Source organism: Perca flavescens, chromosome 6 (genome assembly GCF_004354835.1).
Source record: "Perca flavescens isolate YP-PL-M2 chromosome 6, PFLA_1.0, whole genome shotgun sequence".
NCBI classification, from domain to species: domain Eukaryota; kingdom Metazoa; phylum Chordata; class Actinopteri; order Perciformes; family Percidae; genus Perca; species Perca flavescens.
In genome coordinates this window covers 7,993,212-8,057,870 of record NC_041336.1, presented here as the reverse complement: position 1 = coordinate 8,057,870, position 64,659 = coordinate 7,993,212, and the positions used below count along the sequence as shown (strand labels likewise).

Genomic DNA, 64,659 nt, shown 5'->3' with positions numbered 1-64,659 from the left:
GGCAACTTGTTTTGTTTCTGGTTAGCAACCTCTACTTCTTCTACTCTACTAGCTTAAAGCGCCAACTTCTGACCAAACTAAGTAAGCTGCAGCAAGGTTTATTTACTCCAAACCAGATAGAAACACACCGACACGTCTTTTTTGCGACGTTTCAAAGGTTTGCTTAAAATTCGGTTGAGAATTAAATGGAAACACGGCTTAGGAGAGGCCTATGCTAACCAATAATGTTAATTATGCAACAAGCTGGTATCATAAGGTTCTTCACCGTGTCCCAAGTCCATACTATGTCCCTAGTACATACTATATACCTGTAGAGAACAGAAATATGACAGCATTTGTTCAAACGCTAAAAACAACCTACTGTGTATTTATATTACCAAAGGTAGAAGTAGCATGTGATAAGATAAATAGATAAGATAAAATGGTTGTATTTGGTAGTTGGTGGATGATGTACAAAGCGTGTGACTTTAAGATGGGAGACCATGCTTCACATCCCATCTTCTACCATCAGTGTGTTTTTAAAAAAATGCACTGACACGGGTCCCCCCTAACCCTAACCCTAACCACACTAAGGCTGTGCTCTTTCCTCAACCTTAACCAAGTAGTTTTAGTTGCCTAAACGTAACCAAACTTTCAGGATAGAGGTGACTCTTTTCCAAATACATTCACATTTATATGTATTCTTTTGGCAGATGCATGTTGTACAAAGGAGCATGTCTATCTTATAGTTTGGATTTGGGACACATAGTTTGTATTCTCGCCAGGCGAAATCGCCTTGTGTTACAGTGTTAAACGTGGTCAGATAGTTGTTGCTGTGCAGAGCAGATTGTATTTCCCCTCTTCATGACGAGCTGCTCCTTAGACAGGTGAAATCAGGCTTTCATCATTCTCCACAGTACGCAGTCATCATCCTCAACTCCACAAGGTTTTGCTTCAATATCAACACTTTTCCAGCCAACGCGTGGAATTAAGATTAATAGCATTTACCAATAATTGCCGTCTTCAAATCTCCGTTATGTTCAAGTTCTTTGCTTTGATATGGATATTCACACAGCCGCTTTATCGAAATTCAGTTATCACTCACTCACATCCGTCAACGTCAGCGAGTCCGTGAAAGGCTAATCCCCTTCAAAGCAAGCTCTTGATTTGCCTTCAGGAAACCAATTTAATGTATCACGCTATCTGCTGTAAACGAACTGACGTCGAGTGTAGCGGGGTTGCTGTCTTGTTTGCTCTGGGGTTTTTGAGTTCAAGTACTGTACATGATGACGTGTGCCCACGATTCTGTGTCTTGATATATCTAATTTTCGAAGTAACATGCCAAACTCTATTATTATTAAAGAGATTTATATTGGTGCCATGCCGGTCTAATGCCATCTCATAACATGTATTTTTAAAACAACAGATATCTATAGATATTCATGTAACAAACCCATATTGACATGTGTTTCCCTGAACATGTGCGTTGAATATTAATAAAATACAAGTATAAAAGAAAGGATTTACTGTGATCATTTAAAAGCATTATGGAACTTAATCCCTTAATTTACCTTTAAATTCAAATATTTTTAATTTAATAATGTTATCAAGGTATTTATTGGGATTTTAAGAGGATAATGACAGTTTTGAAGTATGAGGTATCATGATACAGGTTAGGGGCTTTTAAAAGGGGGATTAACCCATTAACGCCATCAACTTGTTCCATACAAGGACCTTCATTGATTCTACAAAATAAAAAGGTACTTTTAATGTTATGTATTCAATGGCATTCTACATTTTAGAAACCAATTAATGCATGCAGAAAACCCTTCCAAGAACCTTTGTTACATTGCAATCGATAATTTGATCAATTAATCCATCCCATACAACCCCTAAAACCAATTAGATACTTAAATATTGAACCAGCCATTAACATATCATGAAAGCATTTTGGATGTTAACCAAATCCCAAGCGTAATTACAGTACACCTCAAATTAACAATTAATGGATTTGTCAAATGTTTCAAATTAATGTGTACATTAATTTGGTTAATTAAGGGCTTTTGACATTTAATGGTTTCTGAAGCGTTTAGTTTCATATTATAGTTATGTCATATTCATATTAAAGATGTGATAAGAAGGTGCATGTAGACTTCACACAAGCAGAATATTGTGGAAATCTGCACACGGATCACAAAATGGTTGACATTCAGTTGGAGGTTTCTGTCAAGACAAGCAGGTTGCATCACCATCTGCTGGCCAATATTCCGTGTATTGACACGTCTATGTAACATTTTATACAACACAACCTCTTCCGTATTTAAAATCCTCTTACATGAGTCATAAATCTAGTCTCTACTGGTTATTCTTTAAATCTTAGGCTGACTCCAGTGTTTTTGGCTGCTTGCATGTTGTTGCAGCCATGTTGTTTCTGTAGCCTCCTCCTCCGTGAATTTTATTTAGAGTCCAGAACCGGCAATCAGCACCACCAATCAGTACATTGTGTCAACACCCCTCCAATAGTAAGAGATGATGTAACACTAACCAGCCATTATAGGACCGGAAAATGTCAAAACCAGCACTCTCAGAATGATGTATGTTTATAGCTGAGAAATCAATTTATAGCTTTGTGAAGAGTATTTAGTGGGACTGATGCTATACCTCTTAATTCTATTTTGAAATGAACAAGAAGCACCAATTGTTATGCTACAACTGTTGTTTCTAACCTAAACCATGGATGGAAATGCTTCTAATTCACATTTTCTTTTCTTTTTTTGTGACATTTTAAAAGTTTGCTTAAAATTCGATTGACAATTGGATGGAAACATGTCTAGTGCTGAATTAACCACTGTTGCTAGGTAGATTAACATTTTGTGAAATATGCTTATTTTTTACTTTCCGAGAGTGAGACGAAAACAAACTTGAGGAAGGAAAAAGCAGCCTGTTGCACAAGTCAATCAATTCCTGAGCTTTCTACACAAGAACAAAGAGGGGATCTTAGCAAAGATCCTGAGTATGAGTCTCTATCTCACTCTGCAAGCTCACTGTATCCCAACACATTTCTGCCAATCAACTCTATTCATACATATATTGAAATTCGCAGAAGCAGCTATTGAATATCAATCATCCGGATTAGACACACACACCCACCCACCCACACACACACACACACACATACACACACACACACACACACACACACACACACAAACACTTCCAGCGAAGAAGTTGCTCGATGGTGTTTTAAGCCCCCAACTTCTCCTTCCAGGCAGTGCTGCGACCGTTGATTTCAAGGCACCTAACCCTAACCCTAATCCTAACCCTAATCCTAACCATATCCATTGCCTAATCCTAGTAGAGACATTGGGGGTTTAAAACACTGATAAACAAGGAAATTCACAAGTAAATCTGCTCAGCGATTGTACTGGCAGAAACACAGATGAAGATAAAGAAAAAGATTTTAAAACCATGCCCCGAAAATATATCAAAGCATATTCAATTTTAATGGTTTCCCGATTTTGTTTTCTTAATGGGGTCATCTGAGCATGACTAAAAGTAAAACTGCTCGTATTTACCATAAGGGTTCACCCAAATCACACCATATCCTCACCACCAATGGAGTGCGTTTTTATTGGAAATGCTCTCTGCCAGAGAAAGGCCAACATCATGGAAACTGCTCAAAGAATGTTCTGGGTTAAGGTTAGGTAAAGGTTAAGCAAACAGGTTATGTTCACTTGAGTCTCGGCCATCTTTCCAAAACAATGCATATTCTTTCAGCTATTGCAACACAGGATTTAAACAACAGACCTTCTTTGTAAGTCATTCCAAAAGATTCCTAGTTACAGTGATATCTTTTGGAGAATAGCTGCAGACTTTTATATGTAGGGAAATCCTCAAACCCCCAATGTTAAGAGGACAGTTAGGATTGAAGGTTTAAAAATGAAAGAAATGAAAATAAACAGGCGGCAACACTGGATATCATTGTCAATTATTTATTTCTGTTCTTTTCCTTTCTCCATCCACAACTGTTTTTCATCTATGTTTCAGTCACACTCAGTACAGTCCATACAACAGCGTCAACAACAGCTCATAAGTAGCAGTAGTGTAGAAGTAGTTTTTTTCCTCTCTTATGTTTGCCTAGAAGTAGTTTTTCAGTCAAAGAACAATTTGGAGCTTCTGAGCCAGAAGAAATGCTCCCCTGGCACATTCCTGAGCAACACACACATATACATGTGCATGCATGCATGTATGTATGCACGCACGCACACACACACACACACGCACACGCACACACACACACACACACACACACACACACACACACACACACAGATTAAAGAGAAAGGGGGCGGGAGAGAGAGGCAGCGTGAGAGAAAATACCAGCTCAGACAGAGTTGCCAGAGGCTAACTCATCCAGTGTTGACTCACTTCTCACTGAGCACCTTACACACGGCAGCACATAAGATGTGCTGTGAAAAAGTCAAACTGACGAAGAAGTCCAATCTGACCGCTCGGCATTTCAAGGTGAGTTCAAGATTTTTTTCAGGTCATGTTTGTCACAGTTTAAATCTGCTGTATTCATAACTTGTATGACCATCTTCAGTGGATTATCACACATTACTGTAATTTTAGGCATGCTTCTGTTCACTATGACATGACTAAAGTGGATCGTTAGGCTATGAAGGTTTTCATATTTAGCGACGGTAAAGCACTGGCACTGTGCAAACGGAGGTATCGGACTGATTGAAGAAAAATAAATCTGTCAGTCTTATAGATATAAATGTTTTTTTATCCCGGCATTTTTATAGCCTCTTGGCTGATGAGTCTGGTTATTACTTAGGCTGTGATACTCCAGCCAAAATAACCCGAGGACAGTTCCACTTCCCAGACATGTCTGACAAGAACAGGAAATGGGAAAATGGAAGTGAAGAAGTTTTGAGAGGATGATTATAACAATGTGTAGATTCCTGATTTCACACATTTTCAGGCTTAGCTAGTTATTTAGTTATTTAGTCCCCCCCAACACACACACACACACACACACACACACACACACACTCAGACAGACATAAAGGAATGGTTAGTAACTATTTCCAATATACACTTTTTTATATATTGTGTGAAATGGTCTTTACTACTCAACAGCAATAAATAATTCATGGACGCTGAAAACGGAAATGAAAAAGATCCGGCTTCTGTAGTTCCTGCAATCCTGTAAAAATGCCAATCAATCACATAGCAGAAATGTTGGGTGTCCCTGGTCAGTAATGGTTGACGACTTTCCTCTGTATGTAAAATATCTTAACAAATAATGGATAGATTGCCAGGAAATGTGGCACAGACATTCTTGTTCCCTGCAGAATACATCGCAATAATTAATATTCCCTCTGAGGTCACATTTTCTATGTTTTATTTTATGACCAAATGTCATAAAAAACTGACACTCCTGTCACCTTCAACTAGCAGTAGCTCAGTCCGTAGGGCGTTGAGGTGGGAACCGGAGGGTCGTTGGTACAAGTGCCTGTACGGACTGAAGTACGGAGTGTGGACTGGTAGCTGAAGAGATGCCAGTTCACCAAGGTGCTCTTGAGCAAGGCACCAAATCCCCCCCCAACTGCTCTGTCCAGCAGTCACAGCCCACTCACTCTGACATCTCTCCATTTGTGCATGTAAAAGGACCTGAGCATGTGTGTGTGTTTCGGGCCTGTGTAGTGTGTAATAACAAGTGAGTGTAAATTGTAATTTCCCCAATGGGGATTATGTATAAATTGTTGGTTTTGGTCTTATAATGAGATTTGTAGATAATAATAAAGAGGTAAACTAACATAGTCTTATCTTTTAAGACAGCCGTCTCCTCAGGCAATCAGCCTGTTTAATTGTTGGCATCGTTGAAGTTCCAAAGGCAAATAAGCTAATTTTGCACAGCTGTTCCTGCCTGGGTGATAATGTCTGTGGAGTTCCCTCCGAAACACTGGGAGCTATAGATACTGTACAAGTTGTTGGTACAGCAAGTCCTCCAAACCATATAACAATATACCTTTTTAATTCCTGCCCTCTAAGTCGACCTATCTGAGTATGTCATAAATTAGCACCCCTAGCGGCCAGGAAATGCGACCCACAGGAACAATTTACATGAACAGTCACAGTAAGGTTAGGTTTAGGCACACAAATTCCTTGGTTATGTTTAGAAAATGATCGTGGTTTGGGTTCAAATGATAAACAGTTATGTTACTTAACTTCAGATTAGGCATGTGACGCAGAACGTGATTTAGTTCCGTTTGTTCCGTAACCTTAAACAAAAAACTTACTTTTATTTTCAAAATGGACAACCTGGGTGAAGGTCTTGTTTGTTTGACCCATGCACCACCCCAACCTTTCTGCATCCACCTTGGCGCTCTTATGCTCCGTCACCTTCCTACCTCCTTTGCTTCCGTCATATTTACTATGGCCACTAGACGGTGCCGCCACGATAAATGTAAATACCCAGGGTCCTTTGGTAGGATAAAACCATTTTAGAGGTTAAAAAACTGTGTTTTTTTTTAGAAAGAGCAGAAATCCAGTGAATCCCTTTTCTCAGACCTCTGCCAGGACTAGACTATCTTTCCAATCTAAGTTTTTACTTAGTACTTAGTGTAGTTTAACTGTACTTTTCAACGTACACGTTCCACCAAAACAAGTTCCTTCCCGAGGCTTTTTTGCAGAGGCGCCGTTGCTCCATACAGCGCTTAGCGCCGCCCAAGACGATTGTGATTGGTTTAAAGAAATGCCAATAAACCAGAACACATATTTCTTTCATCCCGGACTGCCGTGTGTACTAGCCAGACCCTCCTCCGCAGTGCTGTTGTGGTGTCTTTAGTAGCGATGCTGTGATGTTGTATGAAGAGGAATCCACTGACACTGTTCTTGATTATAAAAGTTTATTTACATCAAAGAATTCAGCATCAATTTACAAGCTTCTGCAGGAGCTCAGAGAGCGACAGTTTCCCAATTCTCAAAATGGTCACTCTGTCTTTCTTTGTTTGAAGACCGTATACATCTACAATTTTGTATCTTAGATGGAGGTGGGAACAATAGTTTGACCAATAGTATTTGGCGCATGTCCAACAAAGCCTTCTCTGTTTTAGGGGCCCCACTGATAATGCTTTCCAGATGTTTCCTGTGGAAGTGTCCTGTGGAAGTGTCCTGTGGAAGTGGGGTAAAGTTCATTTCGATCTTTGTTACCAAAAGCTTTAGTACAAGTTATATAGATAGTTCAGATAAAGCTTAGGTACAAGTTATAGAATGTTCAGAATAAAATAAGATGTTAAGATACTACACTGTGGAGGAAGGTCTGGCAAAGCGATACTACAATGTCAGTAGTAACTGAAGTGAAAAGGAAGTAATGCCTATTGTGACTAAAAGCAAAAATGTTATTACTCATTCCTGCGTTTTTTGTGCTATGACAAATCAAAGTATCGTCTGTAACAAAGATCTATCACGTATGAAAGACTGGTGCTGTGACATCAATTGTTTCTTTTGGTAGCTCCAACGATGGGACAATGTTTTTGACAGAAATTATTATATTTCACCTTTGGGGTTTGACTTACTGCCCTCTCTGTTCCCATCACCAACAGTTAAATGATGGATGGACATTGCTGACACATTTTGAATTAAAACAATGCATGGTCACTTCCTTCATTTGTTTTTCACGTTTCCATTGTAGCATCTACATGCAGATAGTCTTGGTTTCATTTGTCCAGTTGTTAGACACCTGTCTCTGTTGCTGTGGACATTTTTAATTGAATCTACTAAATAATAGTTCCAATAAAAACTGTTGACAGAATGCCCTGCTGTTTATCCAGAGTAATGGGGGAAGAAAAAGCAGCTGCTTTTTTTGTTTTTTTTGTAAATTGCGTAACATAAATGCTTTGAGCAGCAGAATGTAAACTCATTGCATCCTAAGGGGGTGGCAGCATAAATCTCAGAGATGGTCATATCCTGTGTATCCTGTATGGTTAAATACAACCAGGTGCTAGTGGGAAAATGGTTTTGGAAATAAAACGATCACTTCATGTATGACATTAACAACCCCAGCACATAAACATGTTGAGTGTCTGTCGCTGTGGACGATGAGGATGATGACCTGGGAGCAAAATGTTCAAGTACAAGTGTGTTTGTGCCTAGCACATAAACATGGAGCGTCATCAAACATCATTATCATCATTAAACAGAGTAAAGACTTATCAGTGAAACCAGTCTGCTGCCAGATGAATGTGTCGTATAGAGGCAGTGGACACAGTGCTGCCAGCACATGTCAATGAAAGAGCTGTTTGCCACCGACTATTGACTGTTGGGTAAATATCACACAGTAATAGAGATTTTGAGTACATTGGATGATGCCATTCATGGAATAATAAAGAGATATCGTAGTTTGATCAATGATTGAGCCATTTAGTGTTTCTTTCATAGCCTTGTTGCTAATTTAGTGCAGGACAATCAAGCCTAAAGTGCAGCATGTACGTTGCATTGGGTTGCTATGGACCGCACAGTACCACAATACATTACTAGAGTACAACTTTGCTCCTTTATTAGTAAACACGTTTAATTAGACAGGATAATTATCAATTATTTTAGAGTTTTTTACAGTTAATTTAAACCAGACATCACAATTACGTTTCAATATCCAAAACTTCAAGATGAATGTAAAAGTTTTGAACACAACCCAACCCATTACTGCAGCAGTTTTAGAATATCTCAGATTCACTTAAAGTTGTACTCCAATTTTACATGGCTGCGTGAAGTCTGTTCAATTGTCTCTAGTGACGTCACTTGATTCAGCATTGGTTGGGGCTGAATACTACAAGTTTAGAAATAAAAATCGGGAGGTCTGACGTCAGAAACGAGCTAACTCACCAGACCTCCTCATCCCTGCTTGAGGCTAGCGGCTCAAGGCTACAATAAAGACTACTATTGTAACCCACCCAACTCATGGATGTATAATAAGAACTGGATACAGCGTTTGAGGCAGAGCCTTTTTCCTTTCTATTAGAGTTGGTTTAAGCCATCATGGAGCCAAAAATGTCCTAGATTTTCGCGCTGCTTCCGTAATGTGTGGCCCAAACAGCAGGCGCAGTTGAGACCTCTGGGGGCCGAGCCAGTTACTTCCAGTTTAGCACTCTGCCAAGTTGAATGCGGACGAAATAATTTAATTGTGCAGCTCTTCTAGACTTTCTAAATGTCATCGTCCCCAATGGATCCACCTCTGATAGTGAAACAAATCATTTTGCAGGGGGTTGTGGACGCTCAAAAAAATTTAGCCACTGACTTACAGACATCTCTTTTGCCATGTCTATGGGAAAAAGTCATTTTTGGGCCAGACGGCATCACGTGAAGGGTTGGGAGTTGCAATTCCACTGTTTGGCTGCTATTTTAAATTTTCTTAAAAGCCTGGTGCAATAATTTTACTGAACAAAATTATAAAAAAAAATGTTTATCTGGTGTTAGAGTTAGGGTTAGGGTTAGGGTTCATCCGTGAAGAGAAAGAACGCCTCTCCAAAGTGCCAGAAGCCATGGAATGTAAGCATTTGCTCGAGAGAGAGAGAGAGAGAGAGAGAGAGAGAGAGAGAGAGAGATTAACCCCTAACCCTAACACTAGATACTGGATACTGGATTTTGTTCAGTGTACATTGTGGGTAATATAGCTGCCAGATTTTGACAAGGAATCAGAATGAATTGAATAAAAAGGCTTATCTCTGGATATCTCTCTTCTGCATTCATTTTGATCCTTTATTATTAATAAGACTATCTAACTTGAGTCCAAATACAGCTGGCTGTTTGCTCTAGGGAATGGCTTGCAACATTAATGATTTTGTTTGAGAGATTGAAGATTGTTCTTTCACAACATCTTTACAAGTTGTCACTTTTCATGGTTCGTCTGTCATTGAGTTTATTATAGAGGACAAGCAGTGTACCTTTTAAACAATGAGACTTGCCATCGCACTGAAACATTTCCAGTTGTGTTAGTTATTCTTTCTTACCACAACACTGACTCAGGAAGATTAAGTATTCATTTGCATCCTTGTGTTGCAACACCTATTCAACTGGGTAGATGAACAATGCCATTGTTTCCAAGCAGTGTCAGTCTGTAGATCTTAAACATGACTGGATTTGCGAAAGCTATCTCTATGGTGCAGAGAAAACAAATATTTTCCCTCCTGTCGTGCTCTCGGGAGATTTCCCAGCTGTCCATTCAGCTTGTACTATATGAACCTGGCAATGGGCCAACCAGCATTAGCAAAATATTGACCATGAAAGGGGCCATATGTCTTGTGTGTATTCCCAATGAGTAGTGTAGATGTTTTGGATTGCATGACCTAGATGTCTTAAAACTTGCAAACTTCAATGTGTTACAACGGTGAAGTGATTGCAAAACACCTCACCTCTGAAGCTAGAGTGAACCTGATAATTAAATAAAGAATGGCCTGGCATATTTGGGAACATTCTTTTAACACATAAGGCTGCACGCATCAAAGAATAGGAAACTGCATAAACATCTAAATTTTCTCTGTGAGAACCCCATACAGAAACTCCTGCCAGGCAAGTTAAACCAGCTGGAATCATGAGTTTAAAACTCTTGATATCGTAGGTTAGGAACACACAGCTTTGGTTGACCTCCTTTGCCTTGTAAAACAGAGGAATTCACCTAAGGCAGCCTTTATTTTGTTCACTTGAGTAAAGACCAGATGCTTTGTAAACAGAGAAAAGAAAGAATGGATGGTGTTTGCCTGAGTTTAATGCTTTCAGAGCTTGAAGCACTGACCCATGGTTGAAGGGTGGCTTATGGGAAATATAATAGTCAAACAGACTTGCTAGAAATATAAAGTCCCCAGTTTGGTACTAAATCACAAAGACATAGACTGTGAATACTATGACCCATGTCTAGCGGAAAAGACTTGTGATATCCTCAATGTTACTCAATGTGTTGGAAACACGGAACTCTCCTTGATCATGTCACCATCCTATAGAATTGTTACAGGCAGGGGTGTAACACAAAATTTTGGGCCCTGAAGAAAGGCATTTTCTATGGGCCCCTCCCCGCATCCACAGGTATTCATTCTAGCATATTTTTGGGCCCTCCTCACAAGGGCCCTGGGTACTCAGTCCGCTTTTCCCCCCCCAGTCCGACGCCCCTGGTTACAGCTACCAGTTCTTTGATTATTTCAACTTTGTTTCTGAGAAATCATGTTTTTTCAATCAATTTGGCATAGGTGGAAAATGCTGCAATACTCATGAGCCTCTTGGAAATGTCCCTTATCATTTAAAAACAGCAACTGACATGCTAAAAACATGTAAATGTTTTTGTTATTATCAAACGTGAACGCATTTGAAATAGTCTGAGACCAAATTGTATCGATTTCCAAAGCTTTGTTATTGCCAAGTGATATTACAACATCATTTTAAAACAGTGCCTTTTGTTTTACTAAATCTATATTACTGATGGTCATATAATCTGACGCCAATTTCCTGGAACGGCCGTCCGCTGTTGACCAGATTAGATAACCAGAGTGTTTCTTCATCACAGTAAACACGTGGTAAATTCATTCAAATAATAAAATCTTTCATTTGCTGTCTTGTGTTTACAATGAGTCATTCAGATAAGCGTTGATCTGAGAGGAACGAGGAGTGAACGGCTGAATATCAAAAACACCTGTTAGGGGAAGAATACACCTGGAATTGAACATGATAAAAATAGTCTAATTCCTTATTGCTCACATGGCTGAAAATTCCTGAAACAGATATATATCTAATGTGGGGTTTATCATATGATAAATGTTACGAAATAATACAGTACACATCAATTTATCTTTCGTGATTCATCAACTCTGGAAAAGCTAAAAACAACATTCACCATGTTTACCTCAATGTCGTTGTTTCTGCAGCTTCTGTAAAGGGATTTTAATTTAGTTCCTGTTCTGAAGCAAACCAAAATTAAATGTACTGAATTCTGGTTTATTCTGATGGTTGTCCAAGCTGTCACAGAGTACTTAAAATAAATAGGGACACGATTTATTTCTACACCACCCGTATCCGCGCAGACATAAATGTTTATTCAAGTCACTTCTCGACTACATAAAACCAACACTGTTTGTTAAAGGGGGTTATAAAGCTTGATTGCTCCTCCATGTCAGGGCCGGAACAGTATAAATAAAGCTTTAGGAAAGGGAATTTGAAAGAGTCTGCGTGGCAGGAAAGCAGTCTTAGGAGGGTAAGTACTGCACAGTGTATAATGTGAGTGCTGCTGTATAAGAAGGGGACAATAGGGACCAATGAAAATGTCTATTCAATATGGACAAGTCTCTCTTTTTCACTGCAGAATTGCTGCCTGGGAGCTCAATATGATGTAGATGTAGGTAGAGCAATGTGTGCAGCCTGTTGCCTGTTGTGTGTCTTGCAAGGTTCACTTAACCTGCAGAACAAACTGTTTTTTTTTTCTGCAGATGCACGATTATGATTTAATGTGATATGATGGAAAATGTATCAAAGATCTTGTAGAGGTAAAGATTAAGATATGACATCATGCTGGAGCTGCTCCCCCCGCAACCCGACACCGGATAAGTGGACGAAGATGGATGGATGGATCATGCCTCTATCATTTTGATTTCTCTTTGCTTTTTGGGGTTTCTTTGAAAGAATGAACATGCAGAATATTAATTCATTAGTTTTCGCAGGAAAATATGCCAGTTTATTTGTGGTCCCAATTTACTTGAACATGAACTTTTATTTGATACAATGTACTGTTTAATGCAATGAAGAGCAGTGTTGTGTTTCACTGTGAGGTGACAACCTTTTATTTTGAGAATGTTAATGCTTAAGATAAGTTATTAATGGTAAGGAAGAAAAAGAAAAGAGAACAAAAAAGAAAGAAGGGAGAAAAGAAAGAAAGAAAGAAAACTAAATGTACTGGAAGAAAAGTGGAGACTATCACAGAACAAAAGTGTGGAAACAAAGTATCAGTATTTCAAACTTGTACTTGAGCAAATGTACCTCCTGCATCTCTGGAGCGAGGCCTATGTAGGTTTATGTGAAAAACAAAAAGTAAACCACGGCTACAAAAAAACATTGGGGTCAATGTTCTGTGTTCATTAGATCAATGAATAAAATACCAATGTTTAATCTCTCCTTTTCTTGTTTCTCTACAAGACTGTCACCATGATTTGGAAATGGATTCATTTCAGTGCTCTTCTTCTTGGAGCACTCACATCTCCGACTCCATCTTTGCCCACCACCGCCAACACTGATGGAGGACCCTGTCGCATTTACAACTCTGGCCGCTCTGCACACTGTGTGGGAAAACAGCTCGACAGTGTCCCTTGGAGACATTTTCCATCCACACTGGAAGTCATAGATCTCTCCTACAATGAACTTCGAGCTGTTCGTGCTGACGACTTCCTCCGCCTCCCTCAGCTTCGCATCCTAAAGCTGCTGTACAATAACATTTCACACATTGACAATGATGCCTTTAAAAACAACATGCTCCTGGAACATCTCAACATCTTCAATAACTCCCTACAGGAAATTCCTGCCACAGCCCTGAAACCTCTTTTGAATCTCACAGAGCTCTACATGTCTAATAACCTTTACAGACATGCCACTTTGGCCGATAGCTTCTCCAAATTTGTCAAACTCCAAGCTCTGTCTATGGGAGGCCCTATGGTGATGGGACTAAAGAAAACAGACTTTCAGCCCCTGAAGAACATTGGCTTACAAGTTTTTGCTATCAAATGTTCCTCCAATCTAAGTTACTACGAGCCTGGAAGTTTAGAAGTCATCCAGACAAAGCAGATTAGCTTTGACATGGCCATAGATCAACGGCCAAGTGCTCTCCCTCACATGCTACGTGACCTTGCCAACAAGACCTTCAGCGTCATCCAGTTCCGCAACCTCTTTGAGTTCATGTACTACATGGGAGAGGAAGACATTTTCCAGGGTTTAAAATTAATCACAGTCAATCAGCTCATCTTTCACAGAGGTAAATTCAATGAGAATCTCCTCAGGATGGCTTTAATGAACTTACAAGTCACCCCTATCAAACGTTTGAGACTTCAGTACATCGACTTTGCCCGTTCACCCACATTTGTTGATAGCGGAGCAAGTTCCAGCATCACAGACCTGGCACTGGATAAGTTGGATCTTTGGTGAGTATCTTCTCATTTTGGGCAGTGGTGGAAGAAGTATTCAGATCATTTTACTTAAGTAAAAGTACTAATACCACACTGTAAAAATACTCTGTTACAAGTAAAAGTCCTGCATTGAAGTAAAAGTATGTAAATATCAGTACTTAAAGTATTAAAAGTAAAAGTACTCAATGCAGAAACATCTTCACATTTTAGAAACTGAGAAAAAAAGCATTTTAAGTGCCAAAACAAAGCTTTACAAAAAGCATCAAAAAGCAGCAGGACTTGTAGGCTGTAATATTGCTGGGTAGTAGATTGCATTTTTTGTTTTGTGTGCAATAATCTTAATTTGTAAAGTAACTAGTAACTAAAGCTGTCAAATTAATGTAGTGGAGTAAAATGTACCATATTTCTCTCTGAAATGTAGCGGAGTAGAAGTAGAATGTGGCATGAAAAGAAAAGACACAAGGAAAGTACAAGTACCTCAAATTTGTACTTAAAGGAACACGCCGACTTATTGGGAATTTAGCTTATTCACAGTAACCCCCAGAGTAAGACAAGTCGATACATACCCTTCTCATCTCCGTGCGTGCTGTAACGCTGTCTGACGGTTCCAGCATTAGCTTAGCCTAGCACAGATCCTGCAGGTAACTGGTTCCAACTAGCCTACTGCTCCAAATTGTGACAAAAGTGACAAAATAACTCCAACATGTTCCTATTAACATGTTATGATTTGTAGAGTCACAGCGTGTACAAAAAACAACGTAACATGAGACACAGCCATCTTCTAACAGTAAACAAACCGGGAACTATATTCTCAGACAGGCTTGCTGCGAGCATATCACTCCGCCCAAGTACTATATTCTTCCACCTGAGAATATAGTTCTCGGTTTGTTTACAGTTAGAAGACGGCTGTGTCTCATGTTACGTTGTTTTTTGTACACTCTGTGACTCTATAAATCACAACATGTAAATAGGAACATGTTGGCGTTATTTTGTCACTTATTCGGAGCAGTAGGATTGCTGGAACCATTCACCTGCATGTTCTGTGCTGGCCTGATGCCGCTGGAGCCGTCAGACAGCGTTACAGCACGCACGGAGATGAGAAGGGTATGTATCGACTTGTCTAACTCTGGGGGTTACGGTGAATAAGCTAAATTCCCAATAAGTCGGCGTGTTCCTTTAAGTACAGTTCTTGAGTAAATGTACTTAGTTGCTTTCCACCACTGATTTTGGGGCAACATGTGCCAATGTGAACATCAATGGATTTGGTGGGAAATTTTACTCATGCTTGTTATTATGTCATATGTTGCTAGACACTGCCCCATGATGTATCACAGTGCAGTTTACAAGAAGTCTAACTCTCAATTGTAGTGTTGTTTGTAGACGATAAGATTTCATACACGTTTAATTTCATTCCTAGTAGTCACATAGTGGAGACTAAGTATTTAGTCCCTCTAGGAATTTGCCTAGGACCCCTAAAACCCTGCCTTTTTCTGTCCACAGACAAATGGTGGAACTGGAAGAATGCTTGCCAATGTAACCAACTGCATGAAAAAATTCTGTTAAAAAAAACCTTTTAGTTGCCAATTTCAAATAGAAGTCAAACTGCACACTATATAACCTCCTTGTTACTATAGTGCTAAGGACCATAAATAGTTTTTTCCCTTGAACTAAACTTCTCATACAGTCCTTGCCCCCAAGCTATACTGTATATCACTCAGACCAAGCTCCTTGAGGAACAGTTTTTTTGATTTTTATTATAACATTCATTACAGAACACTAGAAATCTCTTTTTCTTGTAGGTATATAAGCAATCCTGATGTGCTGCGATTTGACTGGCGCTTTACCTGGTTCAACAAAATTAAGGAACTGTCTATTCAGCATGTGTACTTCAACTCTGTGCCTTGTGACGCCTGGGTTGAGATGGAAGGTGTTGAGGTTCTGGATGTCTCCAATAATCGACTACAGAATGAGTTCATCTTCAACCAGCGGTGTGATTACAAGGGCGTCATGCCACATCTTCACACCTTCAACATTAGCACCAATGACGTGACCAGTTTAAAGGACTTGTCCTTGCTAACAAGGGAGTTCCAGCAGCTACAGGTATTGGATTTTAGCAACAACAAACTGGGCTCTGCTGAAAACAGTCAGGACTGCGTTTGGCAAAATAATATCACTCGGGTTATCGCTCACCACAATCAATTCGTAAGGGAAGCACTCAGTTGTCTGCCCACCACAGTGCACTACTTGGACTTGTCCGACTGCAACCTGGATCAGCTGGACATGACGTACTTTGAGAAAACCACCAACCTGAAAGAGCTCCTGCTGACTGGAAATAAAATCAAGTTCATCCCATCAAAGTGGAAAAGTCTGTCACTGCAGTCCCTTGCTTTAGATGGGAATTCGTTTGGTCTCATTAGCAAGGCAACTTTCCAGGACATGCCTCAACTGTCTCAACTGAGGGCAGGGAATAATCCTTACCATTGCACGTGTGAGCTCCATGCTTTTGTCCAGGACACAATGTCAAAGGGAAAGGTTAACCTCACAGACTGGCCTTTGAACTACAGGTGTTACCACCCAGAGGCCTTGCTCGACACAGTCATATCCACATTCCTGCCAGGTCAAGTGGCATGTGACATCAGACTAGTTATTATCATCTGTGTTGTGACAACGGCAGCGGTGATCTTGATATTAATGCTAATTTGCTATATTTTTGACCTCCCGTGGTACACTAAAGCCACATATCAGATCATCAGGGCCAAATACAGAGCTCATAAGGAAAAAGCGGCCGGGGAAACAGGGACTTTTACTTATCATGCCTTCATATCCTACAGCCACTCTGATGCCGACTGGGTGAGGGACCAGCTCTTGCCCTGTTTGGAGAGCAACAAGAACTCCTATCGTTTGTGTATTCATGAGAGGGACTTCACGCCAGGAAGGTGGATCATCGATAACATAATTGACAACATTGAAAGCAGTCGTAAGGTATCAAAATGTAGTTTTGTAATAGACTTGTTATGCCAGAATACAACAATACCAAATACAACACAACCCCATAGCAAATGATATCATATGTGGACTTAAAATATTTTACTTTCTTTTTCTCTGTCTCCATACTCAGGTAATATTTATCCTCTCCCGGCACTTTGTTAACAGCGAGTGGTGCAACTATGAGCTGTACTTCGCTCAGCAGAGAACAGTGGGCAAGACCTTCAATGATGTCATACTAGTGGTGAAGGAGCCCATCGATCCCAGCTCCTTGCCCAGCAAGTACTGCAAGCTGAAGAAGATGCTGAGTACTAAGACCTACCTGGAGTGGCCCCAGCAGGTCAGCCAGCAGTCGTTTTTCTGGGCACAGCTCATAAGTGTCCTGGGCAAGCCCACAATGACTCGAGAGGGGGCGCACAGTGTTAAGAGCAGAACCTCATCCGTGGGAGGTGTTTCTGTAATTGGGCCCCGCTTGGATGATAGGATGCCAGAAGCAACAATACTGAATGCGGACAAGGGAACAGAACCTGAAAATGAAATTATTAACAGCAATAATGATCAGCTATCAAATCGGAGACAAATTCCTATGGTGGCATTTTGACCCAAAGCTTAGAAAATAACATTTCAATTTCATCAGTATTGTCTCAGTGAAGGCCTGAACTCAGGTAACCTTTTGTGTGCAGGTTATGCCAAAGCAAAAGCCATTGTCTCATTATGATGATGATAAAATGATCCCCTGTCCTGCCTGCCCATGGCATTCTGTCATGTTATCCACGAGGGCCAGGCTGACACCCTCTGCTCTGCTCTGCTCTCCCTCTGAGCGTCCGTGGCCGGGTGCCCAGCTGACAGGCGCTGAAAGGCCATGAACTCAACGGCTCAAATGAGATCTCCCATGTCGCACTCTGGATAACAAGCAAGGTGCCAGGAAGATGTGGTGACAGGAGCTACACTGTGAAAGGACCTTGGTCTGTTACATGCTTGGCCCTCAGCGGATATGAAATCATTTGTGTTCCATCTCCAGATGTTCCACAATCAAAGGCCACACAGGACATACTCTACCAACCACTTCCAGGAATACAATGTGTTTTGGGGAAATTGCTGACCTACCTGGGAACATAAAAATTGAAATGTGAGTCTTGGTGGATCGTTGGATTCATTACTCCATGCTAGATCTTAAGGATTCACAATGCTTAGTGATAGATAGATATTGGTTCTATGGCAAAAAGTGAGCATACAAGTGAATTCCAGCACTTTCTATGAGCTCCTTGAATAATAATTTCAAAGTGGCTCTCTACAGGTCTTCTAATGTTTCAAGTTGATTGCTCCTGGACTAATTAAATATGTATGGTCAGATAATCATTTGATTGCTGCCAAATATCTTTTTTAACTTGATCCGATTGTGCTGTTTGTCTAAGAGTCCCTGTTTTCAATAGTTGGTCAGCAGCAGCTTTGTTGTGTTTTTATTGATGGATTTGAGTTGAGTTGAGCTCACACATGATGATGATTGTTTCTTAAAAAACATTAAAATTTGTTATTTTAAAGTAATATTTATTTTCCAAATTAATTCTTTCCTCTCACTTTCAGTGTTGAATCAGTAGCCTATTGTGTAACAATTAAATACAGTCACTTTTCATTTTTTACAAGTTCATGTGGCCATTCTTAGAGTTTGCAAATGGCCAGTAGATGACGCCCTTGAACTTATTACTTACTGGTTGATGTCCCACAGAGAGACAGAAAAGAGAGAGAGAGAGAGAGAGAGAGAGAGATGTGAAATGTATTATGTATTAAATGCATTGTTGAATAGAAGGCATGTTGGCATGTAACACAAAATTACTTCTTTAAAGTATTACAATTATTGTGTGCAGAACCATATATGCACAGCAAACGTGTTTATATTTTATGAAGACCATATTATTTTTGTATTCTTTGCCCTGTTAAAATACAGTATGTGTCTCATTTGTATTACTTGTTAAATGCTGAACATTAATAATTCTTAATAAATTAATAAATACAATTCTTGTATTTATATATTATTTTGCAACTGAATAATAGTCATGACTATAAACGTGTGATTATGTTAGATGATTGTCACTTATCCACTACTTGTGGATCTCTGCAGCTGGTTTTAGACCAACTCTGATCAGTAATCAGAGATGGTTGCTTTGGTTTCACACACAAAAGAGTCGAGAAGCTCCAGTTGGTCTCAATTAATCAAGTCAACGAAAGGGTTTCATCTTTACTTTTCCTCAAATCAAGAATAGAAAATCTAGCTCAGGTTTCCATTAATAATGTAGCAAAAATGTTGAATTTGGAAACATTACTTTGTTTCAAGATAATGCCAGACCATTAAAGAAATGTTTTATTCTCAAAGTTTGCACTGCCACAGGAAATAACTTCACAGTAAAATAATGTGCTGTGTAGGTTGGACCCAAAAGCAGGACACTAACACAGAGTTAGGTGACGTTTAAGGTCTATTGCAGGTCAACGGAGAATGGAGAGGATAAGATGCCTGGCTGAGGCAGAAAAAGTCTATATAAAGTCTATACAAAGAGGAACAATAAAGCGCTGTCAGTGATAGATTTACTAAACAACACCCTTGTAACTGAAAAAAAAATTTAAATGCTGATGAGAAAAGGAGACAAAAACTGTAAAAGGAGACAAATACTGTAAAAAAGACAATACCTTGGAAAAAGATGGTTGAAAGGAAAGGAAGTAAGGCAAGAATAGGTCGAAAATAGTATCAAGTGAAAAAGTAGGACAGTAGAAGGAAGGAAGGCAAGATTAGGTTCAAAGAAGGCAACACGAATGTCACATTTTTGGTTGGAATAAAAAGAGTCTACATAAAAAGAAACAATGTTCTGGACAACAGCCTTGTAACTATTAAACATTTTGTTAAATATCACACGTACCATTTGAGAAACAGTGCTCTAGAGGGAGAGAGAGAGAGTGAGAGAGAGAGAGAGGAGATGGAGGGAGAGAGAGAGAGGGAGAGGGGGAGGGAGGGAGAGAGAGAGGTATTCCCATCCAGGGCTGCATCCCCGACTCCTCCACTTGCCTTTTTTTTAACAATCTTTATTATCAGCAAAGTATTATTACATTACAAAAAACATAACAGTACAGGGAGTATTTTCACAATATGCACATAAATATACAGCTTACAGTTTCAGTTCATAAAATATAAATAACCAATCATCTGGCAATATTGTCTTTAGTGTTCCTCAGGAGATGAGAAGTCTTTTGTTTTAAGTACTTTACATACATAGTCAAAGAATGTCTGAAGTTCACAATAAAACATTTTGTTGCTGGAAAGAAACTGAAGAAATCTGGCCTTCTGAATATGATATTAGCCCAAAAGACACAACAATTTTATCACGTTGTCAACGTCCTTGTTCGACTATACATTCAAAAATGAGACCATACATTATATTATAGGGTTATTATTATTATTATTATTATTATTATTATTATTATGTTATAGGGACCAAGACCTTATGATTCTCTAGCCTGGAAATCCAGACCCAAATCCGACAGATTAAGGGTCTGGCATTGAGTAATGAAAAAGGCCCAACTCGAGAGGCGTCACCAAGCATGCATTTGAAAATCTCACTGCACGCAATTGGATAACACTACGACCAATCACAACAATACACAGGGTGACGTATCCAGAGCCCCATACGCTTAGCTACCACCGGAGCTAACTGGTAGATTAAACTCTTGCGGTCGGCAAAACAGCAAAAACGTCCTTCCTGCAAAGGACTGATTCGAGCGCCGTCTTGTGTTCCTCTTTTAGATAAAAAGCCAAGTCTAACTTGATCATTGTAGCGGTCAAAGCCGTTTCAAACAACTGCTGTTCATCCGTAGCCATCTTGCAATGTGCAATGTTTACTAATGACTTCGACATCGCAGCGCTGTCGTCAGTTTAGCTCGCCTCTGGCCCGCCTATATCAGATATACCGATGTGATTGTTGCCGCTCGGCCAAAAGGGCATAGTTAATGAGCATTGTTACTGAATGCCAGAGTGACTCACTGAGGAAATTCAAATTGTGCTCTTGCGAGATCTCTGGATTTCCAGGGTAATGTCGCCCAAATAAATAAAGCAGGCTGTTCCACAGACGGGGGCCGTAGTACTGAAACGAGGCTTCTCCGTGAGTGTGTGTCCTGATCTTGGGAATAATCAAAAGGCCAGTACCAGAGGACCTCAGGGTTCATATGGTAAAAGCAGTTCCAAAAGATAAGAAGGCCCAACACCATTAAGACATTTAAAAACTAGCAAAAGAACCTTAAAGTCGATCCTGAAACACACAGGGAGTCAATGCAGTGATCTTAAAACCGGCGTAATATGTGCCCGCCTTCTGGTCCTCGTCAGCACACGAGCGGCTGAGTTCTGTAACAGTTGTGTTGTGTTCCTATCTTAATACTGAATTAGATAGTGTATTCCGAATTTAATCATCACATGGAGCTTCTTCGTTTACTGGTTTTTATTGTCTGAACACTCCCATTACAGCCACATGCCGTCCGGCTATTCCCGTACGTTACTCTCCCGTTACTTCCTGTTTATAAGACATGTGACCTCTCTAATCCAATACATGACAAGTTGGAGTGGAAAGATACTCTTTTTGAAGAGTATCTTCAGAATAAAGAAATTTGCGTCCAAAAGTTACAGTACATGGATGAGTACAGTAACCTGAAAAATTCCCTTTGGTCCTACAGCCCACTAGTCCGACGTCTCTTTGGTGGCAAGACTACGAGACCCGCAAGCATTTGACCTTGAGTGGTTAAGGTAAGGATAGCCGATTGATCAGGAGATAGGACCTGCACAAATGGGGTTACGTTAACTTGTGTAAGCATGGACGCCTGGCCAATAAATGCTATTGAAGGGCGGGTCTTGGCGTGGCCATAGTGGGATTCGTAATATCTTTTGGTGGACTAGTGGGCTGTTTTTCGGGTTATTGAGAGGTCGGAACAATGGAGCGTCGGAGAAATGACACGGCACCATTTAACTCTTGTGTTGTCTTCCCGTCAACATTGAAAAAATAAAATGGAATGGATGCAGCGAAGGACTCAATCTCCTCCTCCATTTGCCTCCCTTCCTCGCGTCTTGCTATCGCCCCGAAAATGTGAAAAGAGCTCCCTTTGTGTGAGGACGGCCCCCACACTGCCTTTTTTTTAATCACGTCAAATACTCATTTACACTCATTGACTTTTGAGATTTTTCCTTTTGTTTTATTGTAGCTATGTTTCCATCCACACGTTTTATCTGAATTAAGTGATATCGAATGAAAAATGCCTCATGGAAACAGTAAAATTCGATTGAATTTCATGAATATCGACTCAAAGGAAATACGTTCGGTCTCATCGGATTTTATCTTGATCGATATACGGCTTATGCGATAAACGCTGATGGAAAACGTAATCGCAATTCATTCATTTATTTGGCAAATAAATGAATGAATTGCGATTACGTTTTAGGTTATTTGGTTGCAACCAGCCACAAAACGAAGAAGAAGTTCTAGTTAATTTCCGCCCAGTATTTCCGCTCTGTTTGCACAGGACAGGTGTCAAAAAAGACAGATGTAAGTGGACGAACGAGGAGACTTTTTGAATTCAATTTATGAGCAAAATATAACTGCTATTTTAGATAGCAAAAATCTAAGAAATGCCATCATTTATCAGGAACTTGCGAAGGAAATGGCCACAAAGGTTACAACAAGCCGTGGGACGTCCTCAGAAGTAAATGGAAGGCGCTCAAACAGCGATACATGTCTCAAAAAAGAGAGTTGTCTCACAGCGGTGCTGGAGGAAAAATAAAAGGCAAGTTCCACCTTTTTGATGAGCTGGATCAGATCCTCGGCCAAAGGCCCATCGGAGCTTCCTCGGCTTCTAATATTAACAACAACTACTTTTGTGTAGCAAAACTTTGTTTGCAAATGTTTGCTTGAAAGTTCTGCGATTCAGTGCGAAAATGAATGGAAACACCTTAAAATGTCTCAAATCAATTCGATATACAATTTAATCGCAAAACAACATGTGACGTCATTACGCACAGGTTTTTATTCGCTTTCAGTGTAACAGCGTTTAAGTATAACAGCGTTATTTTTTCAGTAACGGAGTAATCTAATTAATTGCTTTTCCCATCGTTGCAACGCCGTTATCGTTACTGAGAATGTAAAGTACCGCGTTACTACAATTTGGTTGAATGAAGCGCGAGGTGACATCAGCTGCCTGGAGAGAGCAGGGGTGGGGATGATGACACCGTCTTATTACTGCACGCTCTGACTACTACTGAACACAAGACAGCGACGAGCCAGGGAAATTCAAAGGTAGCGTTCTCGAACTGGTAGTACCGGCACTACTTCTTGCTCATTGAAATTAAAGGCAAGAATGTTTATTTAACATGCACGCTATGCCCAGGAAAAAAAAACTTTATCCACGTCTGCCTCAAGCAACTCGAATCTTATGGACCACCTCACATCAACACATGCTGCTGCTAACCCAACCCCAAGCCCAAATGCAACTAGCGTGAGCTCCAGTGAAGGAGACGGAGCCACTCTGTTAAAACAAGTAATGCTCGATTTTTCGGATCAGCAACAGGTGACCAAGGCCGAGCTGAACACATCAATCAGTAAATATAAACATCTTTGACGTTAAAGATGTTATAGAACGTAATAGTGTTATAGAACATAAAAAGTACCATCACAGTTACTTTGCTGAGTAACTAATTACTTTTACAATGTGGTAACTGAGTTACTCTACTCTACTAACTAATTAAGTAATTTGTAACTGTAACTAATTACTTTTTTAAAGTAAGATGACCAACACTGTTCACTTTAAAGTAAATGTACACTTTCACCAGCTTTATTTGCATGAGTTTTTTTTACCGAACTTCAGATAATTCGATTGACAAGTGGATGGAAACATAGCTTGTCTCTCTGTGTTTGTCAGTCCCTGGGTTTTATTTATTTATTATATAACATGGTGTCTCTTTTAGTCTGACCCTTTTTGCTTATTAATGTGCTGCACTATATGGAGGATATATCCTCCATAACACTATGGCTCAACTTTGTTGTTTTTAAATGTGCTTCATAAAGAAAGTTGGATTGGAGAAGACACAGGGAAGTGGGAAACAAGGAGGAACAAATGAGGAAATACTGGAGCACAGCCAGTATTGCTGACTGCTGTGACATTTTTTTCAATTTGCAGTCCTGTATCAAATGTACATTAGTCTTGAGCACTGTTAAGTTAAATCTTTAGAAGCATGCAAATATCCATGATGCTTTTATATCAGTCACCTGGAGATACTGATGTAAATCAACTCCAATGGTTTGCATTCAGTGAAAAGATTAATTCACTTGTCTGGCCTGAACTTAATTGCTAGTTGCGTCATTCAAGCATAATCATTCCCTAATTGCAAATAATGTTGGAGGAAAGCATTAATCACATCTGATAAAAATTTGCTTTTAATTTCGTTTCTATTCTTTACAAAGGAGTTCCCTCAGTAGTGGGTATACTGTACTGTGTATTGGCCAGAATCTGCCTTTGTGGGGGGTAGTGTTAATTTCTTCAGACGAGACGAAACTAAATATGTTCGTCGACCTTTTTTTTCATGACTAAGACGAGACGATGACGAGACTGCGCCAATGTCCAAAAACGCTGACTAAGACTAAATTAACATGCATTATTGTTGACAAAAAAGACGAGACTAAAATGTTTTGCATAAAATAAAAACTAAGATAAAATATCTCTTCATTTTCGTCTACAATCATCTCTACTTTTCCATCATGAGAGAAAATATTTAGCTGTTACTAGGGTTGGGTACAGAGGCCTATTGCTAATACAGCACCGACCGGTGCCTTAACGACTGTTATCTACCGGACGCTAGCTGCACGGGACGCTAGTTAACACTATACTTGGCAGCAGGTAACGTTAGCCTACCGTTAGCTAGCAGCTGGAGTAAACACGGTTAAAATGCTGACAGCTAAACGGTGTAAAGTTTTTCTGTATTATACTGGAGAGGATTCCAATAGGGGAACGTACGACAGTCTGCAGCTGCCGTTGTCTGAAAAACAACACATACTGTTTGTTGCGTTCACTTCAAACTTGCCTTGCCAGCTTAGTGCTGCATTCAATGTTATTGTAAAATACCCTTTTCCTATTCAGTGGTTGTTTTTGTTGTTTAACAAGAATTTACTGGTGAAATAAGGAAGAAGAAGAAGTTTGATATTTATATAACTTTATATAATTTATTTTTATATAACTATTTGACTGAAACGGTTATCAGAAATAATCTCAGAAATAATTTATTATTTAAAAAAATGTTTTAAATAAAATGTTTTGACTAAAACTTGACTAAGATATATTGAGTTCTCTTTTGACTAAAACGACGAGACTTTTAGCCGACTAAAACTTGACTAACAAAAGAAATGATATATGAATGACTAAATATGACTAAAACTAACAAGGACATTTGGCACAAGACTAAGAATAAGACAAAATTAAAAATAGGTGACAAAATTAACACTAGTGGGGGGAAATATATCATAGTGGTGGTCTGGGTGTCCTCCCCCAGGTAAGTTTTGATCATTAACGACTTCATTTCCTGCACTCAGATACACTTTTATGCACCAAATTACGGTGGAAATACTTTTATTTAGCCTATGTGAAGAAGAAAAACACAGATGACAATTCAAAATATATCAGAAATATAAATGAAAGTATGTTGTTGCATGTCATTGGGCATTTTTAAGTGGGTATATGGAAATCCTTGAGCATTCTTAGTGGGTATACTGCGTATACCTGCGTATCACATATAGACTACACCATTGAGTTCCCTTTGTGTTCAGGCTGCAGGTGTTGCTATCAAAGTGACGGGAAATAACATTGTAATGTTGCTGTAACATTGTTACATTGAGGTAGAGTGTGGCTGTAGTGGTTTATGATGACTGTAAGACGACAAAAAGAATCATCTAAATATATTTCACTGTTATGAGTGAACATGCTTAAGGGTATTTAAAACGACGGGCTGAACATTTGTGTTACATTAAACTCTTAAAAAAACTTTTTATGAGCCTTATTGAGGCCTATGTCTTTTTCTTATAAATATTTCTGAAGTTAGTAATAAGATCAACTAAAGTGATCAACCAAGGCCACTTTCTTCGGATAAACTGTATCTGGGCCTGAATCTTGTTTTGTTTGTTTGTCTTTATTATTTATACCTACCCTGGTAAGCGACTTTGAGTTTGTGAAAAGCGCTATATAAATTAAATGTATTATTATTATTATTATTATTATTAGCTCTCTGTCAGTGACCGAGAAGTCCACAGAGTTTCAGATTCTGGAGTGTGATCATTAAATTCATATTCATTACGCTATATATATCTGGTTCATCTTGGTGCTATGTAACTTTGAACTGTCATAGTGACTCAGTCAGGTATTAGGTGCCATTTGTAGTCTACTTTGTAGTCTTTTTGTAGTAGAGTAGCCTACCCGGCTCTTCTGATTTCTGTCCACATAAGTACCCATACTTCTAATTTGTTATTAACAGTATTATTAACAGGCAGATATGTATACTAAAATAACTTTAAATCATGATTTATTGAGAAAAGCAAGGAATTCTATGTCAAATCAGACATTCAGCACCCCCATAAAGCTAGAATGGAACAATCCTTTGTTTCATAAAGACACGCCTACAAGATAAACATAAACATTTACATATAAACAGTGGTGGAAGAAGTATTCAGATCCTTTACTTAAAAGTACTAAGACCACACTGTAAAAATACTCTGTTACAAAACAGAGATCTAAACAGTTCTGTCAATCAACTAAGTGTTTCATCTTCTATCATTTCAGCTGGGCTTGTAGGCCGTTATTATTACATTTAGTGTGCAGCAGGATATCTAAAAACACATACAAAGAGGAAAGCACCCCCAGATGCCAACAACATTGTAAACGCAATACAGGACACACATCAACGGAGACGCTCCTTACCACCCCCCCACCCCACACTCCAAAAAAGTGGTTGGACGAAAAAAACAGTTGGACATCACACAGGTAAATCTGTCATGTTAACAATAGACAGGAATAAATAATCACATACTGTCTGAAAATGTCAAGCAATATCAATCAAGTGAATTCAGGTTCATAATAGCCACAAGAAGAAGAAACGGCTTACGCTTGTTGGTCATTAAAAGACCAACGTACCACACCACAATACAAAATGTCAAGGCTGATTCAATAAAACACCGGTAGAAAAAAGTCATAAGAGTCCTGCACACACTGAATGATTTCATCTTCCTCAAGAAGAGAAGGCTCTGTTGGGCTTTTTTACAATGCAGCATCTGTGTTGCTCTCATAAGATAATTTGCTGTCAATGATGGTTCCTAAATATTTATATTCATCTACTGTCTCAACATTAATGTTCTGAATAACAGTTGAAAACAGTGAAACATTGTACTGTGATCTACAGAAATCAATGAAAGAAAGAACACAGCCCTATGGAGAGCCTGTGCAAGAAAAGGCTTTGAGGATAAGACACCATTAACCCAAACACACTGCGACCTATTCGACAGAAAATCCAGTATGCAGCCAATTAAGGTAGGGTTCAGTTAAAAAGAGCTGAAGTTTCTCAGCCAACAAGTAAGGATGAATGATATTGAAAGCTGAAGAGAAGTAAAAAAAAAAGAAGCCTAGCATGAGTTTTTGAGGATTCCAGATGTTGGTAAAAGGAATTTAACAATGTAAGTATTGCATCCTCTACACATCTGCCAGCCCTATAAGCAAACTGGAGAGGGTCTGTTCTTCCACCTTTTTCAGTAACTCCTGCTTAACCAGCTTCTCGAAGGTCTTCATCACCATTGACGTGAGAGCTACAGGTCCAAAGTCAATTAAGACCTTGGGTAGACCTTACACTTAGCCACAGGAATGATTGCCGAATGTTTTCCAAATCTTTGGCTGTTTGCGTCTGGAGTGATTGAGTGAAAATCACTTTAAAGATTTCACTCAACTGACCAGCACAAGACTTAAGGACTCGACCACTGATGTTGTCTTAGTTTGTTCCTCTTATACTGAAGTTTAGCCTTTGCGATTTCAGCTCGCACAACCTTCCTAATTTCAGCATATGCACTCTTGTCACAACTATTTGAAAATAGTCCTCTTTTCCCTAAACATATGTTTCAGTTCTTTCAGTTTCAGTTTCATATCCCAGGCTTATTGTTGGGATAGGAAACAACTGTCTTAATTGGGATCACACTGTCGACACAAAAGGAGATGTAATTGCATACAGTCAGTTCATCAATGCTGTTGGATGAATCTTGAAAGACGGACCTGTCGGTACAGTCAAAACATCCCTGTAGGGCGAAAGTGCTCTCCTCTTTCCACACCTGGACCACACGTGCCTGAACTTTGTCTCTATGCAGCACAGGTCTGTATGTGGGGAGAAGATGCACCACATTATGGTCAGAAAATCCTATAAGGGGACCTGCAACAGACTTATAGGCTCCCTTGATAGAGCCATAGCAGAGATCCAATAGTCTGTTCCCCTGAGTGGGACACGTGACGTACTGGGTAAAACTGCTCAGCGTCTTTTTACAGTTGACATGATTAAAATCACCAAGAAAGAAGCACGGGGGCATCGGGAGAGATAGATTGTAGTCTTTGATCTACTGAAAGATTAAATCAGAAGCGTTTTTTTGTATCTGCTCTGGGGTGAAGTTCCCTAGGCAGACAGAATGGTCTAACAGACACCGACAGCAGCTCTATGTGAGCAAATCTGTTCACGCACCGTGGCGCCACTACACCATCTTAGGATTGATGTACAGGCAAACACCCCTGCCGTGGTGCTTTCCTGTCACCTCTGGGTGACGGTCCAGATGGATCGGAACCCCATAACCATCAATGTTCATAGTAGGATATAGGTCAATGTCTGTCAGCCACATCTCGGTGAAAGCCATCACACAAGTGTCCCTGAACTAGCGTAGAGAGGCCACACACGTTTGCAGTTCATCAGTCTTATTCCTTAGGACTAGACATTAGCCAGCAATATCGTTGGTAGAGGAAGACGTTTCTTTTTTATTAGTTTTCTTAGTCATTGCCGCACTCCGCCCCGTTTCCCTCTCTTCCTGATTTGTTTACCAGGAGAATCTGGACGCCTAAAACTTTGAATTGGAACATTGTCACTGACTAAAAAGTCAAAACAATCGGACACCCCACAACAAGTTGCGTCTAGGTCCACCACGTAATTGCTTGCTTTAAATCCCAGGAAAAAATCCCTTGTGTATCGGATCCTATCAGGCTTGACAAACAAACCCTGAGCGATGTTCAGCACGATTGCCAGAAGTAGGAAGAAAAATATCTCCATTGTTGGGCTCAGTATGCACGGCAGAACAACCATACACAAACTGATAGTAGTTTAAAAATAGAGACGTAAACAGTATACAAACAACAAACAGACGCGGACACCTGCTACCGGGTTGCTACAAGAGCCGCGCCCCCCCCAAGACACAGTGTCAACACGAGCTGAAACATTATGAGCTCCACAGCACAGTTGATGCTTTTTTTATTGGTTTGTGTTAGACTGTATAAGATAAGAGATACCTTTTGTTGATCCCTTGTGGAGAAATTAGTTTTTTACAGCAGCGCAATAGAAACAGCAGAGGATAAACACAAATAAATAATAAGAGACATTATGAAAATAATAAAACATTTTCACGCTTACGATAGCACACAAAGCGTAGAATAAAAAAAAAAGAGAAGAAATATCTATTGGTTTCCTTAACGTTGCTGCAAACGTACCATGAGTTAGCTGAAAAGCTATATCTGCAGTCCCTTGAAATTTGTTCCATAGCCCCCCTTGAAGAAGAATAATATGTTAAAGTGTGTTTCACTTTATCCAGGTAAGAATTTAAAGGCACTGAACGCCCACACAGGTGTTTTGAGTTTATCTGGTTGATTAGACCTCTTCCCAGAACTGTGTGGGTATGGTTATACTGAGTGAGTGACATCTTTTTTTCTAGATTTGTGACTAGGGATGCACCGAATCCAGATTTTTTCACTGGTTAAGATTCTGCCAAAACTGAATACCGAATCCTACACCCATCCTCTGTCCATTAACACAGTAAATATATTAAAGAAGTAAACAACGTCTTGTTAACACAAGTTTTTAGCTTTGACTGTCCTTCCTTTGCCGTGCCTGAAGTTGCTGCATTTTGGCTGCTGTCTGGAGATTCCTTCACGCTCAACTCGTATTCTTTCAGATGTTTTATACGCAAATGTCTTAGCGGAGGCAGGCCAGCAAAGCCCGATCCGGCAGGCGATGTTGTGTATTGTTTAGGGTCCTCGCCACCACGAGACAAATCGGCATTGCAAACTGAACATGTAGCTCGACTTGAATCGCCTTCTTTTGACTGAAAGTACTGTCAAACAACACTTGTTCTGCTCATGAGTTCCATTTTCACTTTCGGTGGAAAAAAATTCTAAAGTTTGGCAGAAACCAAAACCCGTCAAATAGCCCAATATTTGTCTGAATCCCAAGCCCAATCTTGGATTCAGTGCATCCCTGTTTTGTGACCTAATAAATTCCCATCAAAGGTCCGGCCCGCTTAACCTGAGCAGAGGTCTTGTCAGCCACAATAACTGAAATCACCTGTGTGGGTGTTCAGAGGTTTTAAGTGAGCTCTCAAGAATCTGTGTTGGGTTTCTGCTTTGCAAACTGGCTGAAAAAGTGCTAATAAAGGAGTAAGGGTAATGGGTCAAGGCCTTTCTTGGACAAGTATGTGCAATTAGGTGCAATAATTACTCTGTGCAACAATCTATGTGTTATATGTGCAATATCAGATATTATTGTAGTCTGACGTGTTCCAGCTACTTATGTTCACACTGTAGCCTACTTTATGTTCAATAGCATTTGTATAATCCGTTGTAACAACAGAATATAACAGGAAACACTTAAAAAAATTAGATAATCTAACTATGATGGGCTGTTATTGTTGGATATTGTCATTCTATTTGACACTAATGGTTTTTTCAAATACGTTGCACTTTCGCCATATAAATTGATGATTTACACGCAAAATATGCGGGGCTGTATGATTTCATAATCCCCACATTTTCCCCTGTTCCCATAGGAACAATATGAATTGACGTAATTACGCGACGTGAACATCATTGAAAAGCAGGGTGTTGGGGGAATCACTTTTTTTTCTCTTTTTCATCAAACCGCAAGTTCCCGCAATTTCATTGCATAACATTGCATAAAAATCCCACATTCCATTCCATTGCAGTTTTTTAGAAAACTTGCCGCATAATCAAGGATTTTTGCCCGCAACAATCACAAAAAAACTCTGCATTTTTCTGGAAGGACTGTTAAGTGACTGCAGACCCAATTCCTTAAAAAAATATAGTTTTTGCTATTTGTATTCCATTTGCACATGGGGGTAAAGTCATGATTCAGTTTGACCACACCTAGGTGAATTATTTCCTAAAATTTTTATAATTATCTATGTGACTTAATGTCGAAGGCAAAACAATTATTATTCTTTTGAAAATGGCACATGTAAGTGTTAAGTGGCAATGCCAGCAGTTTTTAGTGCACCAACTTAAAAAAAAAAAACATAACAACTTATTTATCTTGTATGCTGATATTGCTCTTGGTTTTACACAGCACTGTTGTAAAATTGAATGTTGTTTTCCAAAATATTGCTAATATGATTATATAGTGTTAATTCTTTAGTCTGTAGGATACAATTTGAAGGCCGGGATGTTGCTGCAGCACCACAATACTTACTTCAGAAAGGTTTGACAGCATATTTTGCCTTTAAGAAATATTGCGTCCCCACCTGCATTATGGATATTGCACTAGTCTATAAAGCGATTCCGATAACATTGTGATTAATTGTGTAGCCCTAATGCTGGCTTTTCATGTGGTCCATGTGTGTGTGTTGAAAGGCGCAATGTTTGCGAGCCTGCTGCTCGTCTCCCTGTGTGTCGGAGCAGCGGCCATGATTGACAGCCGGCTGGACGACCAGTGGGAGCTGTGGAAGAAGACGCACGAGAAGAAGTACCAAAATGAAGTATGTTATAATAAAAAAAAGGGATGTAAGTTCTAAAATCTATAAGATTTGATGTTTGTACTTACAGGTCAGTATTTGACCCTATGCACTCTTACTGTACGCCTTGAGGTGGAGGATGTGCGCCGCAGGGAATTGTGGGAGAAGAACCTGATGCTCATCACCATGCACAACCTGGAGGCCTCGATGGGACTTCACACCTACGACCTCGGCATGAACTACATGGGAGACTTGGTGAGGCGCTCGCTCACTGATACTGAAGGGGGAGGGGGGGGTCTGTTATGATATTTATTGATTCATGATTGGCATATTTATTCATTAATGGTAGAGTATTATTAATGATGGTGGAAGGTCTGATGGATACAGATTAGATACAGTTTGACTAGTTTGGACTTTTAAGTTCCACAGTTAATCATTATAATAAAGTATAATTAGGTATTTGGAAAGTATTTATAGAAATGCAGTTGTTGTCCTTTTATAAGTTACATATTGTTATGTAACTTATTTTTTATTTAATTATTTAACAATCCCATTTGCTTGAATACTAACAAGGTAGCAGGCACATTCGTATATAACATAAAAAAACAGCTGTTCAAATAACCAACATTCATCATAAAACAAGTGCAGGTAGGTTGTAAATATATATTGCTCAGATTGTAATAATAATTCAATGTTTGCTCAGATCAGTAAAATTAATGTACTTTGTAAGAACTTTTCAAGTGCTCATATTATGCTTTTTGGCTTTTCCCCTTTCCTTTATTCTGTTATATATCTTTTTTGTGCATGTTATAGGTTTACAAAGTGAAAAAGCCCAAAGTCCCCCCCAAAGGGACTTACCATCTCCAACAGAAAACACTGTTCACAAACTGCTCCAAACAGCTCTATTGTAGTCCAGCCTTTACTTCAGTGACCAACGTGCGTCACTTTGTAACACGTTATGCTCGCCTAGCTGCTAGCATGGCACTCCTTCACCCGCAATTTCCACCAACTGCAGAGCAGATATGCAGAGCTTCTATTTTTGCCGAATCTGCAGCCGTTCTGCAGTTGGTGGAAATAAGGTGTCATGCTCTGCAACTGACTAGCTAGCAGTACTTACTGCGCATGTGCTACTCCCAACAAAGATGGAACAGAAGTGTGATGCCTCACTCTGTAGCTAAAACGGAGAGCTCAACACACAGGGTGAAAAGAGGAGCTGCAGCAATATGTACTACCGGCAATACGTCATCCGAGGGAAGGTCTCATCACCACGCCCCTTTCTGGGAGATAAAATCCTGCGTTCCCCATAGACGACAACAGCGTAAACCACAGAGGAAATGTAAATCACTCCAAACGTTTACTTTAAACAAACCGTTTTAAATGAATAACTATGCCGAAAAGTTGCTGAGTAGTTTTTTGCACCAACAATACATCCAAAAACCCTGGTCTTCCATTTGTCCTCTTGCCATGTCCTAAAATAGATCCTGATACATGGGCTTTGACTCCAGGCTATAGACCAGACCGGTATCGCCGTGGCTTCCTCTGAGAGGGAAGAATCACGCTGTCACATCAGGAGAGAAACATGAAAATGCTGTTGTAGCTATTGTGTAGTGGGTTAATCGAGACTTTCACACTGATATTTGATGCTCATAAGATACGATTATATTCTCAGTCAGTGTGGTAAATAATGCTTGTGACCGTTACTACTGATGGATATCTAATGTTAGCTTTAGTGGGAGGCTGCTGACAGTTTAGCAGCATCTCCAACTAAATCTCAGTCAATCAATCAATCAACATATATAGCACTTTACAGTAACCAGCAGGTATCCAAAGTGCTTCACATCAGAAACTAAGGATAAAACACACATCATATAACATATCATAAAATAAAAAGAATGATACATAGAAACAGTAAAATCAGAAAAGGTTACATAGAAATAGGAGAGGGAAATTGTCACACCACTACTAAATATTAAAAGCCATTCTAAACAGATAAAAAAAGTCTGTAGTCATCCGAATATCAGGGGGTGACTTGTTCCAGAGTCTTGAGGCAGCAACTGCAAAAGCCTGAACACCCCACCATTTATACCTTGACCTTGGGACTTCTTAAACCAGCTGATTTGAGGACCGCAAGGAATGCTTGTGCTCACGCAGGGTTCAAATCTCTGACAAATACTCCGGGGCCAGACCATTTAAGTATGGCGTTATGTGTCACATTCCTGAGCGAGAAAATTGTATGTTTTGAGCACAGAGAACTATATTTTGCAAGCACATTACATTGCATTTTGAACAGAAATGTACACTTGCAAAACCTGGGGGAACCTCGGAGCAGAAAGGTTTGAAAGCACTGATCTACAGTATTTTATATTATTGACCGACTAGTAACTAACGTTACTGCCAAGATATGGTTTCATTTTAAGACAGTGTAAACACATGACGAACTTGACGAGTCTTACAACCAAGGGGGTAAGCCTGCCTCCACAGAGCGTAGCTCCTATGGCGCCATTTTGATGCTACCAAGCGCCCACCCGCCGTTAGAATCCCATTGACTGCCATTCATTTTGGCGTCACTTTGACAGCGAATAACTTTACATCTGAAGCATTTACATCTTCATTCTAAAGAAACATAACATAGTATAAAATGCTCCATTACCTTGTATCTCACTTTATGGCTCCGTAGCAGATGTTTTTGTAAAAATAGGCTAACGATTGTGTCATAATCACCCGACTTACTGTCACACAGTAGAGGAATTACCGTATTGTACAGGAGAAGCTCGTAGGCAGTTTTGACTTACATCAGCTGTTTAAGTTTAATTACTAATGTTAACTAGCATTTTAATTAGGCTAGCAATAATTAGCCTGTGCCTATGTTATCTCCTTACACATACCTATGCTCTCCGTCTCTGCAAGATTCATAATGATTGAGATTTGTCTTGGCACAGCTACCAGAAGACTTAAAACTTTCAGACAGGTTGCTCACGTCACATTTACGTTGTCTCTGTCAGTTGGAGGCTGCGCGGTAACGCTCAGCGATCACCGGAAAAGTCCTTCTAATATCCTTCACTGGTCTCCGTCCAGATCAACGGGATCTGTCGGTCCATTAATATAAACTGTCTCTGCTTACAACACCTCTCTGGTCTCTAGTGAAATCATATATTGGCAGTAGTTAGCTAGCTAACGTTTCTGTTTATGAGATAAATTAGCGTTAGCAACGAATAGCTCCTTCGCAAGCTAATATAGCAACAGAATTCAGGTTAATAAAACATGGTACTGTAACCAAAGTATTAGAAACTACTTACATGTGGCTAGTGTGACAGGCCTACTGCAGTTCAGTCTTGCATTGCGAGACCTAACTTAGCTAGTTACAGTGCTGCGAGACCTGTTCAGATGACATGTTGGCTGCTGTGAGTGAGCTAGCTAGATTCCTTGTGAAGGATGAGTCAAACTAACGTTAGTCACACAAGGAGATATGAGTCAAACAAAACAATGGCATTATATTACACACAAATATTAAGACATTTATGTGATATAAATCAAAAATTCCAAATACTGACCGAAATGTGTTTTAATCCAGTAACATTAGTCGAACAGCTCCAATGTGGTCAGTATTTGCTGTACCAACAGGTGTTGACTGAAAAAGACTGTTCCTCCTAGATTTTTGTTTCCTGCTACTTGCAATCTAATTGGAGACAAACAGCCAAATCAGAATTGACCTTTTGATTCCGCGATTGGTTGGTTTTGTGGCACAATTGTAACACTGTGAAAATTTGAGCGAGTGTGTCGTAGAGTTGAGCGTGCAGAGGGAAGAGGTTGAGAGCGAGGGAGACATGTCCGGAGCACAACAGCGTCTTGTGAGCAGAGAAAGACATGCAAATACATTTATTGTGCACGAAATAGGTTTTTGTTTACTCAAACAAAATTATTTTTTGCAAGTGTAAATTTAAGTTATTGTAAAAAATATAGATTATAGACGCTTATGCTTTAATTGTTTCAGCTGTAGTCACATAAAAAGCTTCAAATAATCGAGGAAATAAATGACAGTACATTTACTTTAACCTCATGCAGAATGTAAAGTAGTACATTTTATCGTTTCACTCTTTGGCCCTTCTGCTGCTCTAACTTTTCTTAGTCTGACCAACTGTACTTTCTTGATGTAGGCCTTTGATTCTTTACTGAAGATTTGAAGGAGAGCTCAGTTTTAGTTCTCAGGAATCAGCCAAACTGAGAATCTTTGACCCAGATCGAGGCCAGGTTAAAGGACGCAAAGCAAACACAACTTTAATCCTTCAGTCCTTTAGACACTCATTAATTCAGACACGGGAACATACTGGGCTATTCACAACATACTGTATGTGGTGAACACATCCATGAGGAGCTGTGGATCAGTGGTCGAGCTAAGAGCAGAAATCCTCTCATTACTTCAGTAAAGAATCAAAGGCCTGCGTCAAGAAAGTACAGTTGGTCAGACAAAGAAAAGTTAGACCAGCGGAAGGGCCAAAGAGTGAAACGATAAAATGTACTCACTTACATTCTGCATGAGGTTAAAGCAAACATACTGCCATTTATTTCCCCGATTATCTGAAGCTTCTTTATGTGACAACAGCTGAAACAATTGAGGCACCAGTTTATAATTGGGGAGAACAAGTCCAGTTTTTCGAATGTGAGAATTTTATAATGGTGAGCTGAATATTGTCCTAGTTTTGGACTGTTGGTCGAATAAAATAAGACAACTGAAGGGAAGGGCTCTGCGAAATAATGATGAGCGTACTTTATCGACAAATTGATTAATCGGGAAAGTTATAATAACAGATTTCAGTCCAATAAGAATAAAAACGGACTGTTTACCCAATCATTCAGTTCCTGTCCTTTCAAATCTATATTCATGCTCATTTCATGCGTTGTTATCTGCTTCCTCACAGACACAAGAGGAGATCCTGCAGTCGTACGCCACACTCATCATTCCCACCGACATCCAGAGGGCACCATCTGCCTTTGTGGGGACATACAGCGCTGATGTACCCGACACCATGGACTGGAGACAGAAGGGCTGTGTCACCAGTGTTAAGATGCAGGTAAAGATAACCCTTGTGTTGTCCTCCCATGTCCAAATTAACACTTTTGTTTTAACACAATTTTTACATTTTTCAACATTTTCTGCGCTTTTTTCCCCACTACCACCAGTATACACTTGTTACCACTATTTTTAAACTCATTTTTAGGATTTTATAGTCAATAAACCTCAATTATCCTCTATGAAATTTTATCTAATTTTAGAGTTAAAAAAAATGCAGAAAGTGTACATTATTATGACTGTTAAGATCAGGGGTTGTTTATGGATAATCACAGACTGTCAAAGTTTATTTATATATTGATTAAAACACCCAAAAGTCAGTGATAGTATTGAACTGATCCTTACTTGTACTTGTGAAGAGCGTTTCATGGAACCATTTCTGTTACTTTTGGGCAATTTGGTTGAAAGAAACCCAAATTTCTGATGTAGAAACTTTGAAAATAGGGTCACATTTGACCAAAGGAGAATAGGGCCCTATTTCAGGTAGAAGGTTTAACAAACTCTGAGTCTAACCCTGATGTCTGAGTTGATTTACCCTGAGATGGGAAACTCTGAGTTTTCGGTTCCAGAACACCTGATATGAGTTGGTTCAATCAACTCAGAGTAGGTTCATGCGCGTGCACCACGACAATAAAAAGGAAGCATGAAAGGAGCCATGATTCTACGATTCACCATGGTAACAACCACAAACAAACGGGTCGGCGGAAATACTCATGCGAAAAAAAAAACACAGTGGCTGCTGCAAAAGAGAGAATTTGCGTGGGAGAAAATTGCTGCTAGAGTAAATGCATATATATTGCAATATAGTGTATATCATATTTAATCATAAGTATAGCCTAATATTACTGGTCAAATGGTATTGAACCTATAATCTATTTCATTTAGGTGCAACACTGCAGACAAAAAATTACCAAACAGAATTATAATCCATAATCTTTTATTTCAAAGGGTTTACATCATTCACCTGCAATACTGTGGAACTCCTTTTAAAAACGTTTAAAACAAGTTTGCGATCGAGTCACACACTTCTGTCGGTGCTGTGCTACAGTGGCTTTACTAAAATGTTCCGCATCACCAATGTTGTAAAGACAAATGCCATTTACAAAAACACGTAATGCGACACAAATAATCTGCTGGGATGTAAGAGATGGGTGACATTCGTGATGAGGACGGATAGGGTTATGTGCCTAGGCTAACTGATCGACTGGGAAGAAAAACGATACTGCTCAAATAGGAAGTTATCTAAAAATTAAAATGTCTGTGTTTCATTATCATCATTTCCTCATCTCAGGGTTAACAAACTCAGAGTTTTCACTAAACCTGCTTTCTGAAATACCACTCAGGAGGGACAAACATACTCTGATTCTGTTTTCCCTCGGTGACTCATATATCTGAGCGTAGGAACACAGTCGGCCGGATTAATCAGAGTTGTTGGTGGAAGCAGAGAGGTCTTGTGTCTCGCAGTTACGCAATCGACACAGCCATCATGCTACATAATCCTTGTTCGCACAGGAAGTTGTCGCCACTGCCGCCACTTTTGCAAGTTTTTTTGGTTGCCACATCCACTTTGCTTTTGGTGCTGAAGAGATGCGAGATCACCGCCTGACACGCATTGACGCCACATGTCGGTTTGAACTTTTCTCTGTTAAATATCTCAGCTTAATGAATAAATATGGCTTTTTCTACGCACGCTTATGCTTTTTGTATAAAAAAAGTTGTATACAGTTGTTATTTGGCCTCTTAGGCCCCAAAAATACCAACTTCTTTTGTACTTCTTTATTGTTTATTACACCTTGTATGGCTGGAATTATAATTTTTTTTCTTTGTTAAGAATGATATAAAATACCTTTTTTAGGACACATAGCAACCTAGCACTCGACAGACACACACACACTTAAACATCTTGTACACATGTATTTACGTACAGTATATTAAAAATGTACATTTGATTTGTCTTTTATGTTTTTATTCTGCTATATGCACTATATTTAAACATACTCTGATTTGTATTGGACACGTTGTGATGGACCCTTTCGCTTTTAGAGGTTTTACGTTTTTGTCTCGTACTTTATTTTCAGTCTTTAGCCTGGTTCCAAAAGCTGAAAGAAATTATATTTCATTTGAACTATTTTTTATAATCAAAAGTTAGATATTTAAAGGTGCTCTAAGCGATTTTGGGTGAAGTTACTTCTTGTTGACTTTCAAAGTATTTTCAAACCAAACGAAGCTAGCTCAATGACAATTGTGATTGGTTTAAAAAAAAAATGCCAATAAACCAGAGCACATTTTTCTCCCATCAGGGAATGCTGTGTGAACTAGCCAGACCTTCCTCCGCAGCGCTGTGGAGGAAGGTCTGGCAATGCAAGACTACTCTGAAGCTAATAAAGAAGAAAAGAAATGCACTGTGTATGACATTACAGTAACACCACTCGTTTGAATCCAGGGTTCATGTGGCTCCTGCTGGGCCTTCAGTGCCGCTGGGGCCCTGGAGGGCCAGTTAGCCAAAAAAACAGGGAGGCTGGTGGACCTCAGCCCCCAAAACCTGGTGGACTGTTCAGGCAATTATGGCAACCACGGCTGCAATGGTGGCTTAGTATACAAAGCCTTCCAGTACGTCATCGACAACCAGGGCATCGACTCGGACGCCTCATACCCCTACACTGGACAGGTGAGTAACTGCTTAAATCCTGATGCTCTAACATGCAGCAAGGGGATTTGGAAAATTCATTAAACTTATAAAGAAAACATGTAACGGCAAGGTGTAATTATTGTAAATTATAACTGGGTTGTCTGGGTTGTCCCTGAGGAAGTTTTGAGTATCAAACACTTCAATTTCCTGCATTCTGATGAATTTTTCTGCAACAATATGTGCATGCAAATGTCTTTTTTCATGTAAATATTATTATTATTATTATTATTATTATTATTATTATTATTAATAATAGGGGGGTTGAAATGCCTAGGTGATATTAAGAAATCAAAAACAGAAACAAAATTGAAATATACACACTAGTATATTGGCTTACCGTCATCGCAATATTAACTGGCACAATACACACATCGCGAAAGGCTGCGACACATCGTAAAAATTCTTTTTTTAATGGTGCCTTTTATATTCAATTCAATGTTCATTTTATCCAATAACAGAATGTTGGAAAATGATTTCTTTTTATTTCTTTTTTAAATTCTACAAGGAATTTGTTGTATTTCAGCAGAATACTGAAAGCAGCAGAAATGCAGAACTGAGTGCACTTTAGTATCTGTTTATGTAATGTAAGTAATATCATTATCGCGATATTCAACAACACTATTGCATATTTTCCGAATATCAGGCAGCCCTAGTATGCACCTACAAACTCAAGTCATTGTGTGTGAAATAAATAATCTCAGCCACGTTTATGGCCTCTTCCGTCCTCATGCCAAGCAAGAAATTATAACACAAAGTCATATAATAAGGCAGCACTTCAAAAGTATGGAAAAACATAATTCTATGGCCTCAGTTTCCTGTTTTATTTCTTTTTAAAACACATTTGAGGAAACAAGCAATCACAGAGAGAAAGCATGCTCCTTGAGTAGGGCAGGTGTGTAGGTAAATTTAATGATTTCTTCCATTACATTTTTTGCTTTTTATTGAATTTTATATCATTTAAAAACATTTGTTTTAAATGGTTTCAAAAACTATATCTTGACTAAACTTTGACATAAACCAGTCTGTGATGCACCTCAACATCCTCTAATAACTTATTAACTATTAACTCTTAACTATTAGTCAAAATAAGTCATGATTTCTGGAGGGTTTAATTCAAAAACTAGGTATAATGTCATAAATTAGGTTTATTGACCATGAATAAAAAAAGAATGTTTTTAAAAGTGTCAAAAGCATCGAAAAAGCATAACAAATGTCTGGGGGAGCACCAAAAGAAGTTCACTTTCAATTATGTAGCAGAGGCACAGTAGTTTCTGTGCAAGGATTCAGTTTTAGGCATAACATCTTGCTTGGGTTACACACTATTCATTTGTTTTAGTTGTGTGTTTTTGTTCTTTCTTTCAATTTTTTTACGTTTTCAAGCTTCTCAAATGTGAAAATGTATGACAGTAAAGTGGATATGTTTGGGTTTAGGACTATTTGTCGGATGAAACAAAAAGAAGACATTTTTGCGGCCCTTGTGATGTACATTTTCCCACTATTTGCTTATCAAACAAAAAATCGAGTACATTATCGGTAGATACATGTTTTTTTTAAGATTATATTTTGCGGCTTTTCCCTTCATTTGGTAATGACAGTGGATAGACAGGAAAGGTGTGAGAGAGATTGGGGATGACATGCAGCATTCCGCTGGATGCATGTCTTTTCGCCGTATGTCCGTTACCTTCCGCTTTCTTTGTGTTGTAATTTTAAACTCCGGTGGATTTGTGAGGACTATGGTTAACTGCTCCTCAGATCTCTGCAGGGTAAATCCAGACAGCTAGCTAGACTATCTGTCCAATCTAGAGGTTTATCTCGCACGACTAAAACAACTTTTGAACGTATATACATGTTCCACCAAGTTCCTTCCTGAGGCTGCCACCCGCCCATGACGATTTGATTGGTTTAAAGAAATGTCAATTAACCAGAGCACGTTTTTCTATGCTTTGTGGATTAGCCAGACCCTCCTCCGCAGTGCTGTGGAGGAAGGTGTGGCAAAGCAAGACTAAGTTAAGTCAGACGTTTCAACCGGGAAATTCCGACCCTCGACTCTGACTGGAACGCAGCATAAGTGCAATTGTATGGTCTAGACCGATTCTGTAATCTGTAAATTGTCCTGCGATAACTTCTGTTTACACTATAAATAAAATTTTATTGAATTATGAAGACAGCCCAAAAACAAAACAGGAAGTTGAGGACAGAGTGTTGTTATCCCGTTTACATGATATTTATACATGGTGTGGTGTAAAAAAACAATGGGCATCTGTGTATCTTTGCTAAGCGCAAACCAGTACAGAAGGCATCAATATATTATTGGGGAGAGTCATCCCTTTTTTCCATATCATTTTGGAGGGTCATCCAGAATTTTTGCTGGTGAAGGGAGGATCAGGTCTATTTTGATTAAAGATCCCAAAACTCTTCAAGTGGTCCCTGAAATTCATAACGAACAGTCCATAAGTTAACATTTTACATGTTTTACATGTAAAGTTGGCATTTTGAAATGTGGGCAAGAGTGTGGCATATAGCATATTCTGGGGTAATTGACATTTAGTTTTACACAGTGTGTATTAGGCTAATTAATTTTTAATGACAGATACACCCATTTCATTTATTTCTTACGTGTATTATAGAATGTGTACAAACGCACAAGATCATGCGTTGGCACAGTGTAGCCTTCATAAACTGTTGCACTGCCTTCTTTAGTTATTCAGACATCTGATATCCGACAGTAAAGTTGCCACTGAAGAAGCCAACGGACTGACCGTTTTTATTTTATATTTGGGGGGGTGATCACCGAAGGCTTGTATCATGTGGATGATCCGACAGTTTTGTTGTCATTGCTTAGAATTCCTCATGGGAGCAGCAGAAACTACGCACTGTAGCTGTAATACCATCAGGGATATTTCACACAGTGTTAATCGTAGGTTTTAACCCATGTTCGTCTTCTTACTTCAGTTACAACAGTGCCGCTACAACCCGAAGAACCGCGCCGCCAACTGCTCCAGTTACAAATTTCTGCCTGCAGGGGACGAGAGTGCTCTGAAGCAGGGGCTCGCCACCATTGGACCCATTTCAGTGGCGATCGACGACATGCAGCCCAAGTTCCATCTCTACCATAGTGGTAAGTTACACATCATCAGCTGCACAGGCTCTCATCTTAACTTATACTAGTACAGTGCCCGTTCAAAATGGGCCTGTTTGGGCCGATTGCTTTGCCTGTGGTAGTGCTACTTCGAGAATTTTCCAAAAAGAATTTGTACCCCAAAACAGAAGGATCCCAAAGCACTTAATATGCAAGTCCACTGTATAACCTACAACTGACTTACAGAGTACTTCTAAATCAGAGGAAGACATTGTACTACTACATTTGTCTGACAGAGAACATGGCAGATTCAGAATGTAATTCCAAAATATCGCAATAAAAATGTGGAGTAATCAGACATTTGCCTCATGGACTCATGGCCGTGCGCTACACACAGAGGTGTCTCGCTTTATTAGACAGATGACTGGAAATAGATGCAGAAAGATCCATTGTGGAACAACATCATAATCACTATTATTTTGGTCAATACTGAAATTATGATTGTTTAACACAATTACTCATTGATTTTTGGTAGGATGTTGCTTGTGCAAAATAATCATTCTTTTTCTAGATGATTCTGTTTTTGTCAGGATCGTCAGGAGCCATAATTGTATCCGCGATTGAAATTTGATTAATTGCACAGCCCTATTACCATATAACTTTTTCTCAAAACACGTGAATCAAAAATCAGATTATAGTCAAACAAATTTGTATAAAATTGGCAAAAAAAATACAATACATTCCTGGCTTAAATGTTTCTAAAAAAATAATAATGAATGTGATGAGATGGATTTGTTATTATTTTTCACCCATGCCATTTCAGGAGTGTACGATGACCCGAGCTGCACCCAGAAAGTGAACCATGCGGTGCTAGCTGTGGGCTACGGCACACTGAGCGGGAAAGACTACTGGCTGGTAAAAAACAGGTGAGACATTTTCACTGATCTCCCCTAAATCCCCGTCTAGTTCAAACATACATTCATACTGAGCTCATGTGTAGCTCCTGTATGTTCATCTGGTGAGGGGAAGTGAAACAGGGAAGACAGACAACTGCAGGGAAGTACAATCTGTGTCAACAAGCAGAGAGGTTTTGGATATTTTTGCTGACATGAGTTTAGTGTTAAAACAGACTTAAAATTCGAAAAACATCTGCCTCTCAAAAGGCGTAGCAGACACGGAGTAATTGTCAGTGCCCTCTGTCCCCCACACTTACAACACCTCTGAGTTGATTTGAACGTAGTCTCTATCCTAGACGTTCCACTTCCGGGATTGCTCCGGTGCCACAGGATATTACGCCGGATGCATGCATGTCCGTTACCTTCCGCTTTCTTTGTGTTGGAATTTTTAAAACACCGGTGGATTTCTGAGGACTATGGTTAACTGCTCCTCAGATCTCTGCAGGGTAAATCCAGACAGCTAGCTAGACTATCTGTCCAATCTGAGTTTTCTGTTGCACGACTAAAACAACTTTTAACGTGCACAACAATGTTCCACCAAAACAAGTTCCTTCCAGAGGCTATTTTTCAGTGGCGGCGTTGTTCCGTCCGGCGCAAGACGACCCAACGAGAATTGTGATTGGTTTAAAGAAATGCCAATAAACCAGAGCACATTTTTCTCCCATCCTGGAATGCTGTGTGGACAAGCCAGACCCTCCTCCGCAGCGCTGTGGAGGAAGGTCTGGCAATGTAAGACTACTCTAGCTTCAGATCCGATTTAACTCATAATTGTTTCACTTTCAAGCGAAAGCCAATTATGACGATACTGAATGAAAATAGTTCATGAGGCGCCAGTGATGGATCGACTCTTTTGCTTATATTCTCATCACTAGTTAATTTTGTTTGTTTACTGATGAATCAGTTTTCACAAAAGATGATATTTCCTTTATTTACTGTATATGCGTATTTTTCTCTGCTTTTTTCCTCAGCTGGGGAAAATCCTTTGGAGAACAGGGCTACGTCAAGATGGCACGCAACAAGAACAACCAGTGCGGTATCGCTCTGTTCGGCTGCTACCCTATCATGTAGCTGCAGAGGGAACCAGTTTAATCTGTTGCAGAATTAAAGTTCCCTTCCATTTTATGTATACAGCATTTTTTACAGTTTAATGTCACATTGATTATAAAATTTTTCGACATGTTTTTAAATTCCTTTTTAATGCACCTTTGTACAACAAAAAACAAAAACTGGCAAGACTTTAAATACTACAGGTAAAAATCATTGAACTTCTTCTTTCTTCATTTGTTTGTGTCCGACTGTATGTGTGTGTGTTTGAATCTGTAATAAAGACACATATCTACTCTGTAATGTCAGCCTTTCAGGAAATATCTGACGCGATGAAGACGAAGATATGATTTTTTACCACCAGTTACAGGTTTTTCAGTCTGTTAAATCTGCCATGAAAACTGCCTGAAAGGATTCCATTGACTCTTTGGGAAATTCGCTTGTTGGTCAATTTAGCTTTTACATGTTACTACACAGAAGGAAGGCCAAAATCAATAGCCGTGTCTCTGGTAAACATCTCAGTCCTGTGCACGCGCTGATGTGAAGGCATATCATATAGAGGACTAGCTGCCTACAGGCAAGGAACATTGTCTTGAGGAAGAAGAAAAGCTTTTTGTTGTTTTTATTTTCTACTGACCCCCAAACATTGACCTACATTTCTAAAAAAGTTAAAGAAATAGTTCAACATTTTGAGCTTATTTGCCTTTTTGAAAAGAGTTAGATAAGAAGATGGGCATTACTCACACTTTTTTAAAATCTATTCTTTTCCCCAGAATCAGTTCTTTTCTTTTTACCAATAATTTACTTGAATATTTTCTGTTTATACAGTACCGCTGACGGTGACTACATCATATCAGTTTCCAGCAAAACAGACAAAGCAGAAAATGCATTTTACTGTATGTGCTTCTTTACATAATAAATAAATGTCAGACTGACTGACTGACAGATTCTCTTAGAAAACAATTTGTTTTTAGAAATGACTTATGATATTTTGTTTCTTGAAGTGTATTCATACCTGCAAACTAGTCGCCGTTTTGATTGGGAAAATGTCATCCACGTGAATCGTGTAGCTCTGAAGAGTTTTTATTTTTGGGGGGAGGGGGGTCCAAGACCCGAGGCAGAGAGAGAGAGAGAGAGAGAGAGAGAGAGAGAGAGAGAGAGAGGTGTCCTCATAAAAGTTAAAACATTTAGAGACCGACAACCCCGTTAACATTCCCTGATGGGTAATTTTATTAAATATATAGATTTTAATGGGAGGGAATTACATATAGGCTATTTGTCGGCTTCTTGAGCCGTGTGTTGCCAATGCGCACATCGGTTTGAATTATGTTTTTATAGTTTTGTATTTGCCCTCACGATGGCTTCCCACTGCCAGGGTTACAACTGAAATTAAAGCTGCGAGCAGTGATGGACGGGCCCTCGCGCCTTTGTGCGCATCGGGGTTAGCGTCGGACGCCGCTCCTTGTGACCGTGCATTTGCGCGGCACTCAGACACCGTAAATCGTCAACAATGAAAAGGGAACTCCCCGCCGAGTTCAATGATACCTCACACAAGACTCTACGTCATACAGTTCATTAGCTGTGAAAGGGGGCGTGGGCAAAGTATAGGGGGTGGGCCAAACCTTTACCAATAAAAAAAGAAGTCTCTCCTGAGTTCATTGATACCTCACATAAGACTCTACCTTAAACGGGTCATCATTTATGAAAGGGGGCGTGGCTTAAACATAGGGTAGCGGGACAAACCATCACCAATGAAGAAGGAAGTCTCTGCTGAGTTCAATGACACCTCAAACAAGACTCTACTCTTTGGCCTGTAGTCCTCAGGTCTGGACCCTTGTCAATCGTGAGACATTTTGGGCAGATAGGACAACGTACACTCAAGTTACAACATTTTCTTTGTTCATCGCTAAACACTCAAAATGGCCACGCTGTCTGACAAAAAGTTTTTCTTTTAATAACTTTTCATCGTTAAGGTGTTGGGATGGTACGGACCAAGTTTGAAGTCCATCGGATGAAATCTCTAGGAGGAGTTTGTTAAAGTATAGCACCTTGACTTTTAGGCCTACTTCCTGTTGCCAGTAGGGGGCGCTATGACTTTAAGTAAATATCGGCTTTTATTTGTCCTCAAAGTTGGACTCTTATGAATCCTGAAAAGTTTCGAGCCAGTTGGACAACGTACACTCGAGTTACACCCACTTCCTGTTTTGTTGGCGAAACGCACAAAATGGCCGCCCTGCCACGGCCACGCTCTATGACGAAAAGTTTTTCTTTTAACAACTTTTCATCTTTAATGTCTTAAAATGGCACAGACCGAGTTTGAAGTTGATCGGATGAAATTTCTAGGCGGAGTTTGTTAAAGTACGACATGTGGAAATTCGCACTAATTTCGAACTTAGAAATCAAAATGGCGGACTTCCTGTTGGGTTTAGGGTATGGCTCTAATGACGTTGTTTGTACATCTTGACATGTTACATTTGTGTACCAAGTTCCGTGAGTCTACGTTAAATAATGTTTTTTAACTTTCTAGGGGGTGCTAGCGAGCCATTTTTGCGCGCCTATTCCTGAAACCCTTAACATACGTAAATTTTCACCAGACTTGATGCGACGGCCAATTTTGGTGAGTTTTTGAATATGTTAAGCCCCTCAAAAAGGCAATTCATTTGGTGTAATAATAATTCCTTCAGTTTCAATAGGGCCTTCGCTCGGGCCCTAATAATAGGCTAGCAACGACAGTTTATGGAAAGCACAAGTGTAATTATGGTCAGATCTTGTGCCTGACTGATGGGGAAGTGATATTGATAAGCGTTGTGATTTACGCATTTACAGCGTTGGCTATTTTTTTGCCAGCTTTCCTTCCTGTTTTAGGAAGCAGCGACTGTATTGAGTTTTGCCTGTAAAACCCGTGTCTGTGTTCTTCATATTTATGTAGAATTATTATAATTTGCTTCTTATGTAAAATATGCGGCTCTGGTAGATGTTTGTGATTGGTCATGATGTGCAAACACTCTTGTGAACGTGCGTTGCGCGCGCCACTGGATTGGGAAACCCCGGGTTGATTGAACTAGTTGTTAAAGTGATGGTTCGGAGTAATTTTACCCTAGGGTCCTTTGCACCATGACCTCGAGCCAAACACCCCCCCAGAAGCTTTTTTCAGCTGGGTCGAACACTGGGAGAGTTAGCGTAGAGTAGCGTTATCAGCTGAATAGCTTAGCGCAGGGGCTAATGGACCCAGGTTTGTATCTCGTAAGTTACCCCACTAATAATGCCCGAAATGATACCAAACGTCTACACTAGTACAAGTAGGTTATTCACTCATAAAACAATGGATTGGAAAGTTTGTAAGTACACCAGAAGTTTATTTAAATAACACTTGCCTGTTGGCTTCTCGTCTCTGCTGCTGCTGCTGCTGCTGCTGCTGCTGCTGATGTTGCTACTGTGAGTGCTTAGGGCCGCCTACAAATTACAACACCGAAAAGAGACACAACAAAAATATTTATTAATTTAATGATTAAATAAGGTAATGTCTCCAAACTTACCTCAATTATAACTTGTCTCCTGCTAGATATACTACAGCACTTACTTTAAAAAAAAAAAGTTAAATTAATAAATATTTTTGTTGTATCTCTTTTCGGTGTTGTAATTTGTAGACGTCCCTAAGCACTCGTCTTACTGCCGGCAGCAGCAGCAACAACAGCAGAGAGCAGAAGCAAGCAGGTAAGTGTTATTTACATAAACTTCTTAAACCTACAAACTTTCCAATCTATCGTTTTATGAATGCATAACCTATTTGTACTACTGTAGAAGTTTGGTATCACTTCGGGCATTATTAGTGGGGTCATTTACGAGATACAAACCTGGGTCCATTAGCCCCTGCGCTAAGCTTTTCAGCTGATAAAGCTACTCTACACTAACTCTCCCAATGTTCGACCCAGGTGAAAAAAGTTTCTGAGGGGGGGTTTGGCTCGAGGTCATGATGCAAAGGACCCTAGGGTGAAATTACTCCAAACCATCACTTTAACCACCGTCGTGACACAGCTTAAAGGTGAATTATACTAGCTGCACCCAAGGTGACGCGCGCGATTGTGACGACAAAATTACGTAATATCCTGCCAGCGCGCCCGATTTACGGCGCGCGAGCAGAGGTCGCGCACAGCTCTTTTTTTTCAACAGCGCACGACAAAGCGGAAACAGGAGGCCTGAACAACTTCGCCGACAACCAGATACCAGGACTCTCACAGTGACTGCAAGTCTGTCTGGTAAACTTACTGGGTTAAGATGAGCTCTTTTATGGTGAATGAAAGGCTTGATCCGACCAAGTAGGATTGACGGCAATGCTGCTGCCAGTTGCAACTGCAACTAGTGTCGCAAGCCCCAGCGCAGGTATAAATAGTTACAGCTATTTCATGATGTCACAGATGGGCTGCAGTTACTGTAAAACGCGCTTTACCCAGGATCGCGGTTGTTAGGGATAGTGAAGCCGGGTAACTGAAAGAAATCCAGGGCATGTTGATCTTGATTCTTAGTACAGGTCTCTGGTGTTAATACTGCACCGGTGCCTTAACGACCGGTATCTACCGGGCCGAATAGCAACGTGGATTTTGGTGCCTTATTTAGGTGCCACTTAAATGTCTGTGCTTCTCTCTGATGCTCCAAAAACGGATGTTAGAGGGAACAGAAACATCGCCGCACGGGACGCTAGTCAACACTACACTTGGCAGCAGGTAACGTTAGCATACCATTAGCTAGCAGCTGGAGTAAACACGGTTAAAATGCTGACAGCTAAATGGTGTAAAAGTATGTCTGTATTTCACTGGAGAGGATTCCAACAACAGTCTATAGCTGCCGTTGTCTGAAAAACAACACAGACTCAGCCTCGCCAGCTTCATGGTGCATTCAAATTTTGTCAATTTTGTCGTATTGTTATTACATTTTTAATACATCATTTAATTTAAAATATATATATATATATAGAGAGAGAGAGAGAGAGAAAATAAAAACATGCCTAAGGTTTGGATGTTTTCAAAAAGCACCATTATAGAGCTCAAATTCAAATCAGATTTTACATTTTGTATATTTGTCAAGCAATAAAGCTACGCAGGGTCAACTTCAAAGGCTTAAATGCCAGAGTTTGAGGATGACTTCTTGCAATTTTTTCAGATGAATAGGCCTATATAATATAATAATATAGGCCTATTCATCTGACAAAATTCTGAATAGAAGGCATATTGGCATGTAACACAAATTTACAAATTTAAGTATTACAATTATTGTGTGCAGAACCATATATGCAAAGGAGACATGTTTATATTTTATGCAGACTATTGTATTTCTGTATTCTCTGCCCTGTTAAAATACAGTATGTGTCTCATTTGTATTAGGCCTACTTGTTAAATGCTGAACATTAATAATTCTTGTATTTATGTATTATTTTGCAACTCAATAATAGTCATGACTGTAAACGTGTGATTATGTTAGATGATTGTCACTTATCCACTACTTGTGGATCTCTGCAGCTGGTTTTAGACCAACTCTGATCAGTAATCAGAGATGGTTGCTTTGGTTTCGCACACAAAAGAGAGTTGAGAAGCTCCAGTTGGTCTCAGTTAATCAAGTCAACGAAAGGGTTTCATCTTTACTTTTCCTCAAATCAAGAATAGAAAATCTGGCTCAGGTTTCCATTAATAATGTAGCAAAAATGTTGAATTGGAAACATTACTTTGTTTCAAGATAATGCCAGACCATTAAAGAAATGTTTTATTCTCAAAGTTTGCACTGCCACAGGAAATAACTTCACAGTAAAATAATGTGCTGTGTACATTTGTGCTTGTGTGCCGAGAAGCAAATCGTGCCTGATGATCTCATTCTGCAAATGTTGTGATGTCACAAGGTTGGACCCAAAAGCAGGACACTGACACAGAGTTAGGTGAAGTTTAAGGTCTATTGCAGGTCAACAGAGAATGCAGAGGAAAAGATGCCTGGCTGAGGCACAGGGCAGAGGGGAGGGGGAGGGGAGCAGTTAATGTTTGGCTAGGGAAACAACATGAGGACAGTTCTCAGAATGAACTAGTGAGGCCTGAAACAAACGACTACCGCAGTAGTTGAGACAACAATCTGAGTCAGAGAAGAGCAGGCGTTGTTTGAGCTGATTGCAGCAGGTGTGTTGGAATAGCAGGGGAGCCAGAGGTGATGAGGAGATTGATGACAGCCCTCTAGAGCAGTGGTTCTCAAACTTTTGTCAATAATGTACCCCTTTTGAATTGTTTCTTTAAGCCAAGTACCCCCTGACCTGCGGCAATCATTTTTTAATTATTGAAAAAGTCTATATAAAGAGGAACAATACAGTGCTGTCAGCGATAAATTTACTAAACAACAGCCTTGTAACTAAAAAAAACATTTAAATGCTGATGAGAAGAGGAGACAAAAACTGTAAAAAAAGACAAAACCTTGGAAAAGATGGTAGAAAGAAGGAAGGAAGCAAGGCAAGAATAGGTCAAAAATAGTATAAAAAACTTCAAAAACAATGACATAACTTTGAAAAAAGCTAAAAAGTAGGACAGTAGAAGGAAGGAATCATAACAGTACACGGGGTGACGTATCCAGAGCGTACTCATATGCTTAGCTACCAGCGGAGCTAACTGGTAGATTAAACTCTTGCCGTATCAAGTCGTCAAAACAGCAAAAACGTCCTTCTTACAAAGAAAAACGATCTTCTGTTCCTCTTTTAGACAAAAAGCCAAGTCTAACTCGATCATTGTAGCGGCCAAAGCCGTATCAAACAACTGGTGTTCATCCGTAGCCATCTTGCGATGTTAACTAATGACTTCAACATCGCAGCGCTGTCGTCATCTGTTTTGCTCGCCTCTGGCCCGCCTATGTCAGATACACCAATGTGATTGGTGCAGCTAGGCTACAAGGGCATAGTTAATGAGCATAATTAATGAATGCCAGAGTGACTCGCTGAGCAAATTCAAATTGTGCTCTCGCAAGAACTCTGGATTTCCAGGGTAATGAGTCTGCCAAATAAATAAAGATAAATTTATAATAAATAAATGAGATATTAGCTGAATCTCATCACCCTTATTTGATTTTCTCCTCGACTCCTTGGCTGAACTGGAAGTTGTTCTGTCCCTCCTCGGTGAAGGCCTTCTCAAAACTCTCATTTCTGCCCCGAGGAGCGAGCATCAAGGAGGGGATCATCGAGGAGATATAGCCGAGGATACACGAGAGCAGCCTTCCTGGAAGCCTTGCAGCTGAAGGAGTTGCTACTCCGCACATACAACTGGCAAATTCATGTGACGCTTCAGAGGAAAGGATGTTTCATCCCTTTTAAAACACATTTACTTGCGTCTCTCCCATGCCCCCCGATGGGAGGGACTAAGACGCGAGGAAAGGAGGCAAGTGGAGGCAACGAGGAGGCAATTCAAGCGGGGACTGCCCATTTCTCCGATGCTCCATTGTTCCGACCTCTCAGTAACCCGAAAAATTTCCTTTGGTCCTACAGCCCACTAGTCCGACATCTCTTTGGTGGCGAGATTACGAATCCAGCTATGGCCACGCCAAGACCCGCCCTACAAAGCAGCTTGATTGGTTGGGGTTAGGCATTTGACCTCAAGTGGTTAAGGTTAGGATAGCCGATTGGTCAGGGGATAGGACCTGTACAGATGGGGTTACCTTGTGTAAACATGGACGCCTGGCCAATAAATGCTATTGAAGGGTGGGTCTTGGCGTGGCCATAGTGGGATTCGTAATATCTTTGATGGAAGTCGGACTAGTGGGCTGTAGGACCAAAGGGAATTTTTCGGGTTATTGAGGGGTCGGAACAATGGAGCGTCGGAGAAATGACATGGCACCATTTAACCCTTGTGTTGTCTTCCCGTCAACCTTGAAAAATATATATAAAGCATATAAAATATCGTAATAAAACAAAAATTGAAGTCAACACAAGGGTTAAGCAACATGAGATGCAGCGAAGGACTCAACCTCCTCCTCCACTTGCCTCCCTTCCTCGCATCTAGCTATCGCCCCGAAAATGTGAAACGAGCTCCCTCCGTGTGAGGACGGCTCCCACGCTGCCTTTTTTAATCACGTCGAAAGACTCATTTATACTCACTGGCTTTTGAGATTTTTCCTTGTCCATGACTTTATTGTGTCTCTCTGTGTTTATCAGTCCCTGGGTTTTATTTTTTTATTATATAACATGCTGTCTCTGTTAGTCTGACCCTTTTTGCTTATTAATGTGCTGCACTATATGGAGGATATATCCTCCATAACACTATGGCTCAACTTTGTTGTTTTTAAATGTGCTTCATAAAGAAAGTTGGATTGGAGAAGACACAGGGAAGTGGGAAACACAAAGGAGGAAATACTGGAGCACAGCCAGTATTGCTGACTGCTGTGACCTTTTTTTTCAATTTTCAGTCCTGTATCAAATGTACATTAGTCTTGAGCACTGAGGCCCCAAGTTAAACTTTTAGAAGCATGCAAATATCCATGATGCTTTTATATTGGTCACCTGGAGATACTGATGCAAATCAACCCCAATGGTTTGCATTCAGTGAAAAGATGATTTCACTTGACTGGCCTGAACTTAATTTGTATTGCTAGTTGCACCAGTGGTTCAAGCATAATCATTTCCCTAATTGCAAATGATGTTGCAGGAAAGCATTAGTCACACCTAATAAACATAAGCGAGGCATGAACACGGGCAGCACACAGGGCAGAGCTATGGCAGGAAAAAGGAAGGGATTGCTTCAACCTATTTCTTGATATAAATAAACACAACAGCTAAGAACACAGTGGGAAAATAGGTGAATATATATGGCCTGTATATACAGGGTGCCGTTTGAGGAAAAAAAGCAGAGGCGGGGATGTTTTTTGATCATGCACATCAAAGCCAAACATGCAAGAATGAGATCCCCCTTTCAGTACCATGGATATAGTGCCACTAGGCCAGCCATGCCAAAACACATAATGATGAATAAGTTATCAAAAATTCTGCTGAGGCAGGGATATAAAGACCAGAAAGGTAGAAATCCCACATCCCCCGTGGAAAATTACACCTTGCACCCTGTATGCATGTAGTGGTACCCTATGCATTGTAAACATTTATGTTTACTATATATATATATATATATATATATATATATATATATATATATATATTATTTTAGGTTATATATGTGTATGTGTGTGATGTTTAAATATATGGAATGAAAGTCTGAATATATTGAATGAGCCTTAAATATATTGAATGAAAGTTTGAATATATTTATTGAACCTTTTCTTTTTCTTTTGCATGTTGGGGGTTGATGTATATAGACAGATAGAAAGGTATTATGTTGGGAGCTTAGACATTTGGAAAATTCTGTTAATTGTTCCAGAATTCAAACTTTCAGAAAGTGTCCCAATTTAACACTACTCACCCTACTTTAAATTTGTACCTAAGGACAGTGCTTGAGTAAATCTCCATTCCATCACTGCTGGTTACTTCTTTTTGTTAATTACTAACATAGGTAGTGTGTGTGTGGGGGGGCCTTATGTGCAGGGTTCCATTAAACACGCTGGCTTGTAATTTCCACTCCTTGGACCTTAATGCTCACATCCGTGTGATAACTCGCAGCTGTGTCTCATCAGCTGTAATAAAACACCCGTGGTGACCTTACATGGACTGGCCTGCAGCTCACCTGTGCTGTCCGGAGGGAGGTGCCTATCTGATTCTGATTGCTTTGCACACAGGTGAGAGGAGCCCATATATAACTCATGAGAAGAGAGCTGAAGCCACTTCCATCAGCAGCTGTTAGCATCACTATTCAGGTGAGTGCCTGTGGGGTCCTTTGTCATTTAACTATGGATTATCAAAAGCTTTAATAATGAGCTTGATCACATCTGCCAGGTTAGCGTTCTAAAAAAAATACAAAATCTGCTAAAGCGGGACCATGGTAAGACATAGCCTATGTTGTGTGTTTTTCATTGGGAGTGGCATCTGCAGTCTGGTTTTAACATTTCCAAAATGTTCATGCTTTTAGTCTCTCAGTTAATGAACTCCAACTTTGCACTGGCATTCGAAGGCTTTTAATTAGCTCCCCTGATCGCAGCGGGTATAAATGATTAACGGCAATCATTGAGACTAATTAAGGGAATGTGATGTAGCATGTGTGGTTGTCTAAATGTAGATTCTGAGTTAGTCACTCAGACTATCACATAGGCTACGCAGACTGTAGAGCAGCCCTGCATTATTAACGTGAGCACGTCTCCAGTCATCGATAAGCATCGTCAGACCTTTTAGATGATGAAACATGACCGGAGTTATTCCTCGACATTAGGGCGTCAGGAAGTTTATGGACTGTAATGCAAGCCACGATTTTAGATTTCTGGTTTTATGTGAAAGCTACCCTGTGGGTGGTCTGTCCTTTTGTCCTCCCTCCCCTGAATCATTGAGGGTGGAGGTGAAATGACTCAGCCCCCTGTAGCAGCTTCTCAAGTGTCTGACGGCTGAGGGGCAGGTGTAAGGTTAGATATTTAAACCGTTTAACTCTTGGCTCTCATTCATGACCTTCCAACTTTTTTTTTTATTTATTTATTTTTTGGCCTCAAGCTGAGTTTGGCACATGTATCAGCATGTTGGGTGTGTTTTTTTTTTTTTTTTTTTTTTTTTTTTTTTTTTTTAAAACCAGAGTTTGGTTCATTAGTAGGGCTGGGTACCAAATTAGATACTTTTCAGGCACTGACCGAATTGCCTCCTTAATATACCGAAATAATGCATCTTTCAATCCCTCATAGGGGATGGGGACAACAACCCCCCCCCCCCCTTCCCATAAGCAAAGCTGGCCAGTGTAATGAAGTCAGTGTAAATGCTTTGGCAAACAAATATTTTAAGATGTGCACAATTCTTGAATTTTTCTTGTCTTCATTTAAAAAAAAAAAAAAAAAAAAAATCAAGTTCAGTGTTTTGAATCTGCAGAAACTTTTGAACAATACAGCAGATTAATTAATCAATATGTAAATCTATTGATAAAGATACTTGCATGCAGAAAAGGGACATTGTTATGGAACAATTCACCAGAATGCAGGAAATTAAAGTTTTTTTTTTTTAAAAGGACTCAAAGTACAAGTAACTAAAAATGTACTTGGTTGCCTTTCACAAATTTCAGTTCCCCTCTTTTGTTTGTGCGATTACCCATCAAAACATAATGTTTTCCCACATGACAAAACAGAATGTCTTGTATTTTCCTTTTTCCAATTTCTGCATCCATTGTGTGCCAGTAGATAAAAGACCTGACTGAAACATCTTACCCTCTTGCCTTCAGCAACACCTCCACATCTTTGTCAACCTGATAACTGTAGTTCTATCTATATTCTTGCACTCAAGTCTTCTGCACCAGAGCTAATGTAGGCTGCTGTTCCTTTACATGCATCTGAAACACACTTTGTTTGGTTTTTGATAGTTTTAATAGACTAAAACACAGATCAAAAACACGGAAATACACAACATTGCTGAAATGCCGTTTTTTACTTTTTATATTTTTAAGACTTCAACTGTTAATGTTTTTAATAAGGGATTCTTCTTTTATTTGTCTTTATTTTTTTTATTTTTGAAGGATTTAAAAAATGTGTTCCCACCTGCAAACTTCTATGGAGGGCCTCATCGCAGTGTTCCACTCCTACTCTGGAAAAGAAGGGGACAAGTACAAGCTGAGCAAAGCCGAGCTTAAGAACCTGTTGCAGGGAGAACTCTCTGAATTCCTGGCAGTGAGTAGGCTATCTTTGGTCACTCTGGTCTTGCATTGCCATATCTGTCTCCTCATCCCTGGAATATGGTCTTATCTATTCTTGAATTTGGGGGGGGAAGAGAAATGTTCAGTCTGCGTCAATTAGATTTCTTTAAAGAAATCCCAATGCGACAGTGTCTTGCAAAAATAGATGGCTGAAGAGGAGGGACAAAGCAGATTCCTGCAATGCTCATCCAGTAAGCGATATTATTGACTAGACTGTAATCAAAAGTTGTCACAATACATTAAAAACTAAGGACACTCAAAGAGCACAGACTTCTGCCAAGGCATGCCTTTTTTTTTTTTTTTTTTTTAAATAAATCATGCCAACAGACAAACCAAGCTGAAAACCTAAGGTGGAGGTAATTGCATACGAGAGGTATGTCTTTTCTGGGTGAATTAACCAAATAAACTTATTACTTTATCTAAAAATCACAAATGAGTAGTTTTTTTATAAAACAAATGTTGGTTGCACATCTTGGCCAATGAAGATGGAAATTAAGGCATTTCCGTTTTGTGAATTGCAGATTTATGATGAATACAACACTTTTTCCAAACTTAAAGTGTAAGGACCAATTGCAACATTAATTGAACAACCCGCAATGGGTTGTGGGATACTTCAGTAGGTTCTGGGACTATTTAGTCTCAGTCTGACAGATTTGGACTACTCATGAATTTCGTTTTGTTCCAGAGATATTAATACGAAATAAATTAATGGAAGAATGTGCCACTTACTGTAGAACTAATCGGTTACGAGCAGTTCTTGCATGAGCCCCATTGTTCAGTTCTCAGGAATGAGATTTGATCTTGTGAAACTTAATTCTCTCTGGATTGATTTTATTTTCATCATGATGCTTCTGTTTGTAGGCCAGCAAGGACCCCATGGTGGTCGAGAAGATTATGCAAGAACTGGATGAAAACAAGGACGGTGAAGTGGACTTCCAGGAGTTTGTCGTTCTGGTTGCTGCACTGACAGTCGCCTGCAATGACTTCTTCATAGACGAGAATGAAAGCCGCATGAAATGCAAGAAGGATGCTGGTTCTAAGTGAGAAAAGTCCCATTGAATCAATAACCCCATCTTTACAATTGTGTAAAAGTGTCATTTTAGGGATGCACATTAATCCCGGCACCTTTGTAATGTTGCAAGAGACCTCACTGGAAACAACTAAATTCTTTTTGTCTATGAAAAGTCATCTTAATAAAAAATGTCATCTGGTTTTCACCTGTCTCTTATTGTAAGAAGCTGCTGGACGTTGTAGTGTCTTTAAGGAATAGTTTGGTATTTTTGAATTGGGGTTATATGAGGTACTTATCAACTGTCAAGTATTAGCTACAATACTCAGTTTGGTGACCGACCAGGAGTACTGACACAGAAGCTAAGTGATGTACTGCTATGGATGCAGGCTGAAGCTAAACCTTTAAAATAAAAGTCCTACCAAAACGTTAGTTTGGATTCCCTTGTCTGACCGCAAAGTAAAGCGGTAAATTCATTTAGCTGCTGCCCCCTTCAGCAGCAGTAGCAGACATTGCTTGGCTTTGGTGTCTTGTACTTTTTGGCTTGCGTCTCTTATCCCTAAGAACATTTTACAGACTCTTATTAGAGCGTTCTGTCCCCTTGAGTCAGAGCCTAAGTTTGAAACCTTTGAAGTCAAGACTTCAGACTGCAGGTTTACATCCAGGTAGGTTTCTGATTCATCAGTAACGGTCATTAGCGTCACTGAGCCAATAAGAATGAACCTGCTTCTACCAAGCTCTAATACTGGTGGTTGGCTGTTTACACGTCGTTGAGTCATGCAGAGATGGGGCTGACGTAGGAGCTGAGCAATAAGTATTGTTCAGGAACCAGTATTGAAGTCAAAGTATCAGTACTGAACCTTTTTGGACAATACCCAGCCCTTTTAATTAGTGACTTGCACCACATGCTTTTCATTTCTTAAATAAATCTAACCTTTTTGGTTTATGTTCTCGAGAACCTTCAGTTCCAGTGGTGGAAGAAGTATTCCGATCCTTAAAATGCTCATAGTTTGCTCATTTTCAGGTTCATAATTGTATTTAGAGGTTGCCCCAGAATGTTTTACATGGTTTAATTTTCAAAAACACTTTTGTTGTACTACACATTGCTGCAGCTCCTTTCACCCTGTGTGTTGAGCTCTCTGTTTAAGCTACAGCGTTAGGCATCACACGTCAGTACCATCTTTGTTGGGAGTCGCACATGCGCAGTACATGGGTAAGGACAACTTCCCAGTCAGAGTATGAGGGCGTGCCACGCTAGCAGCTAAGCGAGCATTATAACGTGTGTTACAAAGTGACCAAGTTTGTCTCTGAAGTAAAGGCTGGACTACAATAGAGCTGTTTGGAGCAGTTAGTGAATAGTGTTTTCTGTTGGAGGTGTTAAGTCCCTTTGGGCTTTTTCACTTTGTAAACTTATAACGTGCACAAAAAAGATATATAACATAATAAAGGAAAGGGCAAAAAGCATAATATGAGCACTTTAAAAATACGTTTCTGATTTATGTCAATTGCACTTTGAAACCTGAGTAATTTAAGACCCGTTCAGATGTGGAACAGACTTTGAGCACCACCCAGTGTCTGACGGGCGTAATTCATGTCAGCCAGCTGTCGAGGTCTTGACGTCATTCCTTTCTCAATCCAACAGTGCGGTGCACATCCAGCAGCTCAGCTCCTGTTTTTATTCCGAAAGGAAGACGCTTGCACATTAAACGCCGTCAGTCCTGGATGCTCTGAGACATTCATCAGACACACCCTGACTAGTTGATACAATAGACTTTTGTTGAAGCAACACAATGCAGGCGTTTATGAGAGCATTTGCAAACATTTAAATTCTCATCTAAAAATATCTTGTCTTTGTACAGATAGGGTTGCATTACATTTATACATCAGGTGCTTGATGACTCTTGCTTTGACCTTTTTGATTCAATAATGCATTCCTGTGAAATGAGATGTTTACTAGTCAGAAAAAAAAAATACTGAGCCGTCTGTAAATTATGTTAATTGTAATTCATCTTACAGAAAAACACATACAGTCATCTCTTGGCCCAGCGTTTACTGACTCACTTTAAAAAACGACTGTGCACAGATTGTTACAGCATGCACAGGACTTTGTGGTGGATTATTTCACACGTTCAAAATTCAACTTTTAGCATACCTTTCGGCAGCACAAAATTATTTTCAGTATCGATTAATATAATGTTTTTATTAAGAGATTCAAGTCAGAAATCATGGAAAAGTGGCTCTAAGTGTCTCCTTTAGTCTGAGTATTCAAACCAAAGGTACCAGTTAAATCCCTCAATACAAGTTAACTGTTAGCGGATTCCTAAAAATATCTGTGGTTCTTTATCTGATGATATTTGAAGAGAAATTTGGAGAGCTTTTTGCTGAAGACTGGAAGTGCGTATGCTAATACTAATCACAGCAACACTGAAGATGTTGACATTTCACTTCAAAAGCATCTGCTGGTTACATCGCAGTCAGTCAGCTTATAATGAAATGGACATCTTGACTCAGACTGCAGCAGAGACGTGCGACAGGCGGCCCTGCATCCTCTGTCTCCATTAACATAAGTAGGGCAAAGAAGCATTTAAAGTTCAATGCAGCCCTCTTTAGGACTGCGCACAATGCAGTCTGGAGACACTCAACATGGGGCCTTTACAAAGTTGTGAAGCTCCATTAATTATATAACAGCAGCTTGTCTGACAGCCATTCATGTCCCAAACTGTATTATGTTTCCAGCAAACATAAAAGGTTTAGTTTAAGTAGTAGTGATTCATGTTGTTATAATTTCAAATTAACATTTTTACAGTAAACTATCTGTTGTTTGTGGTATAACAGAGTTTAATCTTTTAGTTTAGTTTTGATTGTGTATTTGAGTTATCCTCTTTTTGTCAATCCTCTCAATAGGTGACGTTATCCTGTTTTCTAATATATTTTATTGTTAAAGGCAATGGACACCCACACAGGTGTTTTCAGTTATTCTGGCTGATTAGCCCCCTTCCCAGGACTTTGTGGGTGTGGTTACACTGATTGATTGACATCTTCCTGAGCCTACTGTTAGCTTTGTTGCACCTGATAGGGCATGACGTGTGCATGACGTCATGCACACGTGGGCAACGATAACCTCACGAGATCAAGGCAGCCGCAGGTTTGAGACGCAGGCAGCGCAGTTGCTATTCATCGACTGCAAGACCCAGGACATGATGGGAAACGCCTGGCTCTCAGCTGATCTAACAGCTGATTGGTTCAGAATTGACTCAACATGATGACGTTTTATAATTTATAAACGTTTTTATAGTTTTTGAATTGGAGGGATTTTAATTGCTATTTGTCTGATTTAAAGGCTTATTCTGCACAGAAAACATGCAGTGTGGCTGATAGTTATGTTTAGAAATCAGACTAAATCTGTTCAGCTTTTTGACAGCTACTCTAGCATAATAAAAACTACTGGAGACTGTGTACAAGCTGATATATGGGTCTGATAACATTTTATTAAATTGGAATCGGACCTAACAGGATGTGAGTGTTTCTGTGACTTCCTGTTAGCAAATTTACATATCCCACTATGGCCACACCAAGACCCGCCCTACAAAGCAGCTCGATTGGTTGGTGTTACGAACCCTCCCTTTTTTCTGCCTGCTGTTGGCTTCTTTGGCTTCATTGACTGAGCTGGCAGTTTGGGAGGGCTCGTTAGTTGATTGGTGGACACCTGGGTAGGCCTCAACCAAGACTATTTATACAAGTCCTGTTTGATTGTTCTGGCTCTTCATTCTCCTGCTCCAAGGCTCCACATCTCCTGGTTTGGGTTTGGTTTGTTTCTTTTGTTGCAGTTGTCATTTGCCCACATATCTTTCACTCACACATACACCGCACACACTACTAATAACTAGTGGTGGGCAGATCGAGGCTTCGTGAAACAATGAAACCGTTGAAGCAAATGTGCCATATTGTGTCGAGGCTTCGAAACAATCCGACACCCGTCTCAACGATGACACCTAGTGGTCACTTGCAGGTGTTGATCTAAAACAACCTTGACAATGAGCCATTTTTTGTATTTTTGTAATATGTGAAGCTTGTAACCTGTACGCTCCTCACTGTGCATAATGTTATTTTGGTCATGACAAAAGAATATTAATAAAAGAAATCAAGCCACAATGTCTCAATTCTTTATAAATTTCTATTCAAAAATATGAATGTCCCAACAGTTTATTATATTTCAATCCTAATTATCTATCTATATCTATATATCTCTATATCTATATATCTGTGTATCTATATGTGTATCTACCTATCAATATGTTAATGTGTAACAATGTGTATACTCTGTCTCTAGCCTATCAGTCAATGTGTAAATTTAAATGTAAGCCTAAATATAACTAAACAACTCACACTATGAATGTCACTATATCACCAAAAATCCGCTATCTCAAAATCAAACTGCTCTCACAAAAACCCACGAGGTCAAGATGCGTTGACTTCACTTTTATACTGATGTGCGATTGTGTGTTCCCGACCCTGTCAATCAAACGCTGATTCATGCCACCTGTTGAAACACTTGTGAAACACTCCATGACATGGGTGTTTTGAATCACGCTTTGAATCAGTGTTTCGAAACATCTGTTCTTCGGGATCTCGACAAAGCTTTGGAACGTCAGTTTCACTTCAGCCATCCCTACTGATAACATTGATTCCACATCTGTTTTGATTCTTTTGTCAATAATAGTTTGTTTATGTTGCAATAAACACGTTATTGCCATTTTAACCTGTTTGGTCTCCCCTCTTTTGTCACATGCATTAAGTCGGTTTGTGACAGTTGGGGTTAAGCATTTCACCTTGAGTGGTTAAGGTTAGGATAGCTGATTGGTCAGAGGATAGGACCTGTACAAATGGGGTTACGTTACCTTGTGTAAGCATGGATGCCTGGCCAATAAATGCTGTTGAAGGGCGGGTCTTGGCGTGGCCATAGTAGGATTCGTAAATTTGCTTCCTGTTCAGCCTGAAGGCTGGAAAATGTCCGACTTGGCTGCGGCTTTTTGTCACCCCCCTCGCCTGCTCTCGTACACTTTACAGGCAAGGCGCATTTCAACTCGAACAAGCCTAATGTCTTGAAACTTATTTTACACACATAAAGAAACGTGCCCCATGTTGCCAGTTTGCCAAAGACTTAAAACCGCAGGTTAGCATGCTGAAGTATAGAATTTGTCACTTTTTAAAAAGTAGAAAAAAATAATTCATGAAGAGCACTATAAAAACCTGATTTAAAATGAAGCCAATTTCACACGTGGAGCAGGCTTACCAAGCCTCTTACATGAAGGCAACCTTGAGCACCACCCAGTGTCTGATGGGGGCAGTTTATGTCAGCCTGCCGGTCCTGACGTCATCCCTTCCTTCCAGTGTAACAATGTGCTGCTCACCCAGCTGCTGTGCTGCTTCTGTTCTGTGCTGAAATAAAAAAAAAAAATGCTGTCGGTGCATTCAGAATATATAAGATAAGAATCAGCTTTCATTCATCAGGCACATCCTGGCTGTGCATTTCAGAGAAAGAATGCAGTAAGGTCACTTTGACGAGCAGATTAAACAGACGTTTATTGAAGCAACACACCGCAGGCAACAGAGGTGTTCATGCAATTATGAGAGCATTTGCCAACCATTTGAATTCCTCTCTGAATAGATCTTGTCTTTGTTATAGATAGATAGGGTTGCATTAGATTCATACATCAGGTACTTGATTGACTCCTGGTTGGACATTACTTTCCAGAGTGATTCAATAATGCATTCCTGCGCTAAGAGATGCTTATCAGTCAGAAAAATAGAAAGATTGAGCTGCATGTGAATGACATGAAATCTAAGAAACCCATACTGCTGGTCCAGGGGTTGCTAGTCATTCCATTTAAAATGATGAATTTCAAATTAATATTATAGATTATAAAAGCACAGAAATTCAAAGAAATATAATCACCTTGTTCTTCCATAGCTGCAAAACTAATTCACAGATAAAATAAAAATTGTTCAACGGCAATTGTCATCAACAATCGTCACGAGGGCTCCACTTCTCAGTTTTTATCCAAAAAATGTACATTTATTTATTGCATACATTTATTATTTATTACACTTATATGACACACATCGGACTCAAGATAAACAGTTCTAAATAAAAGTACCAAAAACAATGCAGCAGAGCCAGGTATTTCTGCAGACACGGCAGCCCTGCAGAAACGGCTTCTTTCTGCTGTTTAGAGCAAGATTTGTGGGCAGTTTGCCTACAGTAGAAGTGCTTTATAAATATATATACTACAGGAGGCGGGCCATCGCTGTCCTTGTTGCTGCTTGGATTCTCTTTTAAACTGTGAGACGGCCAACCCACACTCCTGTAAAAGTCACAATGTTGACTTCTAAAGCCATTTGCTATGTGAATCTCAGATCACTACCATAAAACAGCCAAGAGTCAATTGTAGATGGTGTAATGTAACTATTAAATGCTGCTTCTGTGCATGTGTTAATGAGGACAAATAGTATAAGGCTATGCTGTATCAATTTCACCTCTGCCTGTTGGGAATTTATCTTTTCAGGTATTTTTAGAGTGAAATGTCAGTATACTCGCTGTCCACATTTTGATGTCTCTCTCTTGTGTCTCTCTCTATCGTAGAAGGATAAAGACACATATTTTAGTATCTTGTATTAAAGGCTTTTGACTGAAAACGTGTCAAATCTCAATAGTTGTTTTAAATTATGGAACAACAGCTTGTTTGACAGACAATTATGCAGAAACTCCTCAGAAACCCAAGCTCTGGTGGCATGATACTGCAGCCGGGAGCATAGACTGTACAATGCAAAGCAGCGATATGGTTTGGTGGATCAAGATAGAGAGAAAAACACGATACA

At 39.6% G+C, this 64,659-nt stretch overlaps 3 protein-coding genes across 3 annotated transcripts; all 3 read left to right on the top strand.

Moving 5' to 3' along the window:
- The first annotated feature begins 4,209 nt into the window (after positions 1-4,209).
- tlr18 (toll-like receptor 18) lies at positions 4,210-17,871 on the top strand. The gene is made up of 4 exons (XM_028579809.1): positions 4,210-4,221; positions 13,159-14,153; positions 15,938-17,120; positions 17,257-17,871. Exons 1-4 carry the CDS (start codon positions 4,210-4,212, stop codon positions 17,722-17,724), a joined length of 2,658 nt encoding a protein of 885 aa, XP_028435610.1. The 3' UTR covers positions 17,725-17,871.
- Positions 17,872-32,059: 14,188 nt separating this feature from the next.
- On the top strand, positions 32,060-45,086 carry LOC114556853 (cathepsin S). The gene is made up of 7 exons (XM_028579913.1): positions 32,060-32,185; positions 32,294-32,416; positions 37,078-37,230; positions 39,673-39,897; positions 42,871-43,036; positions 43,821-43,923; positions 44,922-45,086. The coding sequence occupies exons 1-7, from the start codon at positions 32,066-32,068 to the stop codon at positions 45,019-45,021; spliced, it is 990 nt and encodes a 329-aa protein (XP_028435714.1). The 5' UTR covers positions 32,060-32,065; the 3' UTR covers positions 45,022-45,086.
- A 9,565-nt stretch (positions 45,087-54,651) lies between these two features.
- s100a1 (S100 calcium binding protein A1) lies at positions 54,652-57,986 on the top strand. Its single transcript, XM_028580231.1, has 3 exons — positions 54,652-54,810; positions 56,595-56,745; positions 57,633-57,986. Exons 2-3 carry the CDS (start codon positions 56,605-56,607, stop codon positions 57,813-57,815), a joined length of 324 nt encoding a protein of 107 aa, XP_028436032.1. The 5' UTR covers positions 54,652-54,810; positions 56,595-56,604; the 3' UTR covers positions 57,816-57,986.
- The last annotated feature ends 6,673 nt before the right edge of the window (positions 57,987-64,659 follow it).

Coding starts and splice junctions, on each gene's coding strand:
- tlr18 (XM_028579809.1), top strand. Junction 14,154..15,937: donor CTGGATAAGTTGGATCTTTG/GTGAGTATCTTC, acceptor TTTTTCTTGTAG/GTATATAAGCAATCCTGATG. Junction 17,121..17,256: donor ACATTGAAAGCAGTCGTAAG/GTATCAAAATGT, acceptor CTCCATACTCAG/GTAATATTTATCCTCTCCCG.
- LOC114556853 (XM_028579913.1), top strand. CDS start 32,066: ATGTTTGCGAGCCTGCTGCTCGTCTCCCTGTGTGTCGGAGCAGCGGCC. Junction 32,186..32,293: donor AGAAGAAGTACCAAAATGAA/GTATGTTATAAT, acceptor GTACGCCTTGAG/GTGGAGGATGTGCGCCGCAG. Junction 32,417..37,077: donor TGAACTACATGGGAGACTTG/GTGAGGCGCTCG, acceptor GCTTCCTCACAG/ACACAAGAGGAGATCCTGCA.
- s100a1 (XM_028580231.1), top strand. CDS start 56,605: ATGTGTTCCCACCTGCAAACTTCTATGGAGGGCCTCATCGCAGTGTTC. Junction 56,746..57,632: donor AACTCTCTGAATTCCTGGCA/GTGAGTAGGCTA, acceptor TTCTGTTTGTAG/GCCAGCAAGGACCCCATGGT.